Genomic DNA, 72,089 nt, shown 5'->3' with positions numbered 1-72,089 from the left:
ATGGCTGTGTCTTTTTCCAATTCCTGGCAATAATAATCTTTGCCGCTACCAGACAGTGTGTTGTCAGCACTTGTTTCATTTTGCTAAGAGGAGGCCATCTTAAGTGCAACAACATACTGTCTGGTGTAGATTTTATTTTTATATCATTTAAACTACACAGTAATGATTTTGCCATAAGCCATAAGGGGATTACTTTCTTACAGTTCCACCATATGTGGAGATATTCCCCTTTCGCTTCTCCACATCTCCAACATAAGTCGTTATTATCCTGTACCATTCTGGACATTCTTGAAGGTACCAAATACCATTTATTGTTCACTTTGTAAAATGTTTCGATTAAAGAAAGACTGTGCACATATTTATTTGTTTTAATTATTGCTGCATACCATTCTTCTAAATCTATGGGGCAGTTCAATACTTTTTCCCAACTTTTTATTGCCGTTGGAAAGTTCTCTGTTTTTGTTACATCTAGTAATTTTGTTCATTTAGCGAAAAGGTTCTTTGAATCTTTACTAGTAAAGATTGTTTTTAACACATTGTATGTTTCCCCGTTATTCATAACTGTTTTATTCTTCAGATAATTCTTAACTCTATTTGGAAGGGACATTGTCCTTGTTAATATGTCAAAGGTCTTTAAATCATTATTCAGCATTAGATCCTCAACTTTTCTAATATTTACATCTCTCCATGCTTTTAGCGAGATATGTGTTATATCCGTTTCAAAACATTCTATATTTTGAAAACCCAAGATCTTATTCTTAATTTCTACTTTCTTCTTTATTTTTTCCCATATGGGAATTATTTGGTTCAGCACAAATGATAATGAATAATCACATATTTTGTTATTCCATATGATATTGGATAGATTTTTGATTTGGCATAGATCTGTTTATATCTGCCTCTTTTGGATATATCTCTTTTTGCAACATTGCAGTATGGTAAATTATCCCTGCTTCATAATATCTTTCGATGTTCGGGAAGCCTGTTCCACCTTTATTTATATTACAGCTCATGGTATTCATTTTTATTCTAGGCTTTTTCCCCCTCCAAACGAAGTTGGCAAAGGCGGATTTGATCATTTTTAGCCATGGTATAGGTGTAAGAAATTACAGCTTACCCTTCCACACAGGGTCCCTGTTCTTTGAGGAAGGTGCAACAAATAAAACACACGAACAAGTGTAATAAAATAAATAAATTCACTGGTAATACATCAGGTTTAATAAAAGAGTGTTAAACATAGAAACCTCAATAATTAATAACATTCAAGTCACAGTGTATCACAGAAGAATGGAATAATCACAACACTTTCCATAAATGCAATATCTTAAATAATCAATTAAAGCAACCACAATGTATATATTGATTATTAACTTGTATCAGAATAATAAACAGTTCATATACAAGCTACAAAACAAAGACCACTCATAGATATATAGCAGTAAATGCATTAACTATGTGCTCTAAAGTATAATACACAGCACATATACAGTATATACAATAATTCAACCTGCTCTATAATCTAATACACAGCAAATATAGTGAGATTAAACCAAACAACACACAATGATATAAAACAATACAGTACCACAACTATCACCGAAAACAACCAAGTATCCCAGTCAAATATAGTTACCAACAAAGTATAGATCTGTATATTGAAGTCTCCCCTGGATGTCTGCTTGGTAGTCCCTCCTTGAAGGTCCTACCAAAACTGCCCTCCTTCTAGCCATTTTGGGCCTACATTTATACAGCTTTTTCTCTTTGAAGTTGTTCCTTCCATTTACCCATATCTTCCCTCCATCTACCTAAATTATCTTGGGGGCATGTGATGGGTTTGGGAGGATCAAAAGCTAAACAATAAATTCCTTATTTCTTGTTTGATGTAGGTGGTTCACAATAGAAGTAAACAGCTATTTGTTATTTAAATATAAGTTGGGGAAAACTCATTAACACCCTATTGATAACACGAAACTCAGGATGAACAAACTGGTCTAATATCCTGTTCTAAGGTATGCTTTGTTAACAGTAAGACAAAAGGCATTTGATTTTGGAATTGATAACACCAACTGTCCCATCTACATTAACAGTTAGATCAAAGACTGTTTGTCCTGGAAATTACAGCACCTTGTTTTTCCTGATTTACATGGCACTTCTAACATCTCCTTTTGATATTAAAGGTTCAAAGGTCAATCATACAGATCTACATACTATTTCTTAAATTTGATTTACCTTCTAATTTGAGTCTAATTCATCATTTCTTACATAGGTATAATTAATGGCAACATCCTGAACAAATAAATCCACTTGGGAAGAACGTAAGATCTCAAAGTGTTAACTCTACCCCACCATGAAATTTCTAAATGGCGCCATTCCTTTAAATCTTTGTTTGTATTTTTCAGAAGATGCATAAAGTTTGATTCCATAATTCTTTCTGGCTTTTTATTTATTCTAATCCCTAGGTAAACAAATTCTTCTGGTTGAGAACAGTTGAATGTATTTTGTAATTTTTCTTTTTTATCCAGTACTATATTCTTATACATTGCAATAGATTTGGATAGATTCAATTTGTAATTGGATATGTTACTGTATTGTTCTATTTCCGCTATCACATATGGCATAGAATTTTCTGGGTCAGCAATATATAAGAGGGTGCCATCTGCATATAATGAGATCTTTAAATCTCCTTTAGAAATGGGGAGACCCTTAATTAGCATTTTTTGTCTGATTTTCGAAGCAAATATTTCCACAGTAATGACATACATAATTGGCGACAAGGGACAACCTTGTCTTGTGCCATTTTCCAAACCAAACCAATTTAAGCATATATTTTGACCAATGGACCTTTCTACCGGTTTCTTATACAAGGAACCTATCACATCCAGCACCCATCCTGTGATATTGAAGGCCTCTAAAGCCTTAAGCATGAATCCCCAGCTGACCCTGTCAAACGCTTTCTCTGCGTCTAATGACAGGATCAGCAGGGGACTACCTTTCTTATCTGATAAATCAATTGAATCTATTAACCTTCTAATATTGTTTCCTGCATTTCTCCCAGGGACGAATCCAACCTGGTCTGGTTTAATAATTTCAGGCAGGACTGATTTTAATCTTTTTGCAATAATTGAAGCTAAAATCTTGACATCCATGTTTATTAAAGAGATCGGTCTGTAACTTTTTACATCTGTTGAAATGTTGCCTGTTTTCAAAATTGGCAGAATATTAGCCCTCAGCATTTCTTGTGAAAATGATCCTCTATTTACAGCGTCATTGAAAGTTCTAGTTAATGGTTCCACAATTATGTTTTTCATTACCTTAAAGAACTTATTACTGAAGCCGTCTGGTCCAGGGGTTTTATATTTGGCTAATTTGTTTATTGCTTCTGTTACTTCTTCTTTAGTGATGTCCTTAATTAATAATTCTAATTGGTATGGAGATGTTTTTGGTACCTCGAGATATTTTATATAGTTATCTATTGATTCGTCCGTAGGTCTATTGGGGAAGTTATAGAGGGACTTATAGAAATGATTAAAGGTCTCCCCTATTTCATTCGGAGATCTGTATGTTTTACCTTCATGGATAATTTTATCTATACGGTTATCTGCTAATTTCTTTTTCAATTGGTTTGATAAGATTTTATCTGCTTTATTTTGTCGGTAATAATATCTAATTTTTAATTTAGTCATTTTCTTTTCTATGTTTTCTAATATTTTTTTCTTAATAATTTGCTTAAAATTTGCTATTTTTATTTGTCCTTCTCTATCTGGATTTAATTTACATTCTTTAGAAGCTTTAAATAATTGAATATATAATTCTGATAAACCTATTCCTTCTTTTTTTCTAGCTCTCCTTTTGATATTTATACAGTGTACTCTTATAGTCGCTTTGTATGAACACCAGGTGTTTAGATCTGAAGTATCCTCTGGTCTATTTTCCTCAAAAAAATGCTGTGACAATGTTTTCAATAACTCCTGGTTTTCAATGCTCTATAATATTGAGACATCTAATTTCCAGGTTGTTCTGGGGTAAAAATATTTTCCATCCTTTATATCCATTAAGATAACATTATGATCTGACCAAATCATTATTTTGATCACTATATTTGTCACTTTATTTATTACTTTTGGGTCTCCTAAGAAGAAATAGATTCTTGAGTATGAATTGTGAAGCCAAGAGTAGAACATAAATTCTTTAGCTAACCCTCCAAATGTCATATAAGTTATTTTTTTTATTATGTTATGGAAAGTACTAGCGTTTCTTAAGCCATTTTTATCCAAGGTTGTCTTATTGTTGTTAAATTTATCCAATGCAGTGTCCAAAATGCAGTTGAAATCCCCTCCTATTATCACATATCCCATAGAGACTTTTTCAACTTGTTCTAGAATATGAGAGAACAGTCTCATCGGGTTGTTATTAGGTAAATACACATTCACTTATGTGTACAGTTCCCCAGTAATTTCACAAATCAATATTATGAATCTACCCTCTGTATCTATGTCCTCATGCTTTATTTCTACTTGTAGTAATTTAGAAAAAACAATAGCCACTCCAGCTTTCTTTTCATCTTTCTTTGAGGAAATCAATAATAATGGCAAATTATTGCCAACCCATCTAGTACTAACTCCTAAGGTCCAGTGCGTCTCTTGTATCAGGACCACTTGAATTTTTTCTGTTACTAAATAGTCCTTAAAGGCCCATATTTTGTGTGGAAGATTTAGACCTTGGATGTTAATGGATGCAAATTTAACCATACCCTTTTCTTAGATCTCTGGAACTTGACAATTCCCCACAACTAACTCTATAATTTGAACTTACCAACATCGCTGTACCATTCATACCCATCCTCCATTTACACACATTCATACTATCTTCTTTACATTGGTCTCTAATCCTAGGAGACCTTCTTCCATACATGGTTTGATGCCTTGTCAAGGCAATCACTAAGTTCTACTTAGAACTTATGGGCGGGGTACGATGGTCTATTTTGGTGACGAGAGAAGGAAGCGCCTAACTTGTATAGAATTTCCATTTTGTGCTCATCTTTTCTCTATTTTGCAACAAAATTCCTGTTTAATTATTGCTTAATATCTCAGATAACCCATTCTTTGTTTGACACTATTCTAATCATAAGGTTTTTCTTGTTTGCCATTTAGAAAAAAAAAATTCTTATATATGTGTCCTAAGTGCTTAAGTGTTTAAGTTTATTCCATTTTAATATACTTTACTAAATGTGAATGTACACATTACGCTAGTGAATTGCTTCCTTTTTTGGCTACATATATTTTTGATGGAAGCCTCAAAATCTCCATTCTTATTCCTTATTTAATGCTTGTGAATTATTTATTAGATATGTCTACGTGATATTATTCAAATTCCAAATGCTTCTATATACTTAAACTATTCTCATCTCTTAATTATGTTTTAAACTGTTCTCATCTTTACTCGTGTTAAGTTCCTTACTTGGCTTCTTATTATGCCCTATTCCCTTTTACTTATTTCTCTACTAATATAATTTAGTTTATTATTCCATTTTACTGTGAAATCTCTTTTAGTGTGAATTCAAATAACAGAAATCTTCCTCTTTTCATAAAAGTGCTATTCGTTATTTCTACTTACTTCTTTCTTAATAACCCAACCTCCCCCCACAAAAAAGGAGTCCATCTGTAAAGCTACATTGACAGTTTTAGAGGACTTTTTTTCTATTGCATCAGCTTTTTCTCTTTTAGCCAAATTATGGCTTTATCTACTGAGTCAAAGACCTCAAGATGATCGTTTGTGATCGTATGATTAATGTTTCTGACTGAGAATTTAGACATCTCTCGAAAAAAGGAACATAAGAATATACAAAATAGTGAAGTACAGTTAATACATATATATGCGCTAAATACAGATGCACTCACAGGATTAAGTAGAATATATCGTTCATAGGGTGCCTCCCCTGGTTGGAGTGGGGGGTAAGTAATCCCTTGGCTCCTTGTAGATTTCCTTAATGATGCTCAGGACTCCAAACAGGTAATGGTAGAAAAAGATGTATTTATTGATAAAAAGTGAATAATCACCATCAATATAAAATATAATAAAAAGAAAACGGTATGGTCCTACGCGTTTCGTTCTGCATAGAACTTCATCAGGGACCGCATAAAGAAATAAAATCAATGTACAATTACAACAGATAAAAAAAACATCCTATTCCCCCCATCCCTGAGTCCTCTTTAAATAGGGCTAATCCCAATGTTCATTGGTGGTTCCGTGGGTGGTGTCCAGTGTCCAGTACTTCATTGGTCCTATGAGGGAGCTGTCCAGCTGTTCTTCATCCTCCTTGCATTGCTGCAATCAAAAACGGCGCGTTCGAGTAACCGGAACCGGAAGTGGCGATTGTATCACACTTCCGCGTTCCACTTGCGTTCCATATGCGTTCCACCTGCGGCTCAGATGCGTTCCACCTTCGTTATGTATCAATATCAATGTGTAATCAAAGAAAACAATAAAGAGCAATACATTCTATCTGCTAAAGAGAAAAATGATGTTAATAACCTCATTTTCAATATACTTTGTTGTGTAATTCAAAATTATAATCAAACACCATTAGTTGCTGTAATCAGGCAATGACACATAGTGTTTCTTAAAGTGAAAAGTGTACCAGAAAAAAATACACATTTATACAGTATATATAATCCTATTGTTAAACAAATATGTTGTTCCTATAAAAAGTCTCCAATATTAAATGGAGTTACACATATATCTAATGTCCCAAATAACTATGTTTTATATGTGAATATGTAAAAATACTATTTTTTAATATCTGCATGTTCGCAGGATACAGAAAAAACATCTAAATTCCCAAACTACATTAGGAATCACCTAGAATATATAGTAAACAGTCCAATAGTGCATATTCTTCCACATATCCCATATGGAAAGAACAAACCTTATTAAAGTGACGTTAACCCAGAAGTATAAAAAATGTATTTTATATTTTATATAAAGAAAAAATAAATCTTAATCCAGAAAACAAACTAAGTCAATACCAATGTTGAGGCCTTTTGGCTCTAGGGTACTCAACTTATGTATCCAAAAAGTCTCCCTCTGGGATAATTTTTGGATTCTATCACCCCCTCGCCAGAATGGAAAAACTCTTTCAATGCCCATGAAGCTAAATTCCCGAAACGTAAAAGATGGTCAGTTGGAACAATGGGCCGAAACTGAATGAGGTTTGAAGTTTCTTCTTAATATTGTTTAGATGTTCAAGTATTCGAACCTTTAAAATCCTCTTTGTGCGTACCACATACTGTTTGCCACACGGACATTGTAGTAAATAAACCACATAGTCCGTGTGGCAACTAATCTCAGATTTAACCTTAAAAATGTCCCCTGTGATATTACTACAAAAAACCTGTGTCTTAGATGGTAATGTGGTGACACAGGCTTTACAGGTTCCACAACCTCTGAATAAACCCGTAGTTGGAGAAAAATGGGTATTCGGGTGTTTGATAGCATAGCTAAGAGCTAGTAGATTTTTGAGATTTTTATTCTTTTTATAGATCACCATAGGGCGATCCGATAAAGACTTTCCCAGAACCGGGTCCTGAAGTAAGATGGGCCAAAAATCCTGTAAACTTTTTTAAATTTTATAATGATCAGTGTTATATTGAGTTATAAAAGATGATTTAAAGTTTTTGTTATTTTCATTCACACCACTCCTGTCTTCTAACAGTGAGCTACGCTGTACCGAGCTGATGGAGCGGATTTCCTTATCCAGGGAATTTTTATTGTAACCCCTATCAATGAGTTTTTTCTTAATGTGTAATGATTGGATCTTGAAATCCTGGAAGCAGGAACAATTCCGTCTGACACGTGTGACCTGACTCCTAGCTATGCCCCGTAACCAAGGCTTGTGGTGACAGCTTTGTTGGTGTACGTAGCCGTTACCATCTGTGGGTTTAAAAAAACACCTAGTTTGTATTTGTTCTTGGTCACAAAAAAGGACCAGGTCTAAAAAATGAATTTCATGTTTATTCCATTCTGGGGTAAAGACCAAATTATACTGGTTACAATTGAGGTAACGAACAAAATCTTGAAAAACAACCGAAGACCCCTTCCAAATAATAATAACATCATCAATATAACGCCGCCATAGGACCAGGTTCTCCCTCCAGCCATGCCCAGACCACACGAAAAGCTCTTCCCATCTTCTCATGTAGGTGTTGGCATAGCTGGGGGCGAACCTGGTACCCATGGCAGTCCCAGTGATTTGTAAATAATAATCACCATTAAAGAAAAAATAATTGTGATCCAAAATAAATTGAACTGAGGATAAAATAAACTCCCTATGACCAGCAGACAATGTATTGTCCCTAGACATATAGTAATAAACTGACTCCAATCCTAGACGGTGACTAATCACAGTATACAGAGAGGTCACATCTAATGTGGCCCAACTGTATTCCGGTTTCCATTCAATGCATTCTAACTCCTGCAGAAAGGATTTTGTATCTCGCACATAGGAGGGCGCTCCTTGTGCATATTTCTGCAAAGATGAATCAACATAAGCGGATAAATTAGCTGTAAGTGAATTTACACCACTAATAATAGGATGCCCTGGTGGATTAGGGAGGCGTTTGTGCGTTTTAGGAAGAAAATAAAAAATTGGTATAACAGGATTTTTTTTGAGTAAAAAATCAAAATTTTTTGGGGTAATGATCCCATTATTAAATGATTGGTCTAGAAGGATCCCCAGCTCCATATTGAAGCGCAGCGTTGGATCATTGGTTATGATGGTATAAGTATTTTTATCCCCCAGTATGTTGGCAGATTCTTCTAGATAATAGGAGGTGGTCATCAAAACTATGCCACCTCCCTTATCAGCCTCCCTAATAATTAGATCATCACGATCTATTAAATTTTTGAGAATTTCCTCTTATCTCTTTGTAAGATTGGAGGATTGTGATCTTTTCTTATCCTTTCCCTTGAAAGACTGGAAAGTTTGGTTCACCATATGTTCGAATGTCTCTAGAAAAGGGCCTTTGCTTTGAATGGGAAAAAAATGTGATTTACATTGAAAATTATAACTAGAAGGGGTGGTTGGAGTGTTCAGGGTATCATCTGAAGATGGTGGATTTAAAAGAAAATGTCTTTTAATAGTCAGTGAACGGATATTTTTTTTAGATCTATAAAGAGATTGAAGTCATTAGAAGGTTTACTAGGGGCAAATTTAATTCCCTTAGATAATAAATTAATCTCTTCATCTGTAAGGGGAGTGTTTGTTAAATTAAAGATACCATTGTCTATTTCCCTTTGTTCCAATGAATAGACAGCTTGGGGTAGTGGAACTAATCCTCTGTTCTGACTCTCTTCGTGGGTGAGTTCTGATATAAAGGGGCAAAACGATTGGTATGTTCCCAGGTTTCCATCCTTGGACGGAAGTAATTGGTAATAGTTTTTTCTTGTGGACCCCGTGGTCTACCCTGAAAATTTACTTCTCGATCATTGTATTACTTCCTTGGATCTCTGTTTTTTCTCTTGTGGCTTGGGCATATGATCTTAAATTATGTGTCCTTTCAGGAGATCTATTCCTAAATGGATGAGAATTAATTAATTCTCTACTAGATGTCTCTGGATGATCATTTGGTCGATCATACTGTGATCTGGGAAAGTTCTTTTGTGTGACCCTAGATTGGGAATTGATTCTTGTTCTATTAAAAAATAGTATTTTTACATATTCACATATAAAACATAGTTATTTGGGACATTAGATATATGTGTAACTCCATTTAATATTGGAGACTTTTTATAGGAACAACATATTTGTTTAACAATAGGATTATATATACTGTATAAATGTGTATTTTTTTCTGGTACACTTTTCACTTTAAGAAACACTATGTGTCATTGCCTGATTACAGCAACTAATGGTGTTTGATTATAATTTTGAATTACACAACAAAGTATATTGAAAATGAGGTTATTAACATTGATATTGATACATAACAAAGGTGGAACGCATCTGAGCCGCAGCTGGAACGCATATGGAATGCAAGTGGAACGCGGAAGTGTGATACAATCTCCACTTCCGGTTCCGGTTACTCGAACGCGCCGTTTTTGATTGCAGCAATGCAAGGAGGATGAAGAACAGCTGGACAGCTCCCTCATAGGACCAATGAAGTACTGGACACTGGACACCACCCACAGAACCACCAATGAACATTGGGATTAGCCCTATTTAAAGAGGACTCAGGGATGGGGGGAATAGGATATTTTTTTATCTCTTGTAATTGTACATTGATTTTATTTCTTTATGCGGTCCCTGATGAAGTTCTATGCAGAACGAAACGCGTAGGACCATACCATTTTCTTTTTATTATATTTGATATTGATGGTGATTATTCACTTTTTATCAATAAATACATCTTTTTCTACCATTACCTGTTTGGAGTCCTGAGCATCATTAAGGAAATCTACAAGGAGCCAAGGGATTACTTACCCCCCACTCCAACCAGGGGAGGCACCCTATGAGCGATATATTCTACTTAATGCTGTGAGCGCATCTGTATTTAGCGCATATATATGTGTTAACTGTACTTCATTATTTTGTATATTCTTATGTTCCTTTTAGATTCATTTCCAGCCGTATCCCGAAGTTTTGTGTTGTCTATGGTTATCTATGTATATAAGGTCGTCTTCTGTGGGTAACGATCTTGGGAGGCTGCATTGTAATAACTAAGTTAAGTATTCGTATACATTTCACTACGGTTATTTCCTTTAGTAGTGTGTATATTGTATTGTACCATCTCTCCAAAAACTCTGCAGTAATTTGATTGTTCAGAACTGTTCAGAACTGTTTAGTGTTTGTTTTAATCTAGATGTCGTTAATGAGTCTTCTTCTGTCTTTTTTCTATTAACTGATGAGAAAAAATTAGTTGCTTCTCTATCTGGTTTAGGATTTTTCGTGTCTCTTTTTAGGGTTGATTTCTCTTGTGTTTTAGATGCCATTTCTTCCCAAAACTCCCAGAAATTATCACAGGAATTTGTCGCTCAAAAAAAAAAAACCTTCTCTTTCTCTTTAAGAGAAAAAAAAATATCTAAGGCCAGTATAGGGATAATAAGATGAAACTGCACCTTAATTGGGACTAATAATCGGTCTGACTAGTGCTTTTTTTCTTTTCTTTCAATAATATAGTGACCTTTTCTATACAATATATAATGCACTTACCTGCCAGAGTGGTGTCGTCCTTTCACTCTTTGTTTCCAGAGGCAGCGTCCCCTATCCATCCGTCTCACTGCTCCATCATGCCATGTACACAGTCTCCAGATAATCTGCTCTGTTCTTCGCTACTTCGCTTTCCGGGCATTGCTCGGGCGTTGCTTCCCGCCAGACTCCTCCATCATCGACCTCCGTAACGCCGCCCCCTCGTACGTGCATGCAAACGTACCTACGTCATCCCCCCAGCTCCTCTGTCTATCCTTTATTTTTTACCTTTTAACCTTTTGTGGTGGTTATTATTTTTACTAGTAATACAGTGGTTATGGTTGTCACACCCTATCTCGAGATTTAACTTTGGAAGGATATTCTAGCATTTTTAGGTGTCTATTCATCACATAGTTACAAATTGCCATCAGCCCTCCAGATTCGCCTACGCGATCTGGCTCATACCATAGGCCTACTGTCTGTCTCTATCCAAGCCATTTACCTGGGACCCCGAGATTACAGAGCCATGCAACGGCTCAAGACTTACTATCCAAACCGGTCCACCTCCTATGACCAACTGATCTACCTAACAGACGAAGTCCATATAGAACTTCACTGGTGGCTTCACAACATGGAAGCCTGGAATGGCAAATAAATTTTTGAATCACAACCAGACTTCATTCTGGAATCCGATGCCAGTCTCTTGGGGTGGGGCGCTACGTGCGCCGAAAGGTCCACCGGGGGACTATGGTCCCCCTCCGAACAAGCACTGCACAGCAATTGCCTAGAATTGATTACAGGATCTTTTGCGATTCGCAGTTTCACAAAAGATTGTTTCAATTGTTCACTAGTACTGCGCATGGACAACGTCTCTGCAGTGCGTTATGTGAATCGGTTAGGAGGTTCCTGATCCAAATTATTGTCCGACCTTACCAAGGAACTCTACCAATTCTGCCTAGAGTGGAATTTATCCATCAGGGTGTAATATCTTCCGGGCACGGACAACCTAGTCGCAGATTGGTTCTCTCGTCATTTGCGGGATGTAAGCGACTGGCAATTGGATCCCCGCTTGTTCTATCAAATTCATTGTCTTTGCGGGCCCCTCACACTGGACCTGTTCACATCTCAGCTGAATTGCCAGACAGAGGCCTTTTTCAACTGGCTACCAGACCCCCAGTCCTGGGCAGTCGATGCCTTCCTACACCCTTGGCCGGAGACAGGAGCTTATGCGTTCCCGCCTTTCTCCATGATCCAGCGCACCCTTTAATGGGTCAAAGCCCTAGTAGTGATGATAGTTATTGTCACTCTTCTATTGAGAGCCCAGACTTGGTTTCCAACCCTGCTAGAACTGTCTGTGAATTGTCCAATTCTACTACCTCGATCCCCCGACATCCTCAAGAATCAAACAGGGCACTGTCACCCACTCGCCCTTCAAGCGCAGCTCCAGCTTTTAGCTTGGACCGTTTCATGGGATCCTGGAATGTCTCGGGACTTTCAGAGACAGCTCAGGCCCTACTATGGGACTCCTGGGCCCCAGACACTAGACAAGCTTACCTTGCTGCATGGCAGACATGGGACAGCTGGTGTTTGGAAAGGGATACCGATCCCTTTTCAGCACCTCTGACGATCATCGTAAATTTTCAATTAATGTTTTAGAGCCGCTATTTCTGCGGCCCACAACCCTATTGACAATGCATCAAAAGGAAAACACCCTTCAGTTTGTAGACTTTTACAAGGGATCAGGCAAGCCAGTCCCTCTCTTCCAAGATATTCCAATTTCTGGGATGTCACTCAGGTTTTTCCCTTTTAGACTCTTGGCCCTCTAATGAGAATTTGATGTTACATCAACTCTCTGCCAAACTGGTCTTACTCCTATGTCTGGTATCCTTCCGTAGGGTCTCCGACATTTGAGCATTTGATTTCCACGCTGTAGTTTTTTCGCCTGAGGGCGTTAAATTTCACATCACAAGGTGAACTAAGACAAATTCCTCCTCTGTATTCTACCCTTACCTTCCGAATAGAAAGTCGCTTTGCATGGCGCTCTGTGTAAGGCACTATATAGATGCCACAACCACTCTGCATTCCCCTACAGGACCCCTTCTCGTTTCCTATGTCAGACCACACAAACCGGTGTCTGCTCCCACCGTCGCGCGGTGGATCAGATGGATACTAGCCCAAGCAGGTATTGACTCCTCTTTTGGAGCGCATTCAGTCAGAGGAGCAGCCGCATCCTCAGCCTTTCGTGTGGGTACTTCCCTCTCAGACATTTTGTCATCTGCGGATTGGACCAGGGAGTCCACCTTACGTAGATTCAGTTTCAAACCTATGCCACATGCAGCATCTTCTATCATATAAGAGCGTTAAAACAGCAAATATGAAGCCTCCTGTCTTGCCATAAAATTAGGGATTATTCTAGCCCTAGTGACCGAATAATCTAAATTTTATTAACGACAGGAGGCGAATATTTTCCCTCCCTTCTTTGCTTTTCATTATCATTTACTAACTAAAAGACCTCCATTTGTTTTAAAAATACATAGGGATAAAGGATAGAGCGCAAGTAACATGTTTTTCTTTGGTTTTTACTATGTATTGGGGCTGATGTGTACTGTAGTCATTGCAGACGCCCAGTAGTGATGGGAGTTGAGCGCAGGACTTTTCTTTCTGCATTTGTAACCAATTTTTGTATTACTCAGCCTTGTTACAATGCAGCCGCCCATCCCATGTGTTCCCTATTAAGGGTTAATAATGTATAGGGGTGTATATAAAAAATACCCCTTTCTGTCTCATTAGAGATTTTTGCCAGAGGCTCAAGGAAGCAAGGTGAATGGTTAGAGTTAGGACCCACCTAGGGGGGTCTGCCTTGATGTGGCAGGTGGGCTCAATCCTCTCATGGCCATTGGAGGTAACTAAAAGACCTCCATTTGTTTTAAAAATACATAGGGATAAAGGATAGAGCGCAAGTAACATGTTTTTCTTTGGTTTTTACTATGTATTGGGGCTGATGTGTACTGTAGTCATTGCAGCCGCCCAGTAGTGATGGGAGTTGAGCGCAGGACTTTTCTTTCTGCATTTGTATCCAATTTTTGTATTACTCAGCCTTGTTACAATGCAGCCGCCCATCCCATGTGTTCCCTATTAAGGGTTAATAATGTATAGGGGTGTATATAAAAAATACCCCTTTCTGTCTCATTAGAGATTTTTGCCAGAGGCTCAAGGAAGCAAGGTGAATGGTTAGAGTTAGGACCCACCTAGGGGGGTCTGCCTTGATGTGGCAGGTGGGCTCAATCCTCTCATGGCCATTGGAGGTAACTAAAAGACCTCCATTTGTTTTAAAAATACATAGGGATAAAGGATAGAGCGCAAGTAACATGTTTTTCTTTGGTTTTTACTATGTATTGGGGCTGATGTGTACTGTAGTCATTGCAGCCGCCCAGTAGTGATGGGAGTTGAGCGCAGGACTTTTCTTTCTGCATTTGTATCCAATTTTTGTATTACTCAGCCTTGTTACAATGCAGCCGCCCATCCCATGTGTTCCCTATTAAGGGTTAATAATGTATAGGGGTGTATATAAAAAATACCCCTTTCTGTCTCATTAGAGATTTTTGCCAGAGGCTCAAGGAAGCAAGGTGAATGGTTAGAGTTAGGACCCACCTAGGGGGGTCTGCCTTGATGTGGCAGGTGGGCTCAATCCTCTCATGGCCATTGGAGGTAACTAAAAGACCTCCATTTGTTTTAAAAATACATAGGGATAAAGGATAGAGCGCAAGTAACATGTTTTTCTTTGGTTTTTACTATGTATTGGGGCTGATGTGTACTGTAGTCATTGCAGCCGCCCAGTAGTGATGGGAGTTGAGCGCAGGACTTTTCTTTCTGCATTTGTATCCAATTTTTGTATTACTCAGCCTTGTTACAATGCAGCCGCCCATCCCATGTGTTCCCTATTAAGGGTTAATAATGTATAGGGGTGTATATAAAAAATACCCCTTTCTGTCTCATTAGAGATTTTTGCCAGAGGCTCAAGGAAGCAAGGTGAATGGTTAGAGTTAGGACCCACCTAGGGGGGTCTGCCTTGATGTGGCAGGTGGGCTCAATCCTCTCATGGCCATTGGAGGTAACTAAAAGACCTCCATTTGTTTTAAAAATACATAGGGATAAAGGATAGAGCGCAAGTAACATGTTTTTCTTTGGTTTTTACAATGTATTGGGGCTGATGTGTACTGTAGTCATTGCAGCCGCCCAGTAGTGATGGGAGTTGGGCGCAGGACTTTTCTTTCTGCATTTGTATCCAATTTTTGTATGACTCAGCCTTGTTACAATGCAGCCGCCCATCCCATGTGTTCCCTATTAAGGGTTAATAATGTATAGGGGTGTATATAAAAAATACCCCTTTCTGTCTCATTAGAGATTTTTGCCAGAGGCTCAAGGAAGCAAGGTGAATGGTTAGAGTTAGGACCCACCTAGGGGGGTCTGCCTTGATGTGGCAGGTGGGCTCAATCCTCTCATGGCCATTGGAGGTAACTAAAAGACCTCCATTTGTTTTAAAAATACATAGGGATAAAGGATAGAGCGCAAGTAACATGTTTTTCTTTGGTTTTTACTATGTATTGGGGCTGATGTGTACTGTAGTCATTGCAGCCGCCCAGTAGTGATGGGAGTTGAGCGCAGGACTTTTCTTTCTGCATTTGTATCCAATTTTTGTATTACTCAGCCTTGTTACAATGCAGCCGCCCATCCCATGTGTTCCCTATTAAGGGTTAATAATGTATAGGGGTGTATATAAAAAATACCCCTTTCTGTCTCATTAGAGATTTTTGCCAGAGGCTCAAGGAAGCAAGGTGAATGGTTAGAGTTAGGACCCACCTAGGGGGGTCTGCCTTGATGTGGCAGGTGGGCTCAATCCTCTCATGGCCATTGGAGGTAACTAAAAGACCTCCAATTGTTTTAAAAATACATAGGGATAAAGGATAGAGCGCAAGTAACATGTTTTTCTTTGGTTTTTACTATGTATTGGGGCTGATGTGTACTGTAGTCATTGCAGCCGCCCAGTAGTGATGGGAGTTGAGCGCAGGACTTTTCTTTCTGCATTTGTATCCAATTTTTGTATTACTCAGCCTTGTTACAATGCAGCCGCCCATCCCATGTGTTCCCTATTAAGGGTTAATAATGTATAGGGGTGTATATAAAAAATACCCCTTTCTGTCTCATTAGAGATTTTTGCCAGAGGCTCAAGGAAGCAAGGTGGATGGTTAGAGTTAGGACCCACCTAGGGGGGTCTGCCTTGATGTGGCAGTTGGGCTCAATCCTCTCATGGCCATTGGAGGTAACTAAAAGACCTCCATTTGTTTTAAAAATACATAGGGATAAAGGATAGAGCGCAAGTAACATGTTTTTCTTTGGTTTTTACTATGTATTGGGGCTGATGTGTACTGTAGTCATTGCAGCCGCCCAGTAGTGATGGGAGTTGAGCGCAGGACTTTTCTTTCTGCATTTGTATCCAATTTTTGTATTACTCGGCCTTGTTACAATGCAGCCGCCCATCCCATGTGTTCCCTATTAAGGGTTAATAATGTATAGGGGTGTATATAAAAAATACCCCTTTCTGTCTCATTAGAGATTTTTGCCAGAGGCTCAAGGAAGCAAGGTGAATGGTTAGAGTTAGGACCCACCTAGGGGGGTCTGCCTTGATGTGGCAGGTGGGCTCAATCCTCTCATGGCCATTGGAGGTAACTAAAAGACCTCCATTTGTTTTAAAAATACATAGGGATAAAGGATAGAGCGCAAGTAACATGTTTTTCTTTGGTTTTTACTATGTATTGGGGCTGATGTGTACTGTAGTCATTGCAGCCGCCCAGTAGTGATGGGAGTTGAGCGCAGGACTTTTCTTTCTGCATTTGTATCCAATTTTTGTATTACTCAGCCTTGTTACAATGCAGCCGCCCATCCCATGTGTTCCCTATTAAGGGTTAATAATGTATAGGGGTGTATATAAAAAATACCCCTTTCTGTCTCATTAGAGATTTTTGCCAGAGGCTCAAGGAAGCAAGGTGAATGGTTAGAGTTAGGACCCACCTAGGGGGGTCTGCCTTGATGTGGCAGGTGGGCTCAATCCTCTCATGGCCATTGGAGGTAACTAAAAGACCTCCATTTGTTTTAAAAATACATAGGGATAAAGGATAGAGCGCAAGTAACATGTTTTTCTTTGGTTTTTACTATGTATTGGGGCTGATGTGTACTGTAGTCATTGCAGCCGCCCAGTAGTGATGGGAGTTGAGCGCAGGACTTTTCTTTCTGCATTTGTATCCAATTTTTGTATTACTCAGCCTTGTTACAATGCAGCCGCCCATCCCATGTGTTCCCTATTAAGGGTTAATAATGTATAGGGGTGTATATAAAAAATACCCCTTTCTGTCTCATTAGAGATTTTTGCCAGAGGCTCAAGGAAGCAAGGTGAATGGTTAGAGTTAGGACCCACCTAGGGGGGTCTGCCTTGATGTGGCAGGTGGGCTCAATCCTCTCATGGCCATTGGAGGTAACTAAAAGACCTCCATTTGTTTTAAAAATACATAGGGATAAAGGATAGAGCGCAAGTAACATGTTTTTCTTTGGTTTTTACTATGTATTGGGGCTGATGTGTACTGTAGTCATTGCAGCCGCCCAGTAGTGATGGGAGTTGAGCGCAGGACTTTTCTTTCTGCATTTGTATCCAATTTTTGTATTACTCAGCCTTGTTACAATGCAGCCGCCCATCCCATGTGTTCCCTATTAAGGGTTAATAATGTATAGGGGTGTATATAAAAAATACCCCTTTCTGTCTCATTAGAGATTTTTGCCAGAGGCTCAAGGAAGCAAGGTGAATGGTTAGAGTTAGGACCCACCTAGGGGGGTCTGCCTTGATGTGGCAGGTGGGCTCAATCCTCTCATGGCCATTGGAGGTAACTAAAAGACCTCCATTTGTTTTAAAAATACATAGGGATAAAGGATAGAGCGCAAGTAACATGTTTTTCTTTGGTTTTTACAATGTATTGGGGCTGATGTGTACTGTAGTCATTGCAGCCGCCCAGTAGTGATGGGAGTTGAGCGCAGGACTTTTCTTTCTGCATTTGTATCCAATTTTTGTATGACTCAGCCTTGTTACAATGCAGCCGCCCATCCCATGTGTTCCCTATTAAGGGTTAATAATGTATAGGGGTGTATATAAAAAATACCCCTTTCTGTCTCATTAGAGATTTTTGCCAGAGGCTCAAGGAAGCAAGGTGAATGGTTAGAGTTAGGACCCACCTAGGGGGGTCTGCCTTGATGTGGCAGGTGGGCTCAATCCTCTCATGGCCATTGGAGGTAACTAAAAGACCTCCATTTGTTTTAAAAATACATAGGGATAAAGGATAGAGCGCAAGTAACATGTTTTTCTTTGGTTTTTACTATGTATTGGGGCTGATGTGTACTGTAGTCATTGCAGCCGCCCAGTAGTGATGGGAGTTGAGCGCAGGACTTTTCTTTCTGCATTTGTATCCAATTTTTGTATGACTCAGCCTTGTTACAATGCAGCCGCCCATCCCATGTGTTCCCTATTAAGGGTTAATAATGTATAGGGGTGTATATAAAAAATACCCCTTTCTGTCTCATTAGAGATTTTTGCCAGAGGCTCAAGGAAGCAAGGTGAATGGTTAGAGTTAGGACCCACCTAGGGGGGTCTGCCTTGATGTGGCAGGTGGGCTCAATCCTCTCATGGCCATTGGAGGTAACTAAAAGACCTCCAATTGTTTTAAAAATACATAGGGATAAAGGATAGAGCGCAAGTAACATGTTTTTCTTTGGTTTTTACTATGTATTGGGGCTGATGTGTTCTGTAGTCATTGCAGCCGCCCAGTAGTGATGGGAGTTGAGCGCAGGACTTTTCTTTCTGCATTTGTATCCAATTTTTGTATGACTCAGCCTTGTTACAATGCAGCCGCCCATCCCATGTGTTCCCTATTAAGGGTTAATAATGTATAGGGGTGTATATAAAAAATACCCCTTTCTGTCTCATTAGAGATTTTTGCCAGAGGCTCAAGGAAGCAAGGTTAATGGTTAGAGTTAGGACCCACCTAGGGGGGTCTGCCTTGATGTGGCAGGTGGGCTCAATCCTCTCATGGCCATTGGAGGTAACTAAAAGACCTCCATTTGTTTTAAAAATACATAGGGATAAAGGATAGAGCGCAAGTAACATGTTTTTCTTTGGTTTTTACTATGTATTGGGGCTGATGTGTACTGTAGTCATTGCAGCCGCCCAGTAGTGATGGGAGTTGAGCGCAGGACTTTTCTTTCTGCATTTGTATCCAATTTTTGTATTACTCAGCCTTGTTACAATGCAGCCGCCCATCCCATGTGTTCCCTATTAAGGGTTAATAATGTATAGGGGTGTATATAAAAAATACCCCTTTCTGTCTCATTAGAGATGTTTGCCAGAGGCTCAAGGAAGCAAGGTGAATGGTTAGAGTTAGGACCCACCTAGGGGGGTCTGCCTTGATGTGGCAGGTGGGCTCAATCCTCTCATGGCCATTGGAGGTAACTAAAAGACCTCCATTTGTTTTAAAAATACATAGGGATAAAGGATAGAGCGCAAGTAACATGTTTTTCTTTGGTTTTTACTATGTATTGGGGCTGATGTGTACTGTAGTCATTGCAGCCGCCCAGTAGTGATGGGAGTTGAGCGCAGGACTTTTCTTTCTGCATTTGTATCCAATTTTTGTATGACTCAGCCTTGTTACAATGCAGCCGCCCATCCCATGTGTTCCCTATTAAGGGTTAATAATGTATAGGGGTGTATATAAAAAATACCCCTTTCTGTCTCATTAGAGATTTTTGCCAGAGGCTCAAGGAAGCAAGGTGAATGGTTAGAGTTAGGACCCACCTAGGGGGGTCTGCCTTGATGTGGCAGGTGGGCTCAATCCTCTCATGGCCATTGGAGGTAACTAAAAGACCTCCATTTGTTTTAAAAATACATAGGGATAAAGGATAGAGCGCAAGTAACATGTTTTTCTTTGGTTTTTACTATGTATTGGGGCTGATGTGTACTGTAGTCATTGCAGCCGCCCAGTAGTGATGGGAGTTGAGCGCAGGACTTTTCTTTCTGCATTTGTATCCAATTTTTGTATGACTCAGCCTTGTTACAATGCAGCCGCCCATCCCATGTGTTCCCTATTAAGGGTTAATAATGTATAGGGGTGTATATAAAAAATACCCCTTTCTGTCTCATTAGAGATTTTTGCCAGAGGCTCAAGGAAGCAAGGTGAATGGTTAGAGTTAGGACCCACCTAGGGGGGTCTGCCTTGATGTGGCAGGTGGGCTCAATCCTCTCATGGCCATTGGAGGTAACTAAAAGACCTCCATTTGTTTTAAAAATACATAGGGATAAAGGATAGAGCGCAAGTAACATGTTTTTCTTTGGTTTTTACTATGTATTGGGGCTGATGTGTACTGTAGTCATTGCAGCCGCCCAGTAGTGATGGGAGTTGAGCGCAGGACTTTTCTTTCTGCATTTGTATCCAATTTTTGTATGACTCAGCCTTGTTACAATGCAGCCGCCCATCCCATGTGTTCCCTATTAAGGGTTAATAATGTATAGGGGTGTATATAAAAAATACCCCTTTCTGTCTCATTAGAGATTTTTGCCAGAGGCTCAAGGAAGCAAGGTGAATGGTTAGAGTTAGGACCCACCTAGGGGGGTCTGCCTTGATGTGGCAGGTGGGCTCAATCCTCTCATGGCCATTGGAGGTAACTAAAAGACCTCCATTTGTTTTAAAAATACATAGGGATAAAGGATAGAGCGCAAGTAACATGTTTTTCTTTGGTTTTTACAATGTATTGGGGCTGATGTGTACTGTAGTCATTGCAGCCGCCCAGTAGTGATGGGAGTTGAGCGCAGGACTTTTCTTTCTGCATTTGTATCCAATTTTTGTATGACTCAGCCTTGTTACAATGCAGCCGCCCATCCCATGTGTTCCCTATTAAGGGTTAATAATGTATAGGGGTGTATATAAAAAATACCCCTTTCTGTCTCATTAGAGATTTTTGCCAGAGGCTCAAGGAAGCAAGGTGAATGGTTAGAGTTAGGACCCACCTAGGGGGGTCTGCCTTGATGTGGCAGGTGGGCTCAATCCTCTCATGGCCATTGGAGGTAACTAAAAGACCTCCATTTGTTTTAAAAATACATAGGGATAAAGGATAGAGCGCAAGTAACATGTTTTTCTTTGGTTTTTACTATGTATTGGGGCTGATGTGTACTGTAGTCATTGCAGCCGCCCAGTAGTGATGGGAGTTGAGCGCAGGACTTTTCTTTCTGCATTTGTATCCAATTTTTGTATGACTCAGCCTTGTTACAATGCAGCCGCCCATCCCATGTGTTCCCTATTAAGGGTTAATAATGTATAGGGGTGTATATAAAAAATACCCCTTTCTGTCTCATTAGAGATTTTTGCCAGAGGCTCAAGGAAGCAAGGTGAATGGTTAGAGTTAGGACCCACCTAGGGGGGTCTGCCTTGATGTGGCAGGTGGGCTCAATCCTCTCATGGCCATTGGAGGTAACTAAAAGACCTCCATTTGTTTTAAAAATACATAGGGATAAAGGATAGAGCGCAAGTAACATGTTTTTCTTTGGTTTTTACTATGTATTGGGGCTGATGTGTACTGTAGTCATTGCAGCCGCCCAGTAGTGATGGGAGTTGAGCGCAGGACTTTTCTTTCTGCATTTGTATCCAATTTTTGTATGACTCAGCCTTGTTACAATGCAGCCGCCCATCCCATGTGTTCCCTATTAAGGGTTAATAATGTATAGGGGTGTATATAAAAAATACCCCTTTCTGTCTCATTAGAGATTTTTGCCAGAGGCTCAAGGAAGCAAGGTGAATGGTTAGAGTTAGGACCCACCTAGGGGGGTCTGCCTTGATGTGGCAGGTGGGCTCAATCCTCTCATGGCCATTGGAGGTAACTAAAAGACCTCCATTTGTTTTAAAAATACATAGGGATAAAGGATAGAGCGCAAGTAACATGTTTTTCTTTGGTTTTTACTATGTATTGGGGCTGATGTGTACTGTAGTCATTGCAGCCGCCCAGTAGTGATGGGAGTTGAGCGCAGGACTTTTCTTTCTGCATTTGTATCCAATTTTTGTATTACTCAGCCTTGTTACAATGCAGCCGCCCATCCCATGTGTTCCCTATTAAGGGTTAATAATGTATAGGGGTGTATATAAAAAATACCCCTTTCTGTCTCATTAGAGATTTTTGCCAGAGGCTCAAGGAAGCAAGGTGAATGGTTAGAGTTAGGACCCACCTAGGGGGGTCTGCCTTGATGTGGCAGGTGGGCTCAATCCTCTCATGGCCATTGGAGGTAACTAAAAGACCTCCATTTGTTTTAAAAATACATAGGGATAAAGGATAGAGCGCAAGTAACATGTTTTTCTTTGGTTTTTACTATGTATTGGGGCTGATGTGTACTGTAGTCATTGCAGCCGCCCAGTAGTGATGGGAGTTGAGCGCAGGACTTTTCTTTCTGCATTTGTATCCAATTTTTGTATGACTCAGCCTTGTTACAATGCAGCCGCCCATCCCATGTGTTCCCTATTAAGGGTTAATAATGTATAGGGGTGTATATAAAAAATACCCCTTTCTGTCTCATTAGAGATTTTTGCCAGAGGCTCAAGGAAGCAAGGTGAATGGTTAGAGTTAGGACCCACCTAGGGGGGTCTGCCTTGATGTGGCAGGTGGGCTCAATCCTCTCATGGCCATTTGAGGTAACTAAAAGACCTCCATTTGTTTTAAAAATACATAGGGATAAAGGATAGAGCGCAAGTAACATGTTTTTCTTTGGTTTTTACTATGTATTGGGGCTGATGTGTACTGTAGTCATTGCAGCCGCCCAGTAGTGATGGGAGTTGAGCGCAGGACTTTTCTTTCTGCATTTGTATCCAATTTTTGTATTACTCAGCCTTGTTACAATGCAGCCGCCCATCCCATGTGTTCCCTATTAAGGGTTAATAATGTATAGGGGTGTATATAAAAAATACCCCTTTCTGTCTCATTAGAGATTTTTGCCAGAGGCTCAAGGAAGCAAGGTGAATGGTTAGAGTTAGGACCCACCTAGGGGGGTCTGCCTTGATGTGGCAGGTGGGCTCAATCCTCTCATGGCCATTGGAGGTAACTAAAAGACCTCCATTTGTTTTAAAAATACATAGGGATAAAGGATAGAGCGCAAGTAACATGTTTTTCTTTGGTTTTTACTATGTATTGGGGCTGATGTGTACTGTAGTCATTGCAGCCGCCCAGTAGTGATGGGAGTTGAGCGCAGGACTTTTCTTTCTGCATTTGTATCCAATTTTTGTATTACTCAGCCTTGTTACAATGCAGCCGCCCATCCCATGTGTTCCCTATTAAGGGTTAATAATGTATAGGGGTGTATATAAAAAATACCCCTTTCTGTCTCATTAGAGATTTTTGCCAGAGGCTCAAGGAAGCAAGGTGAATGGTTAGAGTTAGGACCCACCTAGGGGGGTCTGCCTTGATGTGGCAGGTGGGCTCAATCCTCTCATGGCCATTGGAGGTAACTAAAAGACCTCCATTTGTTTTAAAAATACATAGGGATAAAGGATAGAGCGCAAGTAACATGTTTTTCTTTGGTTTTTACTATGTATTGGGGCTGATGTGTACTGTAGTCATTGCAGCCGCCCAGTAGTGATGGGAGTTGAGCGCAGGACTTTTCTTTCTGCATTTGTATCCAATTTTTGTATGACTCAGCCTTGTTACAATGCAGCCGCCCATCCCATGTGTTCCCTATTAAGGGTTAATAATGTATAGGGGTGTATATAAAAAATACCCCTTTCTGTCTCATTAGAGATTTTTGCCAGAGGCTCAAGGAAGCAAGGTGAATGGTTAGAGTTAGGACCCACCTAGGGGGGTCTGCCTTGATGTGGCAGGTGGGCTCAATCCTCTCATGGCCATTGGAGGTAACTAAAAGACCTCCATTTGTTTTAAAAATACATAGGGATAAAGGATAGAGCGCAAGTAACATGTTTTTCTTTGGTTTTTACTATGTATTGGGGCTGATGTGTACTGTAGTCATTGCAGCCGCCCAGTAGTGATGGGAGTTGAGCGCAGGACTTTTCTTTCTGCATTTGTATCATTATCATTTATACCCGCCCTAAGGTAAGTTACTACATTTTTTTTCTAGTTGATCTGTTTCAAACACATTCACACATCACCTGTCATAGATTTACACCACAACACTCTAACCAAGAGTTTGATATACTCAACATCATTTTACTTGAAATCTATTAAAATTGCTGTCCCTAGTATCCATGCCATAAACTTGCATTCAACTAGTATGAGAACCTATACTCTCATGTTTTTTTTCTCTACTTCTCTTTAGTGTGAAGAATCCCAACGCTTGTGATATATGGATTTATCAATCCCGTTGAAATTTTACATGGTTGACTACATCAGGGCCTTGGATTGGTCACGGTTCATAGTTATAGTTTACATGGTTGATACTTGTACATGGTGGATATCGTCGGCTACAGCAAGAAAGAGAACTTGGGAGGAGTTTGATGACATCATATAATACTGTTATACACTCTGATTGGTTCAATTGTTTTTACACTATTGTTAACTATGTCTTTGCTGCTGGGAGGTTCAGTAAAGAAAGATAAGCAAATATTCACCTCCTGTCATTAATAAAATTTAGATTATTCAGTCACTAGGGCTATAATAATCCCTAATTGGCTGCACAATCTGCCAACCTCTGCAGCAGTTGGAAGTGCAGTTCTCACCACCAGATATAAAACATGGGCTGCACAGCACACACAATTGAAGTCCCCATACCTGATAGCTTTACTCAAATTTGTTTTTAATTTTTTATAAATTTTTCCTTTTTTTTTAAACTGTTTTATGTCCTGCAAAACATCTAAGAACAACAGTGCTTTACAGGGCTAAACCACCCTACCCTAAACTGATGCTATATTACTTTCTTATTCTCCAGTTACAATAAAAACAAACAGAGAAACAAGAGGCTAACTGTAAACAAATGGGGAGAAAGAGTGCTATTACATTTCATACGGGAATAACCTGGTGACCACTTGAAGTTGGGTAACCTGGTGACCATTGTAAAAATTGTTGGGTATCATTGCTGTTGCCATAGAAAACCAATACCCACAGTGTAATGAAGAAGTTTAAACGAGGTGAAGAAAGTTGACTATAGTGATCCATTGTGCGAGAATGCATCAGCATAATAATGAAAGGATATATTGTATTTATTTCTATAAATTGTTCCTGCCGAGCCCCAACCCATGGCGGTTGGTGAAGGCTCTAATAAAATATTTATGGGGGAGTAGACATGCCATTGTTTACACACCCTAATTTGCCAATAATTAATTTACTTGGTTGCTATAGGTCCACAAATCTTCTCCCCCTTAGAATAACTTATCACTACCTACCCACTCAATATAAAAATGAGGTAGGTCAATAAACTGAATATGTATAATATAAAATATATACTTACTATCCATCTTCTTTCTTCAGCTCCCAAAAAAATAAAATGGGAATTCATAATACCATGACTTAAAAAAAAACCAACAGATTTGCAAAAAACTAATGAAAAAATAAAAAAAAACAGATGGAACAAAACATATGTTCAAAAATCAAACAAAAATTCCTATGTAAGATGTAATCCTGAAAAATTAAGACATTTGAAAAGCAGAACAATTATGAAATGAAAAAAAATCCTTATTTTAATCAACATTGATGCCTTTTACTGCACCTCCCATGAATAAAATAGTTTATGTGGTCCGCTTGGCATCTCATATAATGACAATAGCATGAAGATACAAGCAAGTTTACATATTTACATTACAAATCATGTGTTACAACTGTGTACAAAAGTTGACGCCTGAAAATCCAGTAATAATTTCTTTATAAAATTCCTGAATCTTAGTTCTGTGGTTGTAAAGTACATTATAATTGCAATTATGAATTGCATGACTACTTTAATGTATAACTCAGAACAAAACAATCTTTTCTTAATCGTTTAAAAACATCTTTAAAGTCCTTATTCTTCAAGGTGTAAAGAAGAGGATTCATCATTGGAATAAGTATAATATATAAAAGGGCAAAAAACTTGTCCTGTTCTGGAGAATACATAGATGCTGGTCTCATATACAAACTGATCAATGTTCCATAAAATATAATAACACAAGTTATGTGAGAGCTGCAGGTAGAAAAAGCTTTATGTCGACCACTTGCTGATTGTATATTTAGGATAGTAGAAATAATAAACACATAAGATACCAACGTAAGTGTAAATGCACTGACACTCAGAAGAGTCCCATTAATGTATGTACACAACTCAACAGGAAAAGTATCACTACAGGTAAGTTTAAGCAATGGGGTTACATCACAGAAAAAGTGGTCAATGTGATGAGAACGTCAGTATGAAAAGTTAGCAATTAAAATAGTATGTGCTACAGGAACTAATAAACCCAAGATCCACACTGCAAGTACTAATCGAGCACAGTGCTTTGAACTCATAAGAATTAAGTAATGGAGAGGGTGACAGATTGCTACATAGCGATCATAAGCCATGGCAGCCAATAATAAAACTTCTGCAACAGCAAAAGATATGAAAAAATACACCTGAATAAAGCATTCTAGAAAGGATATGGTCTTACACTGAGTGAGGAGCATAGCCAACAGTTTGGGTAGAATGGTCGAGGTGTATGAGATATCAATGACTGATAGGTTACACAAGAAGATGTACATGGGTGTGTGTAAATGAGAGTACAAAACTATAGATGTAAAAACAATAAGATTACTGAAGATAATGAAGAGATACACCGATACAAATGTTATAAAAATAGGAAACTGTAGTTCTGGTAAGTCTGAAAAACCTTTCACTGTGAATTAATTTGAAGTGAACTCATTTTCTGACAACGTCCAGTTTCCAAGTCTACAATGAAAGACACAAAGCTGTTTAAAGTGGATCAGTCATTTGTGTCTCTTTTTCTGTTAAATTCACATATAGAAACTTGCATTTTGTGCTTTCAGTTTTTTTCAAAATATTTATTATTTTTGGAGGCATTTCTAAGCTTCTGTTTATGACTGTAGCTTTTCCTTCTGGTTTTTTTTTTTGTTAAGTACAACACACCACAGCAAATTTAGTTTTTGTTTGCAATTTCTAAATTTCTTTGCAATTAAAGCAATAAATACAACCTCAAAGAACTTCTCTAATAAAACGTCTCACACTGGACATTAATATTTTTGTCCATTATTATAGTTACACTTTTTTCTTTTTCTTTTCTTTCTTTATTTTTTTTTAAGTTTTGATTAAAGTCTGATATATATACTTCCACACTTCTCATCAATATTTTTAAATTTCATCCTTAAATTAAGATATTGGTTAAGTTACAATATGGTATTTTTTTTAAACTGTTTTATGTCCTGCAAAACATCTAAGAACAACAGTGCTTTACAGGGCTAAACCACCCTACCCTAAACTGATGCCATATTACTTTCTTATTCTTCAGTTACAATAAAAACAAACAGAGAAACAAGAGGCTAACTGTAAACAAATGGGGAGAAAGAGTGCTATTACATTTCATACAGGAATAACCTGGTGACCACTTGACGTTGGGTAACCTGGTGACCATTGTAAAAATTGTTGGGTATAACTGCTGTTGCCATAGAAAACCAATACCCACAGTGTAATGAAGAAGTTTAAATGAGGTGAAGAAAGTTGACTATAGTGATCCATTGTGCGAGAATGCATCAGCATAATAATGAAAGGATATATTGTATTTATTTCTATAAATTGTTCCTGCCGAGCCCCAACCCATGGCGGTTGGTGAAGGCTCTAATAAAATATTTATGGGGGAGTAGACATGCCATTGTTTACACACCCTAATTTGCCAATAATTAATCTACTTGGTTGCTATAGGTCCACAAATCTTCTCCCCCTTAGAATAACTTATCACTACCTACCCACTCATCCTAAAAATGAGGTGGGTCAATAAACTGAATATGTATAATATAAAAAATATACTTACTATCCATATTCTTTCTTCAGCTCCCAAAGAAATAAAATGGGAATTCATAATACCATGACTTAAAAAAAAAAAACACCAGATTTGCAAAAAACTAATGAAAAAATAAAAAAAAAACAGATGGAACAAAACATAGGTTCAAAAATTAAACAAAAATTCCTATGTAAGATGTAATCCTGAAAAATTGACATTTGAAAAGCAGAACAATTATGAAATGAAAAACAATTCCTTATTTTAATCAACATTGGTGCCTTTTACTGCACCTCCCATGAAAAATATAGTTTATGTGGTCCACTTGGCATCTCATATAATGACAATAGCATGAAGATACAAGCAAGTTTACATGTTTACATTACAAATCATGTGTTACAACTGTGTACAAAAGTTGACGCCTGAAAATCCAGTAATAATTTCTTTAGAAAATTCCTGAATCTTAGTTCTAGCGTTGTAAAGTACATTATAATTGCAATTATGAATTGCATGACTACTTTAATGTATAACTCAGAACAAAACAATATTTTATTAATCGTTTAAAAACATCTTTAAAGTCCTTATTCTTCAGGGTGTAAAGAAGAGGATTCATCATTGGAATAAGTATACTATATAAAAGGGCAAAAAACTTGTCCTGTTCTGGAGAATACATAGATGCTGGTCTCATATACAAACTGATCAATGTTCCATAAAATATAATAACACAAGTTATGTGAGAGCTGCAGGTAGAAAAAGCTTTATGTCGACCACTTGCTGATTGAATGTTTAGGATAGTAGAGATAATAAACACATAAGATATCAATGTAAGTATAAATGCACTGACACTCACAAGAGTCCCATTAATGTATGTACATAACTCAACAGGAAAAGTATCACTACAGGTAAGTTTAAGCAATGGGGTTACATCACAGAAAAAGTGGTCAATGTGGTGAGAACAACAGTATGAAAAGTTAGCAATTAAAATAGTATGTGCTACAGGAACTAATAAACCCAAGATCCACACTGCAAGTACAAGTTGAGCACAGTGCTTTGAACTCATAAGAATTAAGTAATGGAGAGGGTGACAGATTGCTACATAGCGATCATAAGCCATGGCAGCCAATAATAAAACTTCTGCAACAGTAAAAGATATGAAAAAATACACCTGAATAAAGCATTCTAGAAAGGATATGGTCTTACACTGAGTGAGGAGCATAGCCAACAGTTTGGGTAGAATGGTCGAGGTGTATGAGATATCAATGACTGATAGGTTACACAAGAAGATGTACATGGGTGTGTGTAAATGAGAGAACAAAACTATAGATGTAAAAACAATAAGATTACTGAAGATAATGAAGAGATACACCGATACAAATGTTATAAAAATAGGAAACTGTAGTTCTGGTAAGTCTGAAAAACCTTTCACTGTGAATTCATTTGAAGTGGACTCATTTTCTGACATAATGTCCAGTTTCCAAGTCTACAATGAAAGACACAAAGCTGTTTAAAGTGGATCAGTCATTTATGTCTCTTTTTTCTGTTAAATTCACATATAGAAACTTGCATTTTGTGCTTTTAGTTTTTTTTTCGAAAATATTTATTATTTTTGGAGGCATTTCTAAGCTTCTGTTTTATGACTGTAGCTTTTCCTTGTGTTTTTTTTTTGTTAAGTACAACACACCACAGCAAATTTAGTTTTTGTTTGAAATTTCTAAATTTCTTTGCAATTAAAGCAATAAATACAACCTCAAAGAACTTCTCTAATAAAACGTCTCACACTGGACATTAATATTTTTGTCCATTATTATAGTTACACTTTTTTCTTTTTCTTTTCTTTCTTTATTTTTTTTAAAGTTTTGATTAAAGTCTGATATATATATACTTCCACACTTCTCATCAATATTTTTTAATTTCATCTTTAAATTAAGATATTGGTTAAGTTACAATATGGTATTTTTTTAAAACAAATATTTATCTTCTTAACCTTTCTACATTGATTTCATATTTAGCTAAGGTGTCTGCTGCCACTGGAAACTATTATGTTTTATTCTGTTTAACACTGTCTACACTATCTCATTAGCCCGCTAGCATAGTGTCTGTCCAATGCTTAGACATGTGTACCTCGCCTGAATATGTTAGGTAGTTTGTTCTCTTCTTCAGTTAGCTACTCTCTACTCCATAGTGAACACAGCCTGTTTACTAACATAATGACTAACTCAATCTTCTTCTTTCATAAAAAAAACTAAAAAAAAAAACGCTAATATGTGATAATGGCTATATGAACACTTACCTTATCTGGCAAGTCAATTTATTGCAGCCATTTTATTGCACACTATGTAATCTATGTTATTAACATGCATATAAGAAATAAGGAAATATAAAGTAACGGCATGAGCTGATAATAAAAAAAGACAAAAGTTTTTCTTTTCTGCTTTTTTTCCTTGCAAATATTTTGCTATTTTCAATGAATGATAAAAAAAAAAAAAAATAAGTAGCGCTGGAATCATAATTAAAGTGACCCCTCCTAGCACTCTATCCTAATATAGTTAACAGCAAGTGCTCATGAACCCTGTCTGCTACTAATAACTATAGACATTTCCAAATTGCTACAGCTGTTAGAAATACCTTACTCAAATGTATTACAAAAGCAAGAGGTCTCCTCTTGCTTGTACACAGTAGTGGAAGTACTAGGGTCGCTTAAGGGTCAATGAATCAATGGGACTCTGGAGTTCTGCTTGTTGAAAGGGCAAAGGAAGCAGATAATGTTGTAAGGAATCTCCTGGTTAGATTCACACAGTAATATGCTCACATCATGTACCTTAACACATTCACCTTCCTTTTCCTCATCATACAGCAATGCAGATCTTAGACCCAGTAAGAAATTCAGTTTGAAATTCCAAATAAGATTTTCTCTCTATTCACTTCTTAAATTATATTTTATCTCATCTCATCTGTATTTCAGCCTTAATTTTGCAAGTTATTTTTTTTAAATTTGATATTGAAGAGACTCCTTAGAGTCTGTGTGGAATTGCATTGAACTAGACTAATTTTAGAAGTATCACAATGTAGTAAAGATTGCAATTGCATTGTCACAGAAGACAACTTTGAATCCTGGATCTGGGTTGCCAACAAAAGCTGATTTTGTAACTTGTTAGAGGATCTCTGCGTATCTATTCCTACACATTAGTTACAATAAGTAAAATATACTCAGCACTTACATAGAGTGAATATGCCTCCATAGTGCTTCCCTTATCGGAAAACTCAATTAATTGCATACTATGCAATATCTGTTATTAACCTGCACATTAAAAAGAAATAATTATAAAGTAATGGCATGAGATGAAAACCTTTCTTTTCTTTTATGCGTTTTATCTTTCAAATATTTCACTGTTGTCAGTGAATAGTAAAACTAAAAAAAAACTAAACAAGAAAACTCGTAAAGGTGGTATCATAATTAAAGTAACCCTCCTAGCACCCTATCCTGATTTGTAAGTGTCACAGAAGACAACTGAATCCTGGATCTGGTTTGCCATCAAAAGCTGATTATACAACTTAGAGGATTCCTGCATATCTGTTCCTATACATTAGTTATAATAAGTAAAATGTACTCAGTACTTACACAGAGTGAATGTATCTCCATAATACTTAATAAAGTAGGAGTTTCATCTCTCGACACAAACGTTCTGCAGATGATTGTGAGAGTTTTTATTCTGCACTTTGAGGCATACTGTGTGCATGTGTCCCTATGCGCACACTTTCTGCTGGGAATTGGGAACACATCAAATTTAATTTTAGATGAGGCTTCTCAAAGAAACTCTTTGTTTGGTTATATTTATTAAATGTGTCGGATCTGCTAGTAAAAGGTTTTAATGCATGAACTGTTACTCTAGAAACCATAATAGTTGATTAAAGTTGTGCTGTGAAAGAATTCCCATTGGCTTCATCATTCCTTCAGATGTTTTTTGTTTTAAATTCATCCAGTAACTGAAAAGACTCTTTCTCTCTCTCTCTCTGAACATGAGTGTGTGAGCATGATAGCATCTGTGCAATCAGCCTACAGCCTGTCCACACATGACTTTTTTTTAACTTGCAAAGAAAAAAAGCATTAGCTGCACACTATCCCAAATCACTGTGCATATTTAAATAAATGGAGGTTATGTAGTAACTCCAATGGCCATTAGATGTAAGTCCACCTGCCACATTAAGTCAAATCTCATGGGTGGGTCCTACACTAACAACGCACCTGGCTTCCATGAGCTTCAGGCAAAGTAATCTCTAATGACACAGAGAGGGGAATTGTTCTAAACCCCTACATACTTAGTAACCCTTAATAGGGAACACATGAGGTGGGCAGCAGCATTGTAATATGGCTGGGTGATACAAAAGGGAATACAAATACACAATAATAAGTCCGGCACTCATACTCCCACTACTCCTGGGCAGCAGCAACGAGCATAGCACACATCAGTCCCAATACATACAAAACAAGCAAAGAAAAAAAGTTGCCAGTGCACTAGCCCAAATACCTATATTTATTAACTTAATTGGTATCACTTAGCACATGTTTCTTTTTTTTCTGCTCCTTCTTGAGAGGTACACCTCTATAAGTCATGTAGTCACATGTTTATATTATCATGTGCTGAGGTAGTATTAGGATTTGTGTATACTTAATAGTAGGGTTAGGCCAATCTCCCTGTTATTGCTATAGTAAGCTCACAAATAAGCCATCTAACATCTTACCCTCACTGTCTCACTCGGCTTTTTACCTTGCTCTAGTAGGTAGCTTTGCGTATTTCATGTTTTAGACTATGTGTTATTTTGTATATACAAAAGATAATCACTTAATACCAATGTGATGGGAAAGTGAAAGGACAGCACTTATCTCAATGGAAAGTGGTAACAGCTTCCTCCAGGGATATCCCAGCAATAATCCCTTTAAATACCGTATGAATATAAACAAAAGAGGATACAGCTGCAGATCTACAAAAGGAATATAAAACAGAATAATAGTGTAGAGAAAAATAGGGCTACTGGTTGGCAACTCGAGAACGAATTGTCCTCCAAATAGACCTTATATCCTTATATTATACAAAAGGCTTATACTGCAGGTACCCACTAGGGGGAGTCTTGCATGCAGGTAGCCAGAAAACAAAAAAACTCTTTAATGATCCATCTTGAGGAAAAGAAAAAATATAAATATACAAGTGTAGATTAAAAATAAGGACCTAGTGGGGTAGAGTCATAGCTACGCCAGGCTTTACTATAAAGAACAAATAAACTGTGGAGATATTAATGTGGCTTCAAAAGGTGTGCCAGATATTCCACTAGTATAGTTGTATCAAAAGGACCGGGGGTACAAAGTATGCAGCAAAAGTTGCTAAAACACCAGGCTATAATTTGTATCAAAAAATAAAGGATACAGTATATGCATCCAGAAATACAAGATGCAAACCCAATAGTACCTAGTATGCCTTCAAATATACCTTGGATAGATATCACTTATTAGGTAGAGGACAGGTACAAGTGTAAAGGGTATTAGCCTAGAGGTAGCTTAGAGGCTGCAGATTACAGTGCACTTCAAATTTAGAATAAAAAAGGAGAGTTTCCCAAAATTGCCATAAGCGTATATCCCATGCATAAAGCACATATTGATTATTGAGGCAAAAGGTATAAGGAAACCAATTCTAAATCACAAAGAAAAGCATAGTAAGGAAATATGTAGCAATATGTAACAAGATGCCTAAACAGCTAAATGTGATTTGGGGGTAGGAGTCCCTAGCATCTTGTACATATCTTATACATATATACATAAATAGTCTTTAGCAGTGCCCAGGATCGTAGGAATGACAAAACCCCAGAATTGTCCAAACAAGAAAATTTTTAAATTAAAATGATCGCTCTATGTGAGCTGCTCAACGCGCGTTTCGGCGATACAAGTTGCCTTTGTCAAGAGCCGTTTGCAGAGTGGATGGCGCCTCTTTTTAAATGAATTTTAGAACTTCCCTCTAGTATGACGTAATCCTCACTGTCCAATCGGTGAATCCGTGTGGACAGGAGGGGGCGGAGAAATTCCTCCCCTAATGCAGGGTCCGCATTTGCAGTTAACCCTGTACGGGAACAGAGTGCCGATGTGGATCGATCAGACACATAGGACCCGGGCACCACAAAAGACCGCAAGGGACCAAATGTCATAGCCCGAAAAATCCCCGGAGATAACGATAATGAGACTCATGTGAGTCCATAGAGTCCATATTCTCCACTAAACCACAACCCCCACGTTTGATAGCCACATTTGATTCAGGCTGGGAGGCCGTCAGAACTGTATTTCAAAAGTTCTGGCCGTGCCTATTGGATGATACTCACCTCAAAAGGGTCCTGGGACCTAGAGTCGAAATGACTGCCCATAGAGGGAAGAACCTCAGGAACATTCTTGTTCCAAGCCATTTCCACTCTCCCCCTACACGTACCTGGCTACACAATACTACGGTGGGATCATATCAATGTGGCCATTGTGTGGCTTGTAAATTTATTAAACGCGACTCTAAGATCATTTTCGATAGCACTGGAAAAAGATCTTTTAAGATCAAATCTCTTTTCAACTGCAACACCGCTGGTCTAGTATACCTCCTCACATGTACCTGTCATTTGCAATATGTGGGAAAAACTTTTAGACCCCTCAAGGAGCGTATCAAAGAGCATGTCAGATCACCTAAACTGCTCGTTGATACCCCCATAGGTCGTCATTTAAAAGAGGCTCATGCTGGTAATCCACAGGGGCTCCGGTTCTGTGGATTAGAATTGGTCCGAAAGGACAGACGCAGGGGCAACTATGACCGTTTTTTGAGACAACGGGAAAGTTTCTGGATTTTCCAACTTAAAACACTACACCCAAAAGGTCTCAATGAAGGTTTCTCCTTCGCCCCCTTTATCTAAATAATCTAAAAACACCAATTCAATCATGTCAGGTCATTCTTTTTGTAAATATTTTGTAAACATTGTGTAAATATTTTGTATATATTTTCTAAATCTCTCTATATTTTCAAGATGTATGGTCGGCATCTTTTCACCTATCTAGGGTTATGGCTCTAACCCTTTAATAATACCTGTCAACACACCGTGTTACCCTAACAAATCCTCTGTTTTCCCTTTATGTTTGAAGCTAAACACTTCTTATATTTTAATCTACAATGAACACTTATTTATCCTTTTATAAGTGTTCATTTATGCCTCTTTGTTTATACATCAAGAACCCGAAGTTCGTTTCCAACATCATGGCACTTGTATGCCTATCACAGAAAAATCGTCCTATATAATAACGGGATCAATGTACTCTGGTTTACATACTGGAATTTTTCCAGCCCTCTTTTAAGTACCATTCCCGTTCATTTCTACATACGTTTATTTGAAAACATTGATGTACTACTAATATTTCTGGACGACCCCGATAACTCTATGGACTCACATGAGTCTCATTATCGTTATCTCCGGGGATTTTTCGGGCTATGACATTTGGTCCCTTGCGGTCTTTTGTGGTGCCCGGGTCCTATGTGTCTGATCGATCCACATCGGCACTCTGTTCCCGTACAGGGTTAACTGCAAATGCGGACCCTGCATTAGGGGAGGAATTTCTCCGCCCCCTCCTGTCCACACGGATTCACCGATTGGACAGTGAGGATTACGTCATACTAGAGGGAAGTTCTAAAATTCATTTAAAAAGAGGCGCCATCCACTCTGCAAACGGCTCTTGACAAAGGCGACTTGTATCGCCGAAACGCGCGTTGAGCAGCTCACATAGAGCGATCATTTTAATTTAAAAATTTTCTTGTTTGGACAATTCTGGGGTTTTGTCATTCCTACGATCCTGGGCACTGCTAAAGACTATTTATGTATATATGTATAAGATATGTACAAGATGCCAGGGACTCCTACCCCCAAATCACATTTAGCTGTTTAGGCATCTTGTTACATATTGCTACATATTTCCTTACTATGCTTTTCTTTGTGATTTAGAATTGGTTTCCTTATACCTTTTGCCTCAAGAATAAATATGTGCTTAATGCATGGGATATAAGCATATGGCAATTTTGGGAATCTCTCCTTTTTTATTCTAAATTTGAAGTGCACTGTAATCTGCAGCCTCTAAGCTACCTCTAGGCTAATACCCTTTACACTTGTACCTGTCCTCTACCTAATAAGTGATATCTATCCAAGGTATATTTGAAGGCATACTAGGTACTATTGGGTTTGCATCTTGTATTTCTGGATGCATATACTGTATCCTTTATTTTTTGATACAAAATATAGCCTGGTGTTTTAGCAACTTTTGCTGCATACTTTGTACCCCCGGTCCTTTTGATACAACTATACTAGTGGAATATCTGGCACACCTTTTGAAGCCACATTAATATCTCCACAGTTTATTTGTTCTTTATAGTAAAGCCTGGCGTAGCTATGACTCTACCCCACTAGGTCCTTATTTTTAATCTACACTTGTATATTTATATTTTTTCTTTTCCTCAAGAGGGATCATTAAAGAGTTTTTTTGTTTTCTGGCTACCTGCATGCAAGACTCCCCCTAGTGGGTACCTGCAGTATAAGCCTTTTGTATAATATAAGGATATAAGGTCTATTTGGAGGACAATTCGTTCTCGAGTTGCCAACCAGTAGCCCTATTTTTCTCTATATCTCTAGGGGTTATGCCCCATTGTATCCTATAGCCACCACAACACTGGCGGATGGATTTAATCCATTTCCTTCCAGGGTTGTTCTTTATCAGAATAATAGTGTAACACTGTTTGGAAAGATGTAAGTGCGCAATGTAGAGTATAACTCACAAGAAAAATGAATTAAAATGAATTAAATCAGGGGTGGCACCGTTGGGCGATTTTAATTCATCTTTCTTGCGCACTACATCTTACCAAACAGTGTTACACTATTATTCTGTTTTATACATAATTGCACACTTACAGCTTACCAAACAGTGTTACACTATTATTCTGTTTTATATTTCTTTTGTAGATCTGCAGCTGTATCCTCTTTTGTTTATATTCAGATGTGTTATTTTGCTCTTCCTGGACTTCATTAGTAAGATATATAGTTACATTACATAGTTACATACACCCTGTTCCAAATTATTATGTAAATGATATTGTTCTCATTTACCTAAATAATTGATTTAAATAACAGTCAGCATAATTCTCATGTTATCAACTAGTACAATTACAATTCAAATTTTATTGAACAAACCTCCTAATGATAACAGTATTTTCTTTAAACATAAAAAACTTACAATGCACTGTTCCAAATTATTACGCACAATAAGTTTCAAAACACTTTATAGGATGTAAAGAACTGAAAATTTTAATTTGTTGTGTTTGCAGCATATTTACTGAAATCAAAAGCTATTTCAATCAAACTTATAACAACATTTTAGCTTTTTAAACATTTTAACAGGTCACGATACATTTTAACATAGGACCCCTTATTTGATAGCAGCTTCACAAGTCTTGCATCCATTGAACTTGTGAGTTTTTGGACAGTTTCTGCTTGCATTTGTTTACAAGATGTCAGAATAGCCTCCCAGAGCTGCTGTTTGGATGTAAACTGCCTCCCACCCTCATAGATCTTTAGCTTGAGGATGCTACAAAGGTTCTCAATAGGATTGAGATCAGGGGAGGATGGAAGCCACACCATGACTTTCTCTCCTTTAATCTCCTTTTATCCCCATAGCAGCCATTGATGCAGAGGTATTCTTTTCAGCATGATATGGTGCATTGTCATGCATGAAGATCTCTTCCCATGATTCCGGACCAAAACATGACTCCACCACTGCCTTGCTGACGTCGCAGCCTTGTTGGAATAGCGTGGCCGTCCACCAACCATCCACTACTCCATCCATCTGGATCATCCAGAGTTGCACGGCACTCATCAGTGAACAGGACTGTTTGAAAATTAGTCTTTATGTATTTTTCTGCCCAATGCAGCCGTTTCTGCTTGTGAGCATTGGTTAGTGGTGGCCGAATAGAAGGTTTATGCACAGTTGCAAGACTCTGGAGGACTCTACACCTTGATGTCCATGGGACTCCAGAGGCACCAGCAGCTTCAAATATCTGTTTCCTGCGATTTAATGGTATTTTAGCAGCTGCTCTCTTGATCCAAAGCATGGATCTGGCAGAAATCTTCCTCAATGTGCCTTTATCTGCACAAACCCGTCTGTGTTCTAAATCAGCCACAAATCTCTTAATAGTGCGATGATCACGCTTACGTTTTCATGAAATATCTAATGTTTTCATACCTCGTCCAAGCCATTGAACTATTTCACACTTTTTCGGTGTGGAACACCCTCCTTTAGTAGTTTTTCCTTAAATTGGGCTCACCTGGCAATTTAATTATCACAGGTGTCCGAGATTGTTTTCAGTGATCAAAAGAGCCCTGAGACACAATGCCATCCATGAGTTAAACTGAAAAACAAAATATTTAATCTTTGTGACATTTAAAAAGAATTTGTACAATAATTTGGAACAGGGTGTAGCTGAAAAGAGACATGCGTCCATCAAGTTTCGCCTTCCTCACATTTAATTTTTGCTGTTGATCCAAAAGAAGGCAACAAAAAAACAGTCTTAAGCACTTCCAATTGTGCAACACACGAGGGAAAAATTCCTCCCTGACCCTAGGTTGGCAGTCAGATAGCTCCTTGGATCAAAAAGCTATTACTCCACTAATAAAAATGTATATCCCTGTATATTGTGTTTTTGCAAGAATTTATCAAACTGCTGTTTTAACATCTGTATAGACTCTGATAAAACCACTTCTTCAGGCAGAGAAATCCACATCCTTACTGTGACATAGTTACATAGTTACATAGCTGAAAAGAGACTTGCGTCCATCAAGTTCAGCCTTCCTCACATATGTTGTTGCTGTTGATCCAAAAGAAGGCAAAAAACCTAGTCTGAAGCGCTTCCAATTCTTCCACAAACTAGGAAAAAATTCCTTCTTGACCCCAAAATAGCAGTCAGATGTCTCCTTTTTACAGTAAAAAAAAAAACCTTTCTTTGCTTTAGACTAAATCGTCTTTCTTCAAGTATAAATATGTGACCTCATGTCTTATGTATAGTCCTATTTATGAATAGATTTCCAGACAATGGTTTGTATTTGCCCCAAATATATTTGTATAATGCTATCATTTTTGAAAAATAAAGAGATTGAAATGTAACATCTCTTCATAACTAAAATGCTCCATTCCTTTTTATCAATTCTGTAGCCTGCATCTGCATTTTTTCTAGTGCCATATTATCCTTCTTCAGAACTGGTGCCCAAAATTATATTTAATTCTGAGAATTAATGCACCTATTTACAGTGAGGAAAAAAGTATTTGATTTTTAATGTTTGCCCACTGGCAAAGAAATGATCTGTCTATAATTTTAATGAGTCAAACAACAATATACAGGTAGTGCCAAGAAAAATACTCCAAACACAACAGCAGTTAGACAGATTAGTGGGCCCAGTGGGGACAGGGATAACCCCTGCCAGGCCAGGGGGGGTACAAGGCTGTCGCGGATCTGCTTCGTGCCACGCTCTTAATGCCGGGAGATCGGCCACTTCCCCCAGGCGTCGGTGTTCCAAGCACAGTAGGCCTCAGGCACAGACTCGTAACACATGCTCCAGGTCACTTCGAATCAGGAATGGAGTGATGCGCTGGGCTTTATTGTCACCCTCCTGTAGTGTGCAGGTAAGTCCGCCTAAAACAAATAGTTTGCTAGTTAAGTGTCATGATGGCGTGTCCGGCAATCTTGGCTACCAGACCCTGCCCCCCAATTTATAAATTTTTTGATTTGTGTTTTTCTGTATTTTTTATTTTTTGTTATTCTGTTTCTCACTGTTAAAATACACCTACCATTAAAATTATAGAACAAGGAATAGAGCAGCGCTAAGCAAACTAAGAACACTAGAATGGGAGGCAGCACACCTGATAATAGGGGAATCCCTCCAATCCCCAAGAAAACTAGAACAAGTCAAACAGGTAGCTCTAAGAAAAATACTACAAACACAATAGTATTGTAGCGTTACTTACCTTATCCGGGGGCCGGCCGCGGTCCTCTCTTCGAGCCGCGCGCGGTCCTGCTGCTGCACGAGCCGCGCGCGGCTCATCTGACTGTTTCAAATGGAAGGCGGGCAGTGACCGCGAGAAGCGGTCACGTGTCCCGCCTCAATCTAAGAGCGCGCCACGAGTCTCGGGCGTGCTCTTAAAGAGACAGTGGGAGCCTAAATTGCCAAAAGGCTCCCATTGGCCCCTGTCATGCCACACTCCCCATGCACTTACCTTTTGGGGGTGTGGATATGACAGGAGCCAATCACATTAGTTTAATAGCTATTTAAACTTTTTCCCTTAGTTCCTTGCCCTATCGTGGTTTCTGCTACAGTTCCCTTTAGTGCTTGTTGTGTTCAGTTGTGTTCCTCCGTTTTGACCTTGGCTTTGTATTCTGACTTTGTTTTCGCTTTATCCTTATCTGTTTTGTTTGCCAGCTTGCTGTTTACTGTGTACCAGACCCCGGCTAGTCCTAGTTTTCGCTGTCTCTTTGTGCCCTTGACCTCGGATTGTTCCTGACTCTGTACTTCTCCTATATACGTCGAGTCCAGCCACTCTAAGGACCGGTAGACGTATCTTCCCTCTGTGTTGTCTTCTGTTTAGCTGGATCCTGCGTGTTGGGGTAATATCTTGTTACGATAGGGAAATGGACCCCGCAGATTTAGCTCAACAGATGGCGTCCCATGAGGCTAGATTTGTAGAGCAGGATCACCGTATGGATCAGATAGCCCAGGCTCTCCAGACGCTCTTAGCTAGAACCATTCCAGCAACCAAACCTAACCCTCCTGCACCCCTTCTTCCTGAAGTATCTCCTTTGCCTAATACTTCGGCCCATTTGACACCTCCTCCTAGGTATGGAGGGGACTCTAAGACATGCAGAGGGTTCATTAATCAAATAGAATTCCACTTTGAAATGTATCCACGTTCTTTTCCCACAGAGAGGTCTAAGGTTGGGTTCCTTATGCACCAACTTACCGATAAAGCACTTGAGTGGGCAAATCCTATTTGGGAAGCTAATGGACCTATGGTGCATGATTTCAACAGTTTTCTTACGGCTTTTCGCAGAACTTTTGACACAATGAAAAGGTCAAAGAATGCCGCAAGAGCATTAATGAGAATTAAATAGGGTTCTAGGTCTGTGGCTGATTATGCTATTCAGTTTCGTACCCTTGCCTCACAGGTAGATTGGACCAACAATGGGTTAACTACTGCCTTCATGGAAGGTTTATCAGACTCTATATTGGATGAGGTAGCAGCTAAGGAGCTTCCTATTGCCTTAGAGGACCTTATTGACTACCTCATTGATATAGATAATAGGATTCTTGACAGGCTCTATACTAAGAACAGGAATAGACGTTTTGTTACACCTGTTAACCCCAGAGTTAATATACCGGAGAGTGTTAAAGTATCTGATGAGGAACCTATGCAATTAGGGGTTGCAAAACTCTCTGATACTGAGAAATTACATAGGAGAAGGGAGGGACTCTGCCTATACTGTGGTAGGAGATACCATATGGTAAAGGAATGTCCTTTGCTTCCGGAAAACTCTCGCACCTAAGACCTTATAGGGGACTGGCCTTGGGTGTGATATCTAAGTCTCCTAAATTGCCTCCTAACCACTTGCTTCTCCCTGTTTCTTTACATAGGGGAGAGAGTTGTATAGTTAAAAACATATACACTCTGGTTGACTCCGGGGCAGCTGAAAATTTTATAGACTCTGGTTTTGTAAAGAGAAACAACATTCCCATCAGAGAGAAGGAGATACCCTTGGCCGTTGAGGCCATAGATGGTAGACCATTAAGTTCTCCAGTTGTTACTCATGAGACTGTACCGTTACACATGTACACAGGGGTTTTACACTATGAAACCATTCGGTTCCAGGTCATCACCTCTCCCTCTTCACAATTAGTGTTAGGATATCTATGGTTACGTGCTCACAATCCCAATTTTGACTGGGAGACAGGGCAAATAAAATCATGGAGTGAAGCCTGCCACGAGTATTGTACTATTGAAGTCACGCCTTTGAATTCTATTAATGTTCCTACCATTCCTCCTTTGTCTACGGTGATACCCTCTCAGTACTTATCTCTAAAGACTGTCTTCGATAAAAGGGAGGCTGATAAATTACCGCCTCACAGACCCTACGATTGTGCTATTGACTTATTGCCTGGCACTATACCTCCAAAGGGCAGGGTGTACCCTTTATCGGTTCAAGAAAACCGTGTCATGGAGGAATATATTAAGGAATCATTAGACAAGGGATTTATTAGGAGATCCTCTTTTCCGGCTGGAGCGGGGTTCTTCTTTGTATCGAAGAAAGAAGGTGATTTAAGACCGTGTATCGATTATAGAGGTCTAAATAAAATCACCATCAAAAATGCATACCCTATACCATTAATCACAGAATTGTTTGACAGGCTCAAACATGCTACGGTATTCACCAAACTGGATCTTAGAGGAGCATACAATTTAATACGTATCAAGAAAGACCACGAATGGAATACAGCATTCAACACTAGATCAGGCCATTATGAGTGTACTGTTATGCCATTTGGGCTTTGCAATGCCCCAGCAGTATTTCAAGAATTGATTAATGATGTCTTAAGAGACTTTATTCACACATTCGTTATTGTGTACTTGGATGGCATTTTAATATATTCTACAGACTTACACACTCATCACAGACATGTTACGACAGTTCTGAAGACCCTTCTTGCTAATAGTCTTTATTGTAAACTAGAAAAATGTCTATTTGACCAATCCGAAGTCCAGTTTTTGGGGTATTTGATTTCCGCCAAAGGTTTTCGTATGGATCCCCAGAAGCTTGCTGCTGTCATAGAATGGCCTCTACCGCAAGGTCTGAAAGCCATTCAGCGTTTTCTTGGTTTCTCCAATTATTACAGACATTTTATCAAAGGTTTCTCGTCTATTGTAGCACCTATTACCCGTATGACAAAAAAGGATGGCAATACTCGTGTCTGGTCTACCGAGCAACTTCAGGCTTTTGAATTTCTTAAGACTACGTTCGCCTCTGCACCTATTTTACAGCATTCTGTCCCCTCACTGCCTTATATTCTTGAAGTTGATGCATCCGATATAGGGGTAGGTGCTGTCTTATCCCAAAGAGAGTCGCCTGAAAAGCCATTGCATCCTTGTGGCTTCTTTTCTAAACAAATGTCCAAAGCAGAGAAAAATTATGATGTGGGTAATCGCGAACTCCTTGCTATTATTTTAGCACTTAAAGAATGGAGACATTTGTTAGAAGGAACTAAGGATCCCATCCTCATATTTACGGATCACAAGAACCTATCCTACCTTAGCGAAGCTAAAAGATTGTCTTCCAGGCAGGCTAGGTGGTCACTGTTTTTGTCTAATTTCAATTATATTATCACCTATAGGCCAGGGGATCGCAACACTAAAGCAGTCGCTCTGTCCAGACAGTTCGAAACTACTGACAAACAGGAGATTGATGTTACTCCTGTCATTCCCCCAGACAGGATAATAGCTACTACTATTTTGTCTATTTCCTCGTCCCTCTTGCAGGCCATACAAGCAAAACAAAGCATGGCACCTAGTGAGAGGCCTAATGATAAACTGTTCGTTGATATTCCAAAGAGACGGGATATTCTGTCATTATATCATGATACTAAGACTGCTGGACATCCTGGTATTTCCAAAACGGTGTCAGCTGTTTCTCGGTATTTTTGGTGGGATTCCTTACGAAAGGATGTCACTGACTATATAAATGCTTGTACTACTTGTGCCTCTATGAAATCCTCTCGTAGAGTTCCTTGTGGGCTGTTGCATCCATTACCCGTTCCCGAGAGACCTTGGTCTAACCTATCAATGGATTTCATTGTTGAATTACCCCCTTCGAATGGTAACACAGTCATCCTGATGATAGTAGATCGGTTTTCCAAAATGGCTCACTTTGTGTCTCTCCACAAGTTGCCCACATCCAAGGAACTGGCTCTTATCTTCGCTAGAGAAGTTTTTCGTTTACATGGTTTTCCCGTATCTATTGTGTCCGATAGGGGTAGCCAATTTATTTCCAGGTTTTGGAAAGCCTTTTGTTCGGAAATGGGTATTTCTCTCTCATTTTCTTCCGCTTACCATCCCCAGTCTAATGGAGCTGCTGAACGTGCCAACCAGTCTCTGGAGCAGTACCTCCGTTGTTTTGTGTCTCACCATCAGGACAATTGGTCTGACCTGCTTCCTTGGGCTGAATTTGCTCGGAATAACGCCACTCATGATTCTTCCAGCAAAAGCCCTTTTTACGTTGTCTATGGCCAGCATCCCGTTGTTCTTCCGGCTGCATTCTCCTCACAGGGCATGCCAGTCCTGGATGAGCATTTGGCTGGTTTGCGTAATACTTGGGAGCAGGTTCAGCGTTCTTTGGTGGACTCTGCTGCTCGCCAGAAGGCTCAGGCTGACAAGCATCGCAGAGCGGCTCCTTCCTATGTTGTGGGGGACAGGGTTTTTCTTTCCATGCGGAATATTCGCCTCCGGGTGCCTTCTATGAAATTGGCTCCCCGCTTCATTGGTCCTTATCGTATTATACATAAGGTTAATCCTGTTTCTTATGCCTTGGGTCTGCCTAAGAATCTGCGTATTCCTAATGTCTTTCACACCTCATTGTTGAAGCCTTACGTACGCAACTGCTATACCCGGCATACTCCTCCTCCCCCTCCTGTCTCTGTGGAGGGTCATGAGGAGTTCGAAGTATCTGCTGTTCTTGACTCCCGTTTCCTTAGGGGTCGACTTCAGTACTTGGTACATTGGAAGGGTTATGGGCCTGAGGAGCGCAGTTGGATTTCAGCTGATGCTGTTCATGCTCCCCGCCTTGTGCGTTCTTTCCATTCTCGTTTTCCTGCCAGGCCTGATCCTACCCGCCCCAGGGCGTGTCCTCAGGGGGGGGTACTGTAGCATTACTTACCTTATCCAGGGGCCGGCCGCGGTCCTCTCTTCAAGCCACGCGCGGTCCTGCTGCTGCACGAGCAGCGCGCGGCTCATCCGACTGTTTCAAATGGAAGGCGGGCAGGGACCGCGAGAAGTGGTCACGTGTCCCGCCTGAATCTAAGAGCGCACCGCGAGTCTCGGGCGCGCTCTTAAAGAGACAGTGGGAGCCTAAATTGCCAAAAGGCTCCCATTGGCCCCTGTCATGCCACACTCCCCATACACTTACCTTTTGGGGGTGTGGATATGACAGGAGCCAATCACATTAGTTTAATAGCTATTTAAACTTACCTTTTTCCCTTAGTTCCTTGCCCTATCGTGGTTTCTGCTACATTTCCCTTTAGTGCTTGTTGTGTTCAGTTGTGTTCCTCCGTTTTGACCTTGGCTTTGTATTCTGACTACGCTTTTGCTTTATCCTTATCTGTTCTGTTTGCCGGCTTGCTGTTTACTGTGTACCAGACCCCGGCTAGTCCTAGTTTTCGCTGTCTCTTTGTGCCCTTGACCTCGGATTGTTCCTGACTCTGTACTTCTCCTATATACGTCGAGTCTGGCCACTCTAAGGACCGGTAGACGTATCTTCCCTCTGTGTTGTCTTCTGTTTAGCTGGATCCTGCGTGTTGGGGTAATATCTCATTACAAGTATATAATAATAATATAAATAAAAGCAATAATAGCAATACAAAACCCACAGGAAATAAAAATAGTCCACAATAAAATTTGAAAGAATAAAAAATACCAACTGTTATGGCACAGTCTCAAAAGTGGCAATAGATCTTCTAGTCTGATATGGGACTTTCTTGGTACATAGTTACATAGTTACTGTGACGAGACCAATCTCGCCACATTGCATTGGAGGAGCCTGGTTGCCTGCCTGATCCCTTGTGACTATGGACCGGCAATTAAACAGTCTATTTTTCTGTGCAGAAAGGTCTAATCATGCCTTTCTGCACAGCCGTTTGGTAGATTCTATCTACTGAACAAACAGCCTTCTATCAGTCTCCCCAGAGCCGTGGGGAGCCGGCAGGCGCCGTTAATTGGCCGCCCAGAAGCTGGCATCTACCTCCCTGAAGCCGTGGTTAATCGCAGCTTAACGAGCGTGTGTCGTCAATTGACCACCCAGTAGCTGCGGTTAACCGCCGCTTAATTGACTTTTACTGGGTGGCCGCGGTTACACTTAGCGGCCGCTCGGTGGCGGTGTTATGGAGCTCCCCGGATGGCCAGCGGTGCTCAGCCCGGATTCAGTGCTCTAAAAGCGGACACTTTTAAGTGCAGGCTCTACTGAGCCTCCAGTCTTCCCTGCTTCTATTCGTGGCTGTTTAGCCGAACACGGGATTGATCGGGATATTTTATATGTGAATGTTTTAACCCAGATAGCTATGCCATGGAGCCTATTCGTGCAATTAAAGACTTTGGCTCCATGGCAATTGAATTGTGTGTATAGGATCTGAGCGCCATTCGGTAGGTATGTGCGCTCAGATCCTAGCTATCTGGGGATATGTGATATGTATGGATTTTATGTATTTAATGTAACTTTATATATTTTAAAGTATTTTACTGTCTTTGTGTCCCCATGTGTATAATGGTGTTTTACCTTTGTCCTGGGAGATAATTGGATTACTTCCCAATTATCTCCAGGATTAGGATGCATTGTGGTGATGTTTTACTTCTGTGTGTCTGAATGTGATACATGTATGTGTGTGTTACAGTCTTCCATCTGGTCCCCTAGGGGAGTGTCCACCAGGTGGGAGACCTGCATAAATACTGGGCAGGTAGCCCTGAATAAATCAGATCACTGCTTGACCCTCAACACGGAGCTTTGTCTCATTTTTGGGGGGATTTACTGTATGCTTTTAGAGACTGATTGCCAGGAGTGTAACGGACCGTTTCACTTACAAGAGGATAAAACCCAGTTTAGGCGATATCCCCCTTTTCCATAGACCAGCAGCTACAGCAATCACCAATCTCCCGAACTGCAAACTGTACGAATTCTGGAAACTCCCAAACTGGAAACACACGAACCCTGGAATCAGCCGAACAGGAAAAGCATACAATCCGCTTACACTCCTGGCAGTCAGCATACAATCCAATTCCCCAAAAACGAGACGACACATCGGTTTGAGGGTCAAGCAGAATCTGAGGTGCTGGCACACCCAGCCTGGTTTTTATTGCAGTTGTTACAAATACAGGTCCGCCCACAGGGAGGTATAAAACAACCACTCACACATCAGTTACATCCCACATATTCCCTCCCCTTATCCTGAGAGGAAACTCAATTATACATACAGTTAAAACATACTTTCTACCCAACTTTCATATCTCTTAAACCATACATCACATTCACATAAAAAGACATATACACAATCAATCCATTCAGGGGAACATATTAAAAAATGGCATGAATCAGACCAGGGGTTCAAAAGTTAGTAAAGTATCTTTTAAAACCCCTGCCAGATTGTTTTTCCAGCTCATACTGGTTTTACAGAGCCCTCTCTCCTGGAGACAATGAAGTAATCCAATTACCTCCCAGGATAGAGACAGACTCCATTGAGTTGTTACAAATACAGGTCCGCCCACAGGGAGGTATAAAACAACCACTCACACATCAGTTACATCCCACATATTCCCTCCCCTTATCCTGAGAGGAAACTCAATTATACATACAGTTAAAACATACTTTCTACCCAACTTTCATATCTCTAAAACCATACATCACATTCACATAAAAAGACATATACACAATTAATCCATTCAGGGGAACATATTAAAAAATGGCATGAATCAGACCAGGGGTTCAAAAGTTAGTAAAGTATCTTTTAAAACCCCTGCCAGATTGTTTTTCCAGCTCATACTGGTTTTACAGAGCCCTCTCTCCTGGAGACAATGAAGTAATCCAATTACCTCCCAGGATAGAGACAGACTCCATTGAGCACATGGGGACACAAACACAGTAAAACACTTTCAAATACATCAAGTCACCTTTTACACATAGCACACAGACATTTCACATATCCCCAGATAGCGGGGATCTGAGCGCACAAAACTACCGAATAGCGCGCAGATCCTATTCACACAGTTCAATTGCCATGGAGCCGAAGTCTTTAACTACACGAATGGGCTGCATGGCATAGCTATCTGGGTTAACACATTCACATACAGTCGGGTCCATAGTTCAAAGGCAAGAGGCGGGCAAGCAGCCCCCTCCAAGGACACGTGGCGAGTTCGGTTTCGCCACAAGGAGTGTAAGCCGCTTGGGTGCTTTTCCTGTTCGTCTGCTAGCAGCTATTCGTGAGGTTCTAGTTCGGGAGTTTGGAGTATTCCTTTGTATCCAGTTCGGAAGTTTGGTGTTCTGCAGTAGCTGTGCCTGTGTCTCTGGAAGGAGAAGATCTACTAAATGGCTTTAACCCATTTTATGCTTGGGGCTGCCGTTAAAATTGGTGGCAGGCGACAGGATCGTTCCTACAGCCAGAAGGACAGCTACAGGAGACACCATTCCATGGATTTTACAATTTGAGGGAAACGCATGTCCCAGTACAGTGACCCTGACTGCACCGGGATGGAACCAGCAGTGGAGTACGATGAGGATGACCGAGATGCAGTCCGCAAAGGCATCTGGTACCAGGCACTGGGTATTGTGGAATATCTGCGGGATGAGAGGCTCCCCAAGGATGAGCAGTGACAGCAGAAGCGATTAGCCCTGCGGATGCCCTTCCTGGAAGAACAGCCCCTGGAAGAGTGGGTAGAAGATCGGAAGCACCTGGTATGGCGGGAGATGTGGCTGGAAGATTCCTACCAGGCACTCTGGTGGTATGAAGCTCAGTAACTACCCCGGACAGCTGAGCATGACAAGCCAGATGGAGATGAGTTTGATGGTCCTGGCTTGTTATGGGAGACTTTTGCAGAACCTGACTTCAGGAGCCCTGAAGAGACCCGGTTCAATGATCTCTTTGAGTGGAGGGAGAGCAGGTATGACTGGGATGACCTTCACGAGATTTGAGCAAGACCTGGTCCACCTAGTGACCCGGTAGATGGAGCTGGAGCAGGACTACTAAAATCTGTTCCACTCCAGTGAGAAGGCTCAACAGGAGAGCAGAGTGTCAGACCCAGATCCAGACCCATTCAGCTGAGAAGATATTGTAGAGTTTTACTGGGAAGAACCCCAGTTGGCTGGTCTCCACCGGTCCTGCAGGGAATTGGGAGCCCAGTCTCTATTCCCCAGCGGCTGGCTGAGTTACAGGGGGCAGAGATGGCTGGTTCTGTCCCCCAGAAGCAGTGTGTATTACAGGGAATTGGGAGCCCAGTCTCCATTCCCCAGTGGCAGAGCAATATACCGGGAATTGGGAGCCCAGTCTCCATTCTCCAGCAGCAGAGCAATGTACCGGGAATTGGGAGCACAGTCTCCATTCCCCAGTGGCAGGCTGAGCTACCAGGGGCAGAGACGGTCAGTCCTGTCCCCCAGCAACAGGGCTGTTTAGCCAAAGGGGAGACAGTCGGTCTCCCCCTCCAGCAGCAGAGCTGTGTATCCAAAGGGGAGACAGTTGGTCCCCCCTCCAGCAGCCGAACTGTGTGTCCAAAAGGGAACAGTCGGTCTCCCCCTCCAGGTAAAAATTACAAAAATAAGTGCTCTCTGTCTGTAAATAAAGCTGCAGTTCACCAACAAGGTGTCCCCTCAACCTTGTGCATAACAAGACAAATATACAAAGAAAGGTGAACAGCGCTAGCAGTATACACAGATGTATATATATTTACATACGTAATTGGAGATATTCCTCGATGGTATAGCTTAAAAGAAAAGAACAGAATGCAATAATAGTGCAATATGTATTGCTGATATAGTGGATGATAAAAAATTATATAAAATTCTCACTCACACTTTTAAGAGCTTTATAAGCTCAATGTCAAGATCCTGGACGGAATAATCCCCGTCTATGGATTTCTTGGTGTGCGATCTTCTAGATGAACTTTGTAGGTGTGAGGTTTCCGTGGTATATGGAAAAAGAGAGTACAAAAGACCAATGGTACAGATAGTAGGTGTATATGCAGTGCAAACAAAAAGAGAACCTACTTACATAGACTAGAGCAATGGACCTGCTCTAGTTTAAATAGCTTCAGGTGGAACAATCCCCACCTAAGGATGTACAGTCAAGATAAAATTTTAAAAGTCCTCACTTAACGCGTTTCGCCTTGGCTTTTTCAAAAGTGCATCAAAAAAAAAAAGCCAAGGCGAAACGCGTTAAGTGAGGAAGAACCACGGACTTTTAAAATTTTATCTTGACTGTACATCCTTAGGTGGGGATTGTTCCACCTGAAGCTATTTAAACTAGAGCAGGTCCATTGCTCTAGTCTATGTAAGTAGGTTCTCTTTTTGTTTGCACTGCATATACACCTACTATCTGTACCATTGGTCTTTTGTACTCTCTTTTTCCATATACCACGGAAACCTCACACCTACAAAGTTCATCTAGAAGATCGCACACCAAGAAATCCATAGACGGGGATTATTCCGTCCAGGATCTTGACATTGAGCTTATAAAGCTCTTAAAAGTGTGAGTGAGAATTTTATATAATTTTTTATCATCCACTATATCAGCAATACATATTGCACTATTATTGCATTCTGTTCTTTTCTTTTAAGCTATACCATCGAGGAATATCTCCAATTACGTATGTAAATATATATACATCTGTGTATACTGCTAGCGCTGTTCACCTTTCTTTGTATATTGGTCTCCCCCTCCAGCAGCAGAGCTGTGTATCCAAAGGGGAGACAGTCGGTTTCCCCCTTAAACAACCAGGCTCCAAGCAGGCTACTTCTGTGGTAGCGCTGGCACCAGGGCTACCACTGGTCTCTGCCCACTCAACAACCCACCAAGGCAGCTTACCAGTCCCCCACAAAGCCATGGTGAGGCACCTGGACATGGACAAGTTTCTCCTCTACCCAGGTGTTGCTGTTGAACTAACAAGGGCACTGACCATCAGGAGGTCAGATACCCTGTTAGTCTGTTTGGAAAAGGGGAGAGATGTGACGAGACCAATCTCGCCACATTGCATTGGAGGAGCCTTGTTGCCTGTCTGCTCCCTTGTGACAGTCTATTTTACTGTGAAGAAAGGTCTATTCATGCCTTTCTGCACAACCGTTCAGTAGATTCTATCTACTGAACAAACAGCCTTCTATCAGTCTCCCCAGAGCCGTGGTGAGCCGGCAGGTTCTGTTAATTGGCCGCCCAGAAGCTGGCGTGCGCCGCCAATCAACCTCCCTGAAGCCGCGGTTAACCGCAGCTTAAGGAGCGTGTGCCGTCAATTGACCACCCAGTAGCTGCGGTTAACCGCAGCTTAATTGACTCTTACTGGGTTGCCGCGGTTACACTTAGCGGCCACTAGGTGGCGGTGTTATGGAGCTCCCCGGACGGCCAGCAGTGCTCAGCCCGGTTTCAGTGCACTAAAAGCGGACACTTTTACATGCAGGCATCGCTGAGCCTCCGGCCTTCCCTGCTTCTATTCGTGGCTGTTTCGCTGAACGCGGGATTCATCGGGACTTTTTATATGTGAATGTTTTAACTCAGATAGCCATGCCATGGAGCCTATTTGTGCAATTAAAGACTTTGGCTCAATGGCAATTGAACTGTGTGTATAGGATCTGAGCGCCATTCGGTAGTTATGTGCGCTCAGATGCCAGCTATCTGGGGATATGTGACATCTATGGGTTTTATGTATTTAATGTAACTTTATATATTTTAGAGTATTTTACTGTCTTTGTGTCCCCATGTGTATAATGGTGTTTTACCTTTGTCCTGGGAGATAATTGGATTACTTCCCAATTATCTCCAGGATAGAGGGAGGGAAATTAGGATGCATTGTGGGGATGTTTTACTTCTGTGTGTCTGAATGTGATACATGTCTGTCTTTGTTACAGTCTTCCATCTGGTCCCCTAGGGGAGTGTCCACCAGGTGGGAGACCTGCATAAATACTGGGCAGGTAGCCCTGAATAAATCAGATTACTGCTTGACCCTCAACACGGAGCTTTGTCTCGTTTTTGGGGGAATTTATTGTATGCTGTTAGAGACTGATTGCCAGGCGTGTAAGCCGCTTGGGTGCTTTTCCTGTTCGTCTGCTAGCAGCTATTCGTGAGGTTCTTGTTCGGGAGTTTGGAGTATTCCTTTGTTCGGGAGTTTGGTGTTCTGCAGTAGCTGTGCCTGTGTCTTTGGAAGGGGAAGATCTACTAAATGGTTTTAACCCCTTTTATGCCTGGGGGTGCCGTTACAGTTACATAGTTACATAGCTGAAAAGAGACTTGCATCCATCAAGTTCAGACTTCCTCACATTTGTTTTTTGTTGTTGATCCAAAAGAATGCAAAAAGAAAGTTTGAAGCACTTCCAATTTTGCAACAAGCTAGGAAAAAAATTCCTTCTTGACTCCAGAATGGCAGACAGATTTATCCTTGGATCAAGCAGTTATTACCCTACATTGAAAGATTATATCCTTGAATATTCTGTTTTTGCAAGTATGCATCTAGTAGCTGTTTGAACATCTGTATGGACTCTGATAAAACCCACTTCTTCAGACAGAGAATTCCACATCCTTATTGTTCTTACAGTAAAAAAACCTTTCCTTTGCCTTAGACAAAATCTTCTTTCTTCCAGTCTAAACGCATGACCTCGTGTCCTATCTAAAGTCCAGTTTGTGAATAGATTTCCACACAATGGTTAGTATTGGCCCCGAATATATTTGTATAATGTTATCATATCCCCTTTCAGGCGACGTTTTTCTAAACTAAATAGGTTTAAATTTGTTAACCTTTCTTCATAGCTGATATGTTCCATTCCTTTTATTAATTTTGTAGCCCGCCTCTGCACTTTTTCTAGTGCTTTAATATCCTTCTCTAGAACAGGTGCCCAAAATTGCACAGCATATTCAATATGTGGTCTTACCAGTGAATTATAAAGAGGCAAAATGATATTCTCGAGAAATGATATCCCGAGAATGAATGCCCTTTTTCATGCATGACAATACCTTACTGGCCTTAGCCACTGCTGATTGACATTGCACATTGTTGCATGGTTTGTTGTCTGTAACAATTCCCAAGTCCTTTTCGTGTGTTGTTATCCCTAATTCGCTTCCATTAAGGGTATACGTTGCTTGTGCTTTTTTTTTTTTTTTTACATTTCTGCCAATATACACAAATCCCTCACCATCCCACCAGGCCATCCCATTATTAGTGGAATTAATTCAATAACAGCCGGCCTTTCAGCATTTATAGATTCCTTTCTTCAGATTTACGCTCAAAAAGCTACTTCATATGTAAAAGATACAAAAGCAATTCTCCAAGAACTTGAAAATATAGAGAGGAAAAATTATTACAGTTGGGCCACTCTAGATGTATCGTCATTATACACGGTCATCAAACATAATTTGAGCATTGAATCAGTATCTTATTACCTGCGGAAAGATAGCAACATATTACAATCACTGGATGATTTTATTTTACAGGCAATTTCTTTTATTTTAGAGCACAATTATTTTGTTTGATGATAATTATTATTTACAGATCACAGGGACAGCTATGGGGACCAGGTTTGCCCCCAGTTTTGCCAACATCTACATGAGAAGATGGGAGGATTTAATGGTGTGGTCGAAGCATGACTGGGGGGAAGACCTGGTCCTCTGGCCACATTATATAGATGGCGTACTTATTATTTGGCATGGAGCAGAAGTTGCATTTGGTGATTTCACTAAATATTTAAATCAAAACAGATACAACCTAAAATTTCCATCAGAATGGAACAAAGAGAGAATTGACTTTCTAGATGATACCCTTACCAATAATGAACCTAATGTGTGCTCTAAATGTTTTTTTTTTTTTTTAAACAGATGGCAATAGTTTCGTACACAGACGAAGCTGTCATTATGACCCCTGGCTCGGTGGAATTGCTAGAAGTCAATTTACGAGCATCCGTTGTAACTGCACTAGCTTCACAGATTTTTAACTACAAGCCAATGTAGTTAAAAAGAAACTTCTCTCCAAAGGGTATAATAAAAATCACTTGGAAAAAGAAATAAGAAGAGTCTCGGATTTTGACAGAAATCACTTGCTTACCAATAAAAAAAAAGGAACAAATTGTAGGAATAACACAAGTAATAAAAAATTTGAATATGCATTTATAACCAAAGTTAACACTGATCACCACAAAATTAAATGAAAGCTATTGAAATATTGGCCGATTTTAAGAGAGGATAAGAGCCTAGGTCCTTTTCTTCCTCACAAAATTTTTAAGAAAAACAAATATCTAAAAAATTCCCTGGCCCCCAGTTACAGTATTAAACCCAATAATAAAATTCACACAACATAACAATTGTCTGGTAAAACAGTTGCTAACAAAATAGGAATCCAAAGGGTGTCTTCAGCACTGTATCCGGCAAACGATATAAAATTAAGGTTAATATAGATTGCCACACAGACTATGTGATATATTTGTTGCAGTGTCTGTGGGGCAAGCGATATGTGGGAAACACTAAACAAAAACTGAAAATCAGGATTCTTGAACATCATAACAACGTTAGAAAGAGAATAATCATACAGTTCCCACACATTACAACAGTTGTCCTGTTTTCAACTGAAAACAATTTAGTTTTATCGGCATAGAACATATTACACCCCACTAGAGAGAAGGAAATAGAAATGATAAATTAGCTCAACAAGAAACTTTCTGGATACACCAGTTAGGTACCCTCAAGCCTATAGGTCTTAATTCCGATATCAATATTATTTATTTCATATAATGTAAATTGAGACAGTCTACTATTTCTTATATTCATGAATATTTTTGTTTATTTTCTTTATCTTCATTTTATATTTATATTTTAATTATTTTTTATGTTTTTATATTCAAATTTATGTTGTTTTTATTTTTCCTTTTTTCCTTTTTTGTTATATATTCATTTTTATTTTTTTATTTTATTCCATTGTTATTTTTTGTTTCTTTTTTTCTTTTTCTTTTCATTATTTATTATTTACTATTCATATTTTTTTTTTATTAATTATTTTTATTTATATTCTTTTATTCTTATTTTTATTTATTATTATTTATATTTACTATTTATTTGTACATTTTATTTTCATACATATTTCCTTTATTGTTTATATGTCATTGCAGACTGCTTCCATGTTTTATACCTTATATATGATAACATTAAGTTTTTTGGGTCTATGTTTGGATACAAATCCCCAAAGGGATTCTATCACATCTAGACACCATAGTAATGTTACCATTAATATCTCCTTTTTCCATTAGGGTAAGTTTTTCCATAGGGGGAAATTGTCCTTAATATTCACCCTAAGATGATTATAATAGTGCATTGATTTGCTGGCCAGCACTAATTATTTGCTTTTTCTTTGTGTGAAAAGCTTATAAACACTGAAAATCTACTCTATATATCGAAGGTAGAATGCATACCTAATACCAAGTGGAATGTACACGTCATCAAGTAATAAGGAAAGATAGATGCTCTGGAAGTGACGTCAGAAGGCCTGGAATATTAATTTAAACCGGGAAAAGGAAGGAACTCGAACGAGAATGAATTACCATTAGCTGCAAGTCATTTTGACCGACCAATAGGAAGACACAGCAGCCATATTTAAGGAAGGACTCAGGGAAGGGAATGTATACTGCTTTTTTTTTTCTATGATTTATATCATTCTGTTATTTGTTATTGCATTTATTTTATTTTGTTCATCTGTTGCTACATTTTGGAGACGTCTCTGAAGAAGTAGGGCTCTTTTCCCTACGAAACGCGTCAGACCACATAGCAGGATACAGATCCAGTCTACCATTCACCAGCAGATGATCGTTCACATGCAGAACCCTTGGTCCACATGGTAACCGCAACCGTCAGATCTGTCCGTCCCCCGCAGTGAGTTTTCTGCTGGGACGCACACTCAGACGCACGCCATCCTCACCGGCAGTCGGAATTTAGGAGGCGTATTTGCAAACATCCAATCTGCATCCATCCCAGCCAAATCCAAAGGTTCATAGCACCATCTGGCAAACAGTTCCATACTGTGAACTGTTCCTGATTTATATTTTTATACAATTCTCACAATTTTTTATTTTTGTTTAATAAACTGGTTTTTAAAATTTATATCCAGTTTCTGCATCCGCTTCAGTCTATAGTGATGCATTGTATTGCACTAGCACACAGTTCTATATACTGTGTTGCAAATTTATTTTAATTCTATATTTTGTATCTTTGCCTACACAAAATATATTACCCAGTGCAAGTATCATTTTTACACTGCACATTGATTTGCTGCATATTGATCCAGTTTTTTTCAAATTTATTTTTATATTGTTATATCATTTATATGAATGTTTTTCACTTTTTGTCTGCTGTACATATTGTTCTTTTCTCTCCCTTTTTATTTCATTGATTTTTTATCCTCGTTCACATATTTAAAGGCATAGTACCAAATCTTTTAGCCTTCTAGATTTTGCATATTTTTAATTTTCATCCTCTGTCTGTCCATATATTCCACTATTTATTGTGTCATTATATAATATTAGTCCAACTATCATTTTAGCATATCTGAGCCATCATCACAAGTTATCTCCTGGGCTTAACACTATCCTTCAGGGTGTTTCCTTTGCTATTTTATTTACGTAGGTTTTGGTGAATTCCTAATATTTCCAATGTGAGCGACTTAGTGTTAGTTAGACTCCCTCTATTCTGTACATGTGTTCCTGACCCTATAGTGTTAAAACCACCATCTAGCTCCCCTGGGCCCCTCATGCCTCCATAAATATAGTAAAAATCTTACTGTATTCAAGCATAACACTGTAATTCTGCCTGCTGTTAGACTCAGAAAAACAAACAGTCTGCTGACATCATCAGAAGTGGTAGCCTGAATCACAATGCTTCCCCATAGGATTGGCTGAGACTGACAAGGAGGCATATCAGGGGCAGAGCCAGCATGATTCAAACACAGCCCTGGCCAAACAGCATATCCTCATAGAGATGAATTAAATCAATGAATCTCTATGAGGAAAGTTCAGTGTCTGCATGCAGAGGGAGGAGATACTGAATGTGTGGATGCATTTTAGGCAGTCATGACCCAGGAAGGATCTCTAACAGTCATCTGAGGAGTGGCCAGTGAAGTTATCACTAGGCTGTAATGTAAACACTGCATTTTCTCTGAAAAGACAGTGTTTACAGCAAAAAGCCTGAATGTTATGATTCTACTCACCAGAACAAATTCAATAAGCTGTAGTTGTTCTGGTGTTCCTTTAACCCATTTTCTAGTATTTTTATGTAATTCACTATGGTTGCAATAAACAACTGTTTCTATGTCAACAAGTAAATAGTTAACCCCTTCAGGACCGGCCTGTTTTTGCGATGTTTGTACGTTAAGGACCAGAGCAGTTTTAACACTTTTGTGGTGTTTGTGTTTAGCTGTAATTTTCCGCTCTCTCATTTACGGTTCCCATACAAGTTATATATTGTTTTTTTCAAGACAAGAAGGGCTTTCTTTACATACCAGTATTTATATTATGTCATATATTGTATTTAAAAAAAATAATGAAATATGGTGAAAAATAAAAAAAAAAACATGTTTTTGGACTTTTACTTGAAAAATCTTTTACTTATCTGCAAAAGCTAATGAAAAAAACTGCTAAATAGATTCAAAATTTTGTCCCGAGTTTAAAAACACCCAGTGTTTACATGCTTTATTGCTTTTTTTTGCAAGTTATAGGCCTATAAATACAAGTAGGAAATTGCTGTTTCAATATATATATATTTTAAATGTATCAATAGTGACATTGTTACACCGTTATCTGTCATAAATCCCCGAAACACACCTAACATGTACATATTTTTTAAAGTAGACAACCCAGGGTATTTACAATGGGGTATGTCCAGTCTTTTTTAGTAGCCACCTAGTCACAAACACTGGCCAAAGTTAGCATTTATATTTGTTTGTGTGTTAAAAATGCAAAAACCGCTAACTTTGGCCGGTGTTTGTGACTAAGTGGCTACTAAAAAAGGCTGAACATACCCCATTTGCAATACCTTGGGTTGTCTTCTTTTGTAAATGGTATGCCATCATGGGGCTAATTCTCATTCCTTGGCTACCATACGCTGTCAAAGGCAACCTAACCAATCTGACAAATTTCAATAAAAAAAATCAAGCCTTATATTTGACCCTGTAACTTTCACAAACACTATAAAACCTCTACATGTGGGGTACTGTTATACTCAGGAGACTTCGCTGAACACAAATATTAGTGTATCAGAACAGTAAAATATATCACAGCAATAATATCCTCAGTGAAAGAGCTGTTTGTGTGTGAAAAATGCAAAAAACTTCACTTTCACTGACAATATCATCGCTGTGATATGTTTTACTGTTTTGAAACACTAATATTTGTGTTCAGCGAAGTCTCCCGAGTAAAACAGTACCCCCATGTACAGGATTTAGGGTGTCATAGAAAGTTACAGGGTTAAGCACAGTGCTAGCAAATTAAATTATCTGGACTTTTGGCCTGGGTTGGCAGGCAGGTCCCTCAAATTGCAATCATTAAAATTACTTAATTAGGTAAAAATATTACATAAATATGCACGTAGAATTTTAATATATATACATATTTATATATTTGACGTCTACGTGTATATTTATGAAATTAATAATGTAATTTTTATGTGGACATATGTATATTTCGTATTATTTTTATTTATTTATTTATACATAGATATATATATCATTACATTCTAAGTGTATTTTGATATAAATATATATATATATCAATATCAAAATACTGTTAGAATAAAATTGAATATATATATATAATTTTTTTTTAATTATTAAAAATTATTTTTATTTTTTGTTATTTATTTTTATTAACATATTATTTGTATTTTATAATAATATATATATACCATATATATAGTTATTATATATATTGTATATATTCGTGTGTAATTTAAATATAAGTGTATTTTTATATTAATATACGTATATATAAATATAAAAATACACTTAGTGTGACATTATATATATGATACATATACATATATTATATATATAGATATAATACATGTATATATATCATATATATACACATATTATAATTTTTTTTACACTGATTGTTTTTTTTTTTAACTTTATTTTATGATTTTACACTTGCAGGGAGACTGCCTGTCAGCACAGACAGTCCCCCTGCAGGCAGATACAAAGACCCCTATTGCGGTCATGTGATCGAGTGATCACATGGCCGTGGGGTCCTGATCTGCCGAGGGGGGACTGCCCGGGCAGACAGGCAGTCCCCCTGGACCGGGAGGAGAGCTGATCGCCGCCGTGGGACCGACGGCGATCAGGTAAGTAGCCCAAAACCGTTATGACGGTTCAGGACCGTCAGCGGTCCAAACGCACGTTTTACCGCTGACGGTCCTGAACCGTCAGCGGTCCTGAAGGGGTTAAACATTTGCAAGTTTGTATCAAGCACTGCAGAAGCAAATAACATATTTTGCGTTATATCAGTCATTACCAGGTATGTGTGTGAAAAGTATACTGATATCTAATGTAAGTGCTGAGCATTCTAGCCTATAATCCCCCATCATCCCATTATTGCCTTAATTTATGCACATATAATGCACATGATGCACTCTATACTTTAAGATTTTTAGTCTAATAAGATTACAAGAGAGAGAGGGATTCTATATACTTGTTTCCCGTTTTTCCTTTTACTGAGTTGCATGTAGTATTCATAAGGGCAGGAGTATGGGGATTTAGGATTCTCTTTTGCAAAGATATTGTTGTTTGTGATACTTAGTTGCTGTTCTTATTGAAGCTTAGTCTTCTGTTGCAATATGGCACCAGCTTTGTTACACACACACATATATACATATATATATATATATATATATATATATATATATATATATATATATATATATATATATATATATCTGTATCTCCCTATATATACATTTTACCCCTATATGTTTGTGTCCTATACTCTGCTCAGTGGGCTTTGTAATAAAACCTTTATATATTCTTATTCCCACCTTCTTTTACTTATGGATATTTTTTTTTTGAGGGGGAACCTAGGCAGTACTAGGATATAACTATGTGTGCTTTATTATTTTCATTTTTTGAAGTATATTCTTTGTTTTTTTCACAATTTTTTCACAATTTTTGCAGTGATTTATAGACTTTATATTAAAACCCAATCCTCTTCTCCAGGTAGCATCCCCTATTATTTTCTAGGGAGATTGCATTTTTTCTGCTCATGTTTGTACAATAAGGGTAAAGCCCTTGAACTGACCTGGGAGGTCCAATGGTAATTTTGTCAATGTGATTGACCAAATCAATTCTTTTCATTATTTCAATACTTAGCAAGCAAATATGGATAATTTAGTTACACCACATGGCCACATTGTGTAAAGTAGGACACACGGTGATGTAGTGGTATTAAGTCTATCCCCATGTCACAGTACCCTAGAATCAGTGGGTTCTATACTAGTGTACGAACCACCGATATTGGGAAACTGTGTTGTGGGCGTAATAGAATATGGCCATATAGACTGTAAGCTCGTTTGAGCAGGGTCCTCTTCAACCTATCGCTCCTGTAAGTTTTCTTGTAATTGTTCTATTTATAGTTAAATCCCCCCTCTCATAATATTGTAAAGCGCTACGGAATCTGTTGGCACTAAATAAATGGCAATAATGAATAATAAATAAATATGGTTTGAATCATAAAAGATCAAAACACTTGTCTTGTTGTGGAGAATAAGTAGATGTAGGTCTTATAGAAGGTAGAAAATAATTTATGTTGACCAACTGATTACTGAATATTTAGGATTGTAATGATAATAAAGACATATGATATCAATGTAAAAATAAATGCACTGATAAGTAGAAGAACCCCATTAATGAAGGTCAAAATCTCAATGATATAAGTATTACTGCAGGTATGTACAAACATGTGGTTGGCCCTGATGAAGCCCTGCATCAGACAACACGAGTAGAGCTGAGAGACCCACTTAGTGTTTGCTTTTTAAAATTGTTTTATTTCAGTGTGATTTTATAGTTATTTGGGTTATTTTTCTCCATTCTTTAACTGTTCCTGTTCCTGTGTGACACTATCAGTTTCCACGTAATGGAAAAGTGGGATGTAAATGTGCAAAATACCACTACTTGCTTTGTAAGTGCAATTTTAATAAAGCTGTTTATACTGTTTATATTGCTAAACTATGTGTATGTCTCTCTTTTTCCCTCATATGTATTAACTTGGGGAAGGAAAAGAAGGAAGATTATAACTACTAAAGTCTCTTTATGTGCCTGCAATTAATTTTACTTTTGTGAGTGTAATATACCTCCCACTAATAGCTTGGTGTTGTACAATTATACTATTGTTTACTTGTATAAAGAAAATGTTTTATGTGAACCAACTGCTGACTAAATATTTAGTATTGTAGTGATATAAAAGACATATGATACCAATGTAAAGTAAATGTACTGATATCTAGATGAGTCCCATCTGATGTAGGTCCAAATCTCAATGGTAAAAGTATCAAGGCATGCCATATTAAGCAATAGGGAAACATTACAGAAAAAAATGGTCAATGTGGTAGGGTGAATAGGACGATAAGTTGGCAATCAGAAAAGTGCATCTAACAGAATCGAATAACCTTGTGGTCCATACTGAAAATGGTAAGTGAGCACATCTCTTTAGACTCATAAGAATTTAGTAGTGAAGAGGGTGACAGATTTCTATATAGCGACCATAAGCCGTGGCAGCCAGTAGTAAGATTTATGAGCAAGCAAAAAAACATGAAAAATGTACTTGAATTATGCATCCTACAAAGGATAAGGTCTTACATTGCTTGAAGTGCTTGTCCAACAGTTTGGGTAGAATGGTTGAGGTGTAAGAGATATCAATAAATGATAGATGTACTTAGGGGTGTGTACATGACAGATCAAAGCTATTGATGCCAAAACAGTGAGATTACTAAAGACAATGTTGCAATATATAAATAAAAAAGACCATAAAAACAGGTAACTGAAACTCTGGCAAGTCTGTAAATCCTATCTCTGTGAACTTTTTTTTTTTTTTTCCTAATCTTTTTATATTGTCAAAAGTAGAATAAAAGGGAACTGGGCACCTCTGAAAGATTTTTCTAATTTACATTAAATACAGAAACTGCTTATATTTCATGGTTCTATATTTTCAAACAGTTTAATAGGTTTTTTAAAAAATAATTTTAGGCATTAGGTACTATTTAAGTCTACAAAACGTCACCTTTTATTGATAATATTTGAAATATAAAGGAATCTAAGCACAAAAGTTGCGGGCAAACATATTTAAACAGATATTTAATGATAAAATCACATTCTAATTTTAATTGGCCCTTTTAAAGTCACAATACAATGCTTTATTTAGTGCAGCTATTCAATCAAAATTCCACAATGCCGTTTACAAGACAGGTATTCTTTCATAAATTTAATATTATGAAAGGGAAATAATTTAAATAAAACACTATTACATCACAAATCATTTTGACTCTTCATATTTTGACTCTCAGTCCCCTGGTTCTGTTGTTTTATTGCATTCCAATATGCTTGCAGGTATGGATTGTTGGACTGTTTAACCCCTTAAGGACTTAAGGACACATGACATGTGTGACACGTCATGATTCCCTTTTATTCCAGAAGTTTGGTCATTAAGGGGTTAAATATATAGCTCAGAACAAAACAATGTATTATTAATATTTCTTTTTTTTTCTTCATAGATTTTTATTTGATTTTTAAACATATACAAATATACATATATCTCATATAAAAATACATTCACATGTTACCTTGTGACAAACATCATTCAAACTATACACCTATATAATTACATTCTTCTTAAAACAAAGACTTAGTGGGATAAGGATACAGCATATATATATATATATATATATATATATATATATATATATATATATATTACAATTTGTATATATCTATTATTTTTCAGTTCATTATATAAAGAAAATTATGTGGCAAGATGATGGTTCTACTCATTCAGTTCTAACATTTGCAGACATTTTTTTACCCATTTCATATTTTCGTGTGTTTTCTTTAGTTCTAAATAATACTATCTCATTCTTAAGCTGTATAGCTAGTTGTTTCTCACAGTTTTTACACTCAATTGCCATAGAGTTTTTCCATCTTCTGGCTCTCGATATCTTTACCGCCATAAAAGCATGAATCCAAAAGAATTTGAAGAATGGACAATCAATGGCCTAGAGATAACAACATAGACAGAGCTGTGAACCAGTGGAATTTTTTTTTTCCCTTCTCTCTCTCTCTCTTTGATTAATGAGAGGAGTAAGATAATCTAAAAATGTTGGCTAAAAGGATGATAATAATTATTGGAAAACGGTGGGAATAATGGATTGGATAAGATTGAATTAATCACTATATGTTAGATTTCACATTTTGATCCAAAATTTGGTGTGGTATATATGATAATTGTACACTAAGGTTTAATGGGAAAATATGGAAAAAGAACTGAGTCAAAATAAAATAGAGGTATTAATATATTTGCATAATATTGTATTACAATTTTTAGAAAAATAAGAGATATAACGATGTAAGAATGGTATTGAACACTAAATTTAAGAGAGATCACTGTAATTTAAAGAAGGATGATATATATGAAAATTTCACATTAAAGAATAGAGGGATAGAATAGTAAAATAAATAGGCTAATTAGATAATAGATAAACATTTTACTTTTTTCACTAATTGATTTAAAAAATTTAAATTATAAAAGGTGGGATTTGTTGGTGAAGAGATAAATATATACAAGTGGTAACAGGATAGTCTAAATATAATCCAATAGTTCGTATGTTTAGTAAAATTACTGTATAATCACTCCTGCAAAGTTACAAAGAGGGCATTGATATATACATGATAATAAGATAATAAGTATTTTTTTTCTCCCTTCTCTCTCTCTCCCTCTTGGATTAATGAGAGGTAGTGATGTCCCGAACGGTTTGCTGGCGAATAGTTCCTGGCGAACATAGCATGTTCGCGTTCGCCACCGCGGGCGAACACATGCGATGTTTGGTCCGCCCCCTATTCTTTATCATTGAGTAAACTTTGACCCTGTACCTCACAGTCAGCAGACACATTCTAGCCAATCAGCAGCACACCCTCCCTAGCAGACCCTCCCACCTAATGGACAGCATCCATTTTAGATTCATTCGGAAGCTGCAACCATTTTATTTTATTTTTTCAATTTATTATTTTTTTTTTCAGTGCATATAAATGTTACAAGCAGATACTCCCCCCAGACACTCTGTATTACTGCAGATACTCCCCCCAGACACCCTGTGTTACTGGAGATACTCCCTCCAGACACTCTGTATTACTGCAGATACTCCCCCAAGAAACACTGACACAGAGCAGAATAGGGACTGTTCCCCCTACATAGGGTCACTTGGCAGATATGGATTGACACCTATCCTAAGGATCCCTGATACACACGGAAACAGAGCAGAATAGGGACTGTTCCCCCTACATAGGGTCACTTGGCAGATATGGATTGACACCAATCCTAAGGATCCCTGATACACACTGGCACAGAGCAGAATTGGGACTGTTCCTCCTACATAGGGTCACTTGGCAGATATGGATTGACACCTATCCTAAGGATCCCTGATACACACTGACACAGAGCAGAATAGGATAATAAAAAATGAGACAAGGTAGGCACACTTGACTAAACGTTGAATTAGCCCCAGGAAATGGCTAATGTTATATATGTAGGGTGCTCACCCACATAGGGCTCTATCCCCTGAAGAACCCAAAAAATATAAGAATGTGAATAGAGTAAGGAGCACACCAAAAATCTTTATATATATGAAATGAACAAACTTTATTTACATGGGTATATACTCTGGGTCGGTCTCTTTAAATAGTATCCACAGAAATACAGAGTCATGCTATAAAAAAGCATTTACCAAAACAACATATGTATACAAACACATATGAACACGCAGTGCGTGGTATATGAATGACAGAAATATCATACAAACAGACCAATATAGTATAAAGTATAAACAAAACCCAAACATATAAAACATGCAAAAAAACATACCAAGATCAGTGAGAAGCAGGGACAGATTCAATAAAAAAATTCCCAATGTTTCGGCTAAAAAGCCTTTGTCAAGAAACACTGACACAGAGCAGAATAGGGACTGTTCCCCCTACATAGGGTCAATTGGCAGATATGGATTGACACCTATCCTAAGGATCCCTGATACACACTGACACAGAGCAGAATAGGGACTGTTCCCGCAACATAGGGTCACTTGGCAGATATGGATTGACACCTATCCTAAGGATCCCTGATGCACACTGACACAGAGCAGAATAGGGACTGTTCCCCCTACATAGGGTCACTTGGCAGATATGGATTGACACCTATCCTAAGGATCCCTGATACACACTGACACAGAGCAGAATAGGGACTGTTCCCCCTACATAGGGTCACATGGCAGATATGGATTGACACCTGTCCTCAGGGACACTGATACACACTGGGGGGACCTACTGTCCTCCCCCGGCCCCCAACCCTGCATGGTGGGTGGGGGCCATTAAAATAATGAGGGGGGGGGACCTACTGTCCTCACCCGGGCCCCCACCCCTGCGTGGTGGGTGGGGGCCATAAATCACAATGGGGGAGGACCTACTGTCCTCCCCCCGCCCCACCCCTGCGCGGTGGGTGGGGGCCATAAAAATAATGAGGGGGGGACCTACTGTCCTCCCCTCTGGCCCCCACCCCTGAGCGGTGGGTGGGGGCCCTAAAAAAAACAATAAGGGGGGACCTACTTTCCCCCCCAGCCCCCACCACTTAGTGGTGGGTGGGGGCCCTAAATAAAAATCCCCCCCAAAGAACTTTCCCACGCTGTGTAAAATGACAAAGAGAACTCTGATTGGTGGGCTTTGAATCTAACCAATCAGAGTGTTCTGTGTAATATTACACAGCATGGGAAAGTTCTTTGGAATTTTCCCACGCTGTGTAAAATGACAAAGAGAACTCTGATTGGTGGGCTTGGAATCTAACCAATCAGAGTGCTCTGTGTCATTTTACACAGCGTGGGAAAATTCCAAAGAACTTTCCACACTGTGTAAAATGACACAGAGCACTGTGATGAGTGGGCTTGGAATTTAACCAATCAGAGTGTTCTTAGCCTAATTGCAGGGCTTGGCAAGGCTTTATAAGCCTTCCCCCGCCCTGCAGAGCTCAGTCTGCTCGGAGCCCTCCATTGGTGAAGATGGATTATTTTTTTTGCGCTCGTTATTTTTTTTTTTTTTTATTGCGTCGGTTCTTATGGCTTTTTATATGGCCTTTTTTTGGGGCTGAAAAAAGAAGATTTTAGAAAAAAGAAGAGGTCAAATTGTAAGCTGATTTTTTCTTTACAGGTTAGTTATTTTATTCCCCCTTCACTATTTTTTAGGGTGAGGGGAGTAGGTAGGGGGTTCCAAAGTTCCAAAGAACTTTCCCACGCTGTGTAAAATGACACAGAGCACTGTGATGAGTGGGCTTGGAATTTAACCAATCAGAGTGCTCTGTGTCATTTTACACAGCGTGGGAAAGTTCTTTGGAATTTTCCCACGCTGTGTAAAATGACAAAGAGCACTCTGATTGGCTTAAACCAGCCAATCAGATTGTTCTTAGCCTAATTGCAGGGCGTGGCAAGGCTTTATAAGCCTTCCCCCGCCCTGCAGAGCTCAGTCTGCTCGGAGCCCTCCATTGGTGAAGATGGATTATTTTTTTTGCGCTCGTTTTTATTTTATTTTATTTTTTTTTATTGCGTCGGTTCTTATGGCTTTTTATATGGCCTTTTTTGGGGGCTGAAAAAAAGAAGATTTTAGAAAAAAGAAGAGGTCAAATTGTAAGCTGAATTTTTCTTTACAGGTTAGTTATTTTATTCCCCCTTCACTATTTTTTAGGGTGAGGGGGGTAGGTAGGGGGTAACTTTTTGGTTGGGTGACTAGGGGCTTGGGGACCCCTAGTCACCTTTGATTGGGGGGGATTTTTATTTAGGGCCCCCACCCACCACTCAGGGGTGGGGGCTGGGGGGGACAGTAGGTCCCTCCCTTTTTGATTTTTTCAGGGCCCCCACCCACCGCTCAGGGGTTGGGGCCAGTGAGGGAGGACAGTAGGTCCCACCCTCATTATTTTTATGGCCCCCACCCAACATGCACGGTTGGGGGCTGGGGGGGAGGACAGTAGGTCCCCCCCTCATTATTTTTATGGCCCCCACCCACCGCGCAGGGTTGGGGGTGGGGGGAGGACAGTAGGTCCTCTCCACATTGTGATTTATGGCCCCCACCAACTGCACAGGGGTGGGGGAGGACAGTAGGTATTGTGATTTATGGCCCCCACCCACCGCGCAGGGGTGGGGGCCGTGGGGAGGACAGTAGGTCCCCCCGTCATTATTTTTATGGCCCCCACCCACCATGCAGGGGTGGGGGTGGGGGGAGGACAGTACGTCCCCCACAGTGTGTATCAGGGTCCCTGAGGACAGGTGTCAATCCATATCTGCCAAGTGAACCTATGAAGGGGGAACAGTCCCTATTCTGCTCTGTGTCAGTGTGTATCAGGGATCCTTAGGATAGGTGTCAATCCATATCTGACAAGTGACCCTATGTAGGGGGAATAGTCCCTATTCTGCTCTGTGTCAGTGTGTATCAGGGATCCTTAGGATAGGTGTCAATCCATATCTGCCAATTGACCCTATGTAGAGGGAACAGTCTCTATTCTGCTCTGTGTCAGTGTGTATCATTGTCTCTGAGGACAGGTGTCAATTCATATCTGCCAAGTGACCCTATGTAGGGGGAACAGTCTCTATTCTGCTCTGTGTCAGTGTGTATCATGGTCTCTGAGGACAGGTGTCAATCAATATCTGCCAAGTGACCCTATGTAGGGGGAACAGTCTCTATTCTGCTCTGTGTCAGTGTGTATCATGGTCTCTGAGGACAGGTGTCAATCCATATCTGCCAAGTGACCCTATGTAGGGGGAACAGTCTCTATTCTGCTCTGTGTCAGTGTGTATCAGGAATCCTTAGGATAGGTGTCAATCCATATCTGCCAAGTGACCCTATGTAGGGGGAACAGTCCCTATTCTGCTCTGTGTCAGTGTGTATCAGGGATCCTTAGGATAGGTGTCAATCCATATCTGCCAAGTGACCCTATGTGGGGGAATAGTCCCTATTCTGCTCTGTGTCAGTGTGTATCAGGGTCTCTGAGGACAGGTGTCAATCCATATGTCAAGGTGTCAATATGTCATATGTCAGGTGTCAATCCATATCCATTGTGTTTTATGAATGTTAGGTGATTTATGCCCTTTATGGATTAAAACCAGACTCTGCATCAACTATGTAATTTTCCATGGGAGTTTTGCCATGGATCCCCCTGCGGCATGCCACAGTCCAGGTGTTAGTCTCCTTGAAACAACTTTTTCCATCACAGAAAGAGTCCCTGTGGGTTTTAAAATTCACCTGCCCATTGAAGTCAATGGCGGTTCGCCCGGTTCACCGGTTTGCGAACATTTGCGGAAGTTCCCGTTCGTCGTTCGCGTACCGAAAATTTCATGTTTGCGACATCACTAATGAGAGGAGTAAGATAATTTAAAAATGTTGGCTAAAAGGATGATAATAATTATTGGAAAACGGTGGGGATAATGGATGGTATAAGATTGAATTAATCACTATATGTTAGATTTCACATTTTGATCAAAAATTTGGTGTGGTATATATGATAATTGTACACTAAGGTTTAATGGGAAAATATGGAAAAAGAACTGAGTCAAAATAGAATAGTGGTATTTATATATTTGCATAATATTGTATGAAAATGTTTAGAAAAATAAGAGATATAACGATGTAAGAATGGTATTGAACACTAAATTTAAGAGAGATCACTGTGATTTAAAGAAGGATGATATATATGAAAATTTCACATTAAAGAATAGAGGGATAGAATAGTAAAATAAATAGGCAAATTAGATAATAGATAAACATTTTATTTTTTTCACTAATTGATATGAAAAAATGTAAATTATAAAAGGTGGGATTTGTTGGTAAGGAGATAGATATACACAAGTGGTAACAGGATAGTCTAAATATAATCCAATAGTTTGTATGTTTAATAAAATTACTGTATAATCACTCCTGCAAAGTTACAAAGAGGGACATACATGGTAATAAGATAAAAAGTATTTTTTTTTCTTTCTCCCTCTCTCTCTCTCTCTCTTCTCTCTCTCCCTGGGCTTATTTTTCTTCTCTCCTCCTTTAGGAATTTTATATTATTTCTAAGTAGCATAGAACAAATGGAAAGGAGGGAAGGGAAGAGGGGGGGATTTGGGGGCAGGGAGAGAGAGAGAAATATAAATATATAAACCTGTTTCGTAAGCCCCCCTAAGAGCTTCCACTTTAAGGTTTGGTTCAGACCTTAGCCCTAGACAACTCATGAAAGATTGCCTAGGCTTGCATGTTGAGGAGACATTTTTTTATATCTTGTCGTCTAGATATGTAAGAATGATTGTGTATGGGTTTCTCTGTTCTATGAGAACTCAGTTGTGTGTGAATGAAGTGGGAAGGATGGTAGCAGAGATAGGAGTTACTTGATTATGGGAAAATTATGAAGTGTATTTCTCTAAATGTTCGGGGGCTTAATACCCCATATATAAAAGTATGATGAGGGAACTGCTCAAGAAGAAAAAAATAGACCTAGTGATGTTACAGGAGACACATTGGAATAAAGTAGACAGGATCAGGTGGATAGATGCAGGATATGAAATAATTTCACAAGCATCCCTGAATAAGAAAAAAAAGAGGCGTGGCTATAATTATATAAAAAAAAAAAATAAAGAAATAATATATGAGGAAACAGACAAAGAAGGGAGGTGTCAGATATTAATATGCAAGCTAGAGGAGAAGATATATACCTAAGTCAATATATATCTTCCAAATGTAATGCCAACTAAATATTTCAAAATGATAATGGAAAAAGTAGATAAGGTCAAAACAGGGCTTCTAGTAATCTCAGGAGATTTTAACTGTGTGCTGGATCCAGATCTAGATAAAAAAAAAAAAAAATAATAAACCTATAACTAAACATTTAATAAACCAAGCTAGAATATTGAGAAATGTACTTCTAGAAAATAACTTGTTAGATATATGGAGGGTATATAACCCAGAAGAAAGAGAATATACGCATATATCAAAAGTTCATTTTTCTCTTTCCAGAATAGATTTCATACTGGGCGAAGCAACTCTTGTCGAACAAATAGAAAGTATTTGTATAGAAGATAATATTTGGTCAGACCATAGCTACATTATTTTTAATATAGAGGCAGAAAAAAAATATAAATCTAACACGACATGGCGGCTAGATGATAACATCCTGAATAATAATAAAGACCAGCTACAAATAAGAGAATTGATATTATTATACTTTAGAGAGAACTATTCAGAAGAACTCTCTCTAGCTACAATATGGTGTGCCTTTAAGGTGGTTGTACTGGGGTATTTGATTAAACTAAAAAAAAAGATACAGAGAGAAAAAGGTCAGACCAGAGAAAAATTATACATTGAATATTATCAGATGGCTAGAATAAATAGGAGGCTACTTAATATAGATTCACTTAAACAACTTTCAGAGATTAAAATGAAGATAGAAAGAATAGAAAGAGAAAGAATAGAAAAAAAATCTAGAAAGGATGAAAGCAAATTTCTATTATGAGAACAATAAGATAAACAAATGGTTAACTAGAAAACTTAAAAAAACTGACGGAAAAAATAGGATTAGTACCATTAGGAAGGATTCAATATTGCTTACAATCTATAGCGAAGGCCTTCCAAATATATTATGAAGAACTGTATAATATTCCCAACCAACCAAAAGATCAAATAATAAATGAATATTTGAGGGAAATAAATTTCCCCAGGATATCAGAGGAACAAAAAGATATGCTTAATGCTCCCCTTGAAGAAACTGAATTTTTGGCTGCTATCAGAAAGCTTGTAAGATATAAAACTCCCGGTCCGGACGGTCTGACCAATAGATTTTATAAAATATATGGTGATATTTTGGCAGAACATTTGACTAAAACATTTAGAGAAATTTCATCAAAAGGCATAGGTCCAAAAGAATTGTTATATGCAAATATAATCCCTATACATAAGAAAGATAAGGATCCTCAAGATGTAAAGAATTATCGTCCTATTTCTCTTAAAAATGTGGACTCTAAGTTATTTTCCTCTATATTGGCAGATAGGATGAAAGGAATAGCTAAAGAACTAGTACATAGAGATCAAATTGGGTTTGTCCCCAATAGACAGGCAAGTACTAATATGGGAAGGATAAACACAATCAATGCTTATATAATCCCAAAGTGGACCTATTTATTTAGAATGGTTCCTTTAAAAATCCCATTACCATGGCTAGAGATATTACAAAGGATAATTAAGAACTTTATTTGGAAAGGGAAAAAACCTCGGATTAGTGTAGACCAACTAACAAATTCTATAGGACAAGGAGGGGTAAATTTTCCAAATATAATAAGCCATTACGAAGCTACTATTATATATCATATCCAGCTAATGACAAAGAAAGAGTCTGAAAAATTTGGATGGTTTTGACTAGAGACTCAAGTACTGAATAGAAATAAAATAAATAAGTATATTTGGCAACCCAAAAAGCTCGAGGAGGTACTCAGGAACAAAATCTTAAGTCATTTATTGAATGACTGGTTTTTGATAAAAAAAGAAATTAAAA

General features: G+C 38.8%; 1 protein-coding gene and 1 pseudogene across 1 annotated transcript; both read right to left on the bottom strand.

The window, feature by feature from the left end:
• Nucleotides 1–26,188: 26,188 nt before the first annotated feature.
• Nucleotides 26,189–28,255, bottom strand: LOC134574658 (olfactory receptor 5AR1-like; annotated as a pseudogene).
• A 474-nt stretch (nucleotides 28,256–28,729) lies between these two features.
• On the bottom strand, nucleotides 28,730–34,659 carry LOC134574656 (olfactory receptor 5AR1-like). The gene is made up of 2 exons (XM_063433786.1): nucleotides 34,579–34,659; nucleotides 28,730–29,695 (listed from the first exon to the last, which is right to left on the bottom strand). Exons 1-2 carry the CDS (start codon nucleotides 34,657–34,659, stop codon nucleotides 28,730–28,732), a joined length of 1,047 nt encoding a protein of 348 aa, XP_063289856.1.
• Between the last annotated feature and the right edge of the window lie 37,430 nt (nucleotides 34,660–72,089).

Source organism: Pelobates fuscus, chromosome 10, assembly GCF_036172605.1.
Source record: "Pelobates fuscus isolate aPelFus1 chromosome 10, aPelFus1.pri, whole genome shotgun sequence".
Classification (NCBI taxonomy): Eukaryota; Metazoa; Chordata; class Amphibia; order Anura; family Pelobatidae; genus Pelobates; species Pelobates fuscus.
Note: the sequence above shows the minus strand (reverse complement) of the source record. Positions and strands in the feature narration are given on the sequence as shown.

Excerpts from the sequence above, each read along its gene's own strand:
- LOC134574656 (XM_063433786.1), bottom strand. The coding sequence starts at position 34,659 with ATGGCTTGGAACAAGAATGTTCCTGAGGTTCTTCCCTCTATGGGCAGT. Across the intron at positions 29,696-34,578 it reads GGTCCCAGGACCCTTTTGAG|ACTTGGAAACTGGACATTAT; the intron begins GTGAGTATCATC and ends CTTTCATTGTAG.